The sequence below is a fragment of the Vidua macroura genome, chromosome 2, assembly GCF_024509145.1.
Source record: "Vidua macroura isolate BioBank_ID:100142 chromosome 2, ASM2450914v1, whole genome shotgun sequence".
NCBI lineage: Eukaryota > Metazoa > Chordata > Aves > Passeriformes > Viduidae > Vidua > Vidua macroura.
Genome location: NC_071572.1, coordinates 33,847,801 through 33,919,889, shown reverse-complemented (window position 1 = coordinate 33,919,889; position 72,089 = coordinate 33,847,801). Strand labels below are relative to the sequence as shown.

The following is a 72,089-nucleotide window of genomic DNA, read 5'->3' as shown; positions in this document are numbered from 1 at the left end:
CATAGATTATTCTATTTTTGATGATATGCGTATGTCAATCTCAGAGCAAAATTGAGCCCTTAGGGCAAAATTCTTCTCTCAGATCCACACATCAATGGGAGTTCCCTTCATTGAGGAAGAACAGACTATGGGACATGAGAGCTGCTGTGTAGGTCAGGATAGAAAATTTTGTCTGTAGTGTTTATTTCTGAAATAGTAAATTTAAAATATAAATGTAATTTTCTGTAATAGAAAAACATTTGAACAAAACCCAGATTTGCCCTACCAGCACCACAGAAAAACATACCACATCCACAAACAAACAAATATTTAGCTCAAGGGTTGGGAGTGAAAGAGAAGGTAAAATTATGTCTTTAGAAAAACTGAATATATCAGATTCTTCCTCTAAATGGTGAATTTCTTCAGAATGAAAACACTCTTTATTATAACAGACTCACTGGGGACAAGGTGCTTGAAATTTCTGTAATCCTTCACAAGGTGAGAAATCACATTCCTAGTGCCTTCAGGCCTTTACAGGCTGTCTGAGCACATATGTAAAGGAGAAAAGCCTCATTCCACCTCGCTCACCATGAAGCATACCCAGCATATAAAATGGAATTCCTTTGTCCAGAGGGGTTGATGAAGAAGAAGCATCACTAATCTAGAGCAGCCACTCAGGAGCTCTGGTGTCACATTCCCAGTTCTCTACAGGCCAACTCTGCATGTGAATTTTAGGTTAAACATACCAAGATATACATGTACATAGAAAGCAGCGTGTCGAGGATTTAGGTTTGGAATTGCTGCCAAAGTGTGTATCTGAGCCAGGTCTATGTTCATTTTACACATCCTTGCATGTTTCTTTAATGATAAAATTAATCTCTTCATAGTGAAATGGTAGAGAACCTATACCCCCTTTTAATTCCTAATTCTTTCTGATTTCTAATTTGAAAACTAACAGCTATTAAAATAGTGTTTAAAAATTGAGGCATATATCCTATAGTGACTCCCTGAACTGGTGTGAATTTCACCTGAAAATTCCAGGCTGCTGGTGTCAGGTTTTAATGCTGGTGGTCTGATTTAGTCTTTCTCTCTCGCTTCTGCTATTTCATCTCTTTCAACATCTTCCTGCTTGAAAACTTCACTACTCATTATTCACTATTGAGATCATTAGCATGCAGCCTTGGCTTTCCACAACTATTATAAACAAAGATATAAAGTGCTTTCTCATGTTTCTTGCTGCGGTTTTGGAAGCAGTGTATATTGCAAGAGGGTAAAGGGACTTACAGCTTCAGACAGATACAGTACAAGCAAAACAGCAGCCAGAGACAACACCTAAGGCTTTGGAAAGATGTCATTATTTTGAATTATTAACAAGAAACAATCTAAGTTAGAAACTCCACTAATGTGCCTGTAGGAACCACATACCCCTAACACAAATGTTTATGAATTAGGTAAGCTTTTAAGTACTAGTTAAATAAATATTCAGCTATAACCCATTCTGCCTGTGGACATGTAGCTAGAAATCTTTGTTATCCTGCTAGAGACACCATGGATATAAAATGGTAACAAGGACAGCTATAAAAAGTTTGTATTCTATTTTCACTTGAGAAATGTCAAACTTTATTTTTATTAGTGTCTCTCTGGAAAATATTTCTCAGGCAGTTTTTTAACCATAACCTGAGAAGAATATTTAATTGCAGGAATAATCACAGTTGAGTATCAAAGTTAACTTAATACTCATTAGTTTGACTGTGGCAGTACTTCTTCACTTGACTTGTAAAATTTGTGCAATGAATTATTGAAAAGCCATTATTGAAATAACCTCTTATTTTCTAACATGGCTGATTGTATTTTCCCATTGAAACACAGCATGCATCTGTTGCTATAGATACCATTATTTTCTGAAATAAACATTACTTTTTTTGGTCATTCCTACATCCACATAAAAAAGCTACACTGTGACACCTTTTCCAATCGAATGTATTGTAGGCACAACAGTCTATTTAAATAATAATCTTATTAGGAATAAAAACCTATCCTACCTCAACATGCAGACATTTAAGTGACATGAAAGAGGATAATTCTCAAAGTTTATTAAACACAAAATGGCATGCACATATATAATCTTTAAAGGAGTGACCTTTTTGGGACTCTTGCCATTGTGTAAAATATAAGAAAGAGGAGTTTCACTAAAAAGATTTGGGGGTACAGGGAAAGATTTCTATATAAAGCAAGTTTCCCACAGTGTGCTTCTTTTACCTCTTGTGTTCTAATCCCGATGTCTCTGAGCACTTGGAAAGGAACCTTCTATTTCATGGCTGGGTTGAATGTGGACTAATTTTGTTTGATTAATTGGGCAGTCCTTTTTAGCCTTGTTCTCCTGCAGCACAGAGAGTTTGGGTAATTTTCATAAGTGTGGTGTATGATTTCCAAAAACAGCACTCAGTTCAAGAAATTTAGAAAACTGTCCACGGAGATAAATCTTGTCATGCCTGTACTACAGTAGCCTCATGCACTAGTTTTGAAGGAAACGCACTGTCACAAAGAAAATATTTCATATATCTAGTGCTAGGGAGGAAACTAAATTTCTAGAGATTGCTTCTCTGTCAACTATTATACATGCAAAGCAGGTGAAAAGAAGACAAAATAAAATAACACCACAGAAAATAAAACACAAATGTCTATACAAGTGAGTAGAAAAAGCATCATACAAGTTTCATCCTGGTCCTCTCCTGACTATGATCAAGCAGGTATGGAAAGATAACAAATGCCTGTAGCTGGGACCAAAAAAAACAGCCTGGAATGTAGAGGATATAAATCAGCAGTTTTCTTGCATCCTTTGTAGAACCACACTGAAGTATGCAAGCAGCACTCAGTTTTTATAGTGTTGTAAAAGACATGTGGATACTCTAAACATATTTTTTTCTGCTTTTTAAGAACCCTTCCTCAAAGTACAAGCAACAAAGAGCAAAAGCAGGACATATCAATTCCCAAGCACCAAAGCAGAGATGTGCCTTGCAGCATACCTCAAAGGACAAGGGATTGGAACCATCTTGAACCACTTTAGGAAGTAGGTCCCAAAGGGAACACCTTGACAGCAGCCATCTTTATACAGTGAAGGTTTTCAGGGTAATCATTCTTTACAGACCAATCAAAACATCAGGAGAGACTTGGACTTCTATGTAGGTGAGTCTAGAGACACACAGGGCTTTAAATACTGAAACCAATATCAACAGTAAATAAACAAGCAGTTACTGTTGAGAACAGGATGCTACCACCAAGAGACTCTAACATCCGAGTCAACATAAGATGCAACTCTATTTGCAATACATTACGGTGTTCTATAGCAGTTTACAGATCCTAGCTAGCATTACTTTCCCTTCACGTAAGAATAAAGACACCTAGATCAAGGAGGTATATCTTACTAGGCCCTAAAAACTTCATAGATTACAGCCCAAGTGAAAGGCTGAGACTAGACTAGCTGGCAACCTAGCTGTGCTGTGGTGCATGATAACAGTTATGGCTGGTACTTTTTCAAAATTCAGTGTTGCTCTAGCAGTGAGGGACTCACAATTTTTGAGGAAACTGAAAACTTATGCAATCTGGCTTTATCTTATTTATAGAAAGACCACTACAGATTACAGTTTCCGAACAAAATTTGATATAGAGCAAGTGTCCATATAAAAGGAATAAAGCAACACCAAGTAACTCACTCTGTTACCCAGAGAGACCTTGATAGGCTGGAAAGGTTGGCCCATGCAAACCTGATGAACAACCTGAAGGACAAGGTCTTGCACCTGGGTTGGAGCTATCCCAAAGACAAATGACGGATGGTTGGAGAATGGATTGAGAGCAGCTCTGAGGAGAGGGACCTGGGAGATGATCATTGGTGAGAAGCTCAACATGACAGATAACAATAATCTTGAAGCCCAGACAGCCAAACAGAGCCTGGGCCGCTTCAAAGGCAGTGTGGCCAGCAAGTCAAGGGAGGTGATTGTCCCACTCTGCTCTGGTGAGACTTCACTGGGAGTGTTCCATCCAGCTCTGGGGCCCCCAGCATAAAAGGGATGTGGACCTGCTGGAGCAAGTCCAGAGAAGAGCTTCAAGAATAATCAGAGAGCTGGAGCATCTCTTCAAAGATGACAGGCTGAGAGACTTGGAGTTCAGTCTGGAGAAGAGAAGATTCCAGAGAGACCTTATAGCACTTTCCTGTACCTAAAAAAGGCCAACAAGAGAGTTGGAGAGGGACATTTTACAAGGGTATGTAGTGGAAGGACAAGATGTAACAGCTTTACACTGAATTCATTTAGATAGTAGAAGAAAATTCTTTGCTGTGAGGTTGATGAGGCACTTCAACAGATTGCCCAGAGAAGATGTGGATGCCCCATCCCTGGAAGTGTTCAAAGCCAGGTTGAATGAGGCTTGTAGCAGCCTTGTCTAGTAGAAAGTGTTGCTGCTTATGTCAAGGGGGTTGGAACTAGATATCTTGAAGGTCCCTTCCAACCCAAACCATTACATAATCTTGTGATTCTGTGAAATAGGAATGCAGATAAATTAAAGCTATTAAAAGAATCTGAGAGGAACTATCACTTGTCAAGAAGCATAAAAGGCATAGACTCCAAGGTAAAGTGAATGAGGCACAGAAAAACACATTTACAGTATCAGGCCTAAGAACCTGCTTTTTCTCACTTCTTGAGATTAATATAATTTTGACAAAGAACTAGTATTTGCACATTTAAAGGAGATAAGTGATTTGAACTCAACAGCATCTTCTCCCTTATTTTCCATTATCCTTGTTTATCAAAATTTCTCCAGATCTCACATTATCTTCTAGTGTATAATTTAGTTTGGGAAATATTAATGGTAAAAAAAACTCTTTTCTCTTCTTCTCTGTGAATAAAATGCTGAATCCTTCTCAAAGAAAATATATTAAACACCATTCAAGGCCCAGACATGATTTGTTTTCAAATGCAACATTTCGAAATGCTCCATACCCAACCCTTCAGCAATAAGGACGAAGGGACAAACAATGGCAAGGCACTGATACACGAATCATGTGCCTCTCTGATAAACAGAAGGGCTCCCATGAGCACAACATCCTAGTTCAAGCCCTGGCTCCCACAACTTCTCCAAGCTGGACTTCCAAAGGCATGGACATCTGTCTAAAACAGTAAACATGCCTGCCCATCACTAGCCAATGAAAGCTATGCGCCCCTGTTGAAGTGCAAGTCTCAAATGCTAAAGTACCATGGTCCCAGAAATAAACATTCCCCCAAAATCACACTCTATCTTAATTCTACCACACTGAGAAATGGTTTAATACTTTATGAACACTACAACCTTCCTTTTATAGCAAAGACAGTAACTAAAGGAGGAGAAATAGCAATCTCTCTATTAATAATGGTTGGCATCTCCTGTAAACTTTCTGTCATGAACAATAGTTCATGTAGTTCTGTACATCTGACTAGGGCTCAGATGTACAGAAAAGTCTGTTTATCCACAAATACCTATACACATTAGAAGTCCTTGGCAAACATGGTCTGAAATAAATTAAATTAGCCCTTCAAGAAAGCCCTTATTTGTCAACCAGTGATAAAACATTCGTTCATTTCACCCTCTAATGCCAGGTTAGAGTTTGCATATCTAATGAAAACACTTTAGATTGGTGCAGCTTCTGTATTTCCCAGATGTTCCCCTTGCTTTGAGCTAGTTTAGATTCTTCTTGCAGCCTAGAGTTTTCTACATCCTGAACATTTATTGATTCAGCACTAGATCACAAGTGATGTTGGAGAACATTTCACAACGTATGGGTCACACTGGGATACATCTGGATGGGTTGAAAACAAAAGGCGACTTATGGATATTCTCAGTTCAGTCAGAGAAAAGGAGAGATTTCTACCAGGCTGAGCCTGGGAAAGAGTTTGAAAGGAATGTAAATAATTCATTATCTCTCTTTCTGTTCATATTGTTTATAGATATGTTCTGCCACCATGCGCCATTCACACCGCACCAATGGTGCGAGATGTTTTTACTTTAAGACCAATGAAATTGGTCTTCACAATGTTCTCTATAAAATGAGCGATGTATTTGAAATAAATCAGTTCAATTCTCTTCTTGCCTTCTGACTTGGAGTCTTCTTTATTCCCATCCTGCCTCAACAGCGACAGGGGACTGGGACTAATTTTCCCAATTAAAAATATAAAATTGTCTGAGCTGAATGCCGTTTGTCTAAGGTAAAATGCAGTTTGGCCAAAATTATTATCTGTGAGCCTTTCATATCTGTTAATATTGCACACAAACTCAGGCTGCACTGGAAGCTTATGTGAGCTGGGAACCTGCCTCTTAACTGATGTCTAATCAGAAGAGGCTGTAAAGCTCTTTCCCTTAAACCTTCCCTCATAGCAGTGGGCTCAAATTCCCATAAAATGGAATATTCTGTACATTTGGTGTCAGTGAGTTCAAGACCCCATCATATGTCCAATATGCCCAAGTCCTGTGTAAGCCTCAGTCACTGTAACCATATTTCTCTTCTTATGAGCACAGGTTCTTTTGTGAATCAAGTGACCTCTAGACTTCAGAAGAGAGTCCAGTGTCCCAGTATTAATGGTTCTACAGTGTATGCTGTCCAGCTTTTGAAAAGGGATAACTATAGACATCATGCGTGTAAACGTTGAAGGAAAAAGTTCTTAAAGCTGAAAAAAAATAAGCATTAATTAATTCATTAAACAGCCAAAAGTCAGGAAGTGCCACTGCCGGCATTTACTGTGCAGTCAGATTCTACTCCCATGTGTATACACATTATGATACGTTCTGTAATTATATAATTCTTTTTTTTCCACAGAACCCCGGCTGTATTCAGTGCACAGTGTTCAGTGAATAAAGCAGTTGCCCAATATTTCTTTTTATCCTCATGCTTTATTTAGTGCACATCCTCTGAACATTGCATTGAATATAGAGTTACTTGTTGCCTCATGGGTTTTGTGCTGATGCTCCCAAAACTAGTATATCAGTGTACTATAAGGATTAATGAATTTATGGTCACAATCCTCCTATGTATACATCAGGAGAGTGTCACTCCTATGTACACATTAAAACAGTGTCATTAAACCTATTTTATAGACTGAAGCAGAAAGACACAATGATCTGCCTGATGTAAGACAGTAAGTCAGGGGTATATTGCATGAATCTACACTGCCACTTAATGCTGGCTTCTCCCCTGAAGTCCCAAACCTACATCACTTGTGTTAATTGGAGTCACAACAATCAACACTGAGCACTTCTGTAAATCATACTTCAGTTTTGTGACCTTAACATCCAGAAAGACACACATTCACTGATATCCTGGAAATGTCTGGCTGCCATCAGTGTACCAGCTTGGAAGTCTGCAGCAGGCTAGATCCATTTCTCCTGCATGATCAATAATTGTGCAGATGATAAAGTTAACTTACGCCTATTGCCATTTTCCTTCATTGTCTACATACAGACACCTACTGACATCTCAGGCAAGTGAAGAATACAGCTAGAAGATGTTTTGCCTCTCTACACATCCCAGTTCATTCCTTGAGCACAGCTTACCTCATGCAGAAGCTGAAGCAGAGGTCCTGTGACAAGAATATACATTGTAGGTGGAATAGTAAGACATTGCTTCCTTAAAGACTCTAAGGCTATGTATGTGGCAATTAAAATTCGGTCAAGTTTTGAGGGATTTGGTTTTTAATTTTTCTTGTATAAGTGCATCTAAATCCTTCATCTGATGAGGTCTTTTTGTAACCAGAAAGAGAGGAAAATTGGAAACTTCATGAAGTCTGGGAAGTCTATTGTGCAAAGCTGATATATTTAGGAAATATTCAAATACCATATTGAACCCCACCTAGGGAAAACAATAAGATAATTCTTTTCCCAAAAAAAAAAAAAAAAAAAAAAAAAAAAAAAAAAACTGTAGAAAAGCAATTTGCACTTTACTGTACTAATAATAATATAAGAAATCCCACTAGGGAAACCAGCTAGATTGAAAATCATAGCAGAAAGGTCATTTGCCGGCTATGCCATCAAAGTGGCATCAGCTACAGTCTTGGGCTACACTTATGCACAAGTAATCCATGTCTACCCTGTTCTGCAAAGTATTTCCCCAGGATCAAGAGCTCTAACTTTTCAGCAACTCCATCTGTTTTGATAAAGAAAGTCATGAAAGCACAGACTGTAGAGTCCTGTGCTAATATATTAGTCACTGAGTCATTGTAAAAGGAAATCTTGCCCTCTGAAGAAAACATAGTGAAACCAGTGTCCTTTGTGCAGAGGAGGACACACAAAGGAAGCATGTGGAAGAGACTTGTCATGGAATTGGACATGTCTGCCCAAAGAGAGATGTCTACAGAGACAGTGCCTACACCTGAGCTAGTCTTCTAAGGCACATCTTAATATACTCACCAGAGGTCTATTTGCCTAAAGTATCTGCTTGCTTCCACTGACAAGTTCTGATGTGCCTGGCTGAATTGGAAATATCTGAAGATAAGCAAAATGAAACAGATGCCTAATTTCTGTAATTCAATCAGGCTAGGAAGGGAGCAAGCCTCCGAGCCAGAGAGATCTGTCAGGTGCCAGGCACACACACAAGTAGAACACGAGGCGCATGGAGAAATTAAATGTGGAAACAGAGGACCTGCAGCCCTCAGGCTTTAGTAGAGTTTGAGATGTAGCCAAGAGTCCTGTGTTAAGGTTTTGGAACTAAGTGCTTAAATTCCTCTGAAGTCTAACTTTAGAGTGGGGCATTAAGTCCCTTTTTTGGATCCAATTTTCTGACCTTGTATTTTTATAGCCTCTTGGTAGCAATTATAAACCAGCAATTAAATGTAAGAGTAGGATCATTACCCTTAATCATATTGGTAATGAAGTCTGAGTATTTGATTCAGGGAAATGAAATTACATACATTTCCTTTTGTTCTGTTATCCAATCTCCAGTAATTTACATGTGGTCCTTGAAAGTAGCTCTGTCTTTCTGTGGTTGCTCCTGCAGACTTGAGTATACAGATTTCTCTCTAACTTTAACTGGACTTTTGGATATGCAGGCAATATAGGACTGAACCACACATACTCTTAAAATTTCCAGAGTTCAAGGGTATTCATGCCAGCAGATACTCAACCCTGTTTCCTGTGTAGCTCTTCATAATTTTCTTTTCAGTTCAAAAAATAAGAGTCTGAGAAAAGCTACTCAAAAAAGGAAATTTTACTGACAATTTGTGAGGAATTCGTTACTGTGTTTATTTTTATCCAATTAAATTTAGAGTGATCTAGAGACTGTAGCCAAAAATGCCAGTGGCTATAGGGTCAAAGTATAGATTTTTTTGAATTAAAAATAAATTTTCCTGCAAAGAAGAAGAAAAATATACCCAAAGACAAGAGAGAGGAAACTTCCCTCAGAACTGTCAATGGTTTCAGAAAGCAATACAACAAGTAACCACTGGAAAAGAACATGCTAATTAATGAAAACTGAGAGGAAAAAAAATTTCTTCTTAACAACCAAATTGCTAAAAGAACTTATCGCTCTTTTCAACATGTGAAACTGAAATATGAATAGACAAAAAATAAAAAAAAATAGAGTATATTTGTTCATAAATGGCTAGTGGACAGTCTTCTGGTAAAGATAATCTTTCAACACACACTGTTACACTTTGTATTTCTTTCTGATAACTCTTACAGAATGTACTACTGACAACTATATATCTTTGCCCATGTATCTTTGAGCTACAGAAAGGAAGGATTCATTTTCTTATAATAGCCTGTCTCTTACATAGTTATTGACAGGAAAAACAGGATGTCAGTTTGTGGTGTTGGCTTAGAGAAAAACAGTAATCATGATGTGGGAATATTGCACCAACTGCTTGCCAGTTATGTTCCATGACAGAACTCCAATGTAAATGTAGATACTTTCAGAAAATGCAAGGTTGGAAAAGGTATGTACAACTTCTGACTTCAGCATACACAGCCAGCTGCAGACAAGAAAGAATAAAGAGATTCTGGGAGGACTTGTGGGAAGGGTTGGGATATGAAACCACCCTTTATCACAAGGCTTATAAAGTTTAAATGCCATTTATGTGTTAGATAAACTGACTTTTGAACAAGAAAAGTCTAACCTGACTCTTGTGACTAGTTTGGAAGTTTAGGACCTGATTCACAAAGGATTCCCTAAATATACTTTTCAAGATCAGAATGCTGCATTACAGCTATAAAGAATAAACTATGGGAGAAAATTGCATCTAACATACCAACAAGCAGGGACATGGAAAACACTCCTTAATCACCTGAAAAATAAAAGCCTGATGTAGTGCCTTTCCTATTGATTTGAACAGACAACAGATCAGAGCCATCACATACAATCCCTAGGATGTTCCACTGTGAAGGCTCCTTTATTCCTTCTGACATCAGGGAAAAATTATTATCTCTTTAAAAATATAGCATAGCAAACAAAACAAAAAAAAATCACATTATTATTATTAGATGGGTACAAAAGTAACTTCTAATTAACCATCACTAAGCTACAACTTGCTCTGTACAATTTGCATAAAAGCCTACAGAATAAGATGCACAGCTTTGATTCCTTGCAAGGAGAAAGTGAATAAGGTGCTTGAAAAAGTATTAAATACAGAAGAAAAAGCTCTGTTTTAAGGGAAGGGGAAATATCTCGTTATTTACATTCCCTTTGGTAGCAGTTATTCTGAGTATCCGTTAACACTTAACTACAAATATTTATAAGTTTATTCATATTTCACTTTTACAAGATGTACATTCATATCATGTGATTCAACATAATACACTCCAAAAAATGGAACTCAAAATGTCTGATGAATTCATGTAGGAGCATGCTGGCATAATCAAGACCAAAAAAAAGGTTGTTTGCTTGTTTCTTTTTCTCTTCCACAATAGCAAAGGGATACAACCTTTTAAGATGAGTTTGGTTTGAAGGTTTTTTTGTTTGTTTGTTTCACTTTAGCAATCCCTGAAATGTCTGTAAATCAGACACACTGTGACTACATAAAAAAAATAATGCTATGGTACTGCAAATCATACTGGCTGCTCATACTTTTGCAAAAGCAAGAGGGTTTTAAAATATAAAAATAAATGCAAAGTATTGTCAAATTTACACTCAACATAATTAAAATAATACACATTTAGAATTTTCAAACAAAAAATAAATAAAACATCCACATACATTAATACAAAGAAACAGAGATATTTGCCTGTCTTTGATGTAATTAATACATACCATAAGCCTAGATTCATGAAAGTATTGTCTTTCAATAAATATCTTCAGCTTCAAAATCTGATATTTTCTACATTCTTCAACTGATTTTAGTTATATATCAATTTTCAATATAAGTTGCATGAACTACATTACGTTTCAATTATTTATCAGAAATCAGCAAATTTACTAAAATTAGGAACCAACTTTTAGCATCAAATCTGTCTAACAGAAAAGAATTTGAGGGATATCTGGCATCATACCCCTTTTGAAGAATGCCTCAAACACCAAAGCCTGTGGCCTTCCACTGGCCCAGCTAAAAAAGCCAGACAGCAAAAATAACCAATACCAAATTAGCCACAGCATTACACTGACAGGGCCCATGTTGTACCTTTTAAAGAAGTGACTTAGAGACGCCATTTTACAAGCACAAGGCATAAAGCAGAAGGCTGTATTCATCTCTGAAGGAGAAGAGATCACACTCTGTAGCACATCGCACTTCTTTTTATTTTTTGTTTTAGTTTCCAAGCAATACCAGGCCTTCTCCAGCCCTATCACGTCTAACTGCAATCAGTAGAGGTTTTCAAAGGACCAAATGAGAAGCTGTTGCCATGTTATCCACAGCTGTTTGAAAACTTTTTTGCCATGAAAATGCTGTCACATCAGGGAAAGAAAACAACATAATGGGGTGAGAAGGTTGCTTACAGATGAAAAGTGGGGCACTTCAACCGTCCTTTTTAAACAGGAACACAAAAAATTTCCAACCATATTGGCTGTGTGCACTTTATAGAGTTGTGTAAAATTAGCAGTAACAAAGACACCACCTGGATCATTAGATATTAGATATTATAAAAATAAACACATTTCTAAGAAAAACGTGTCATCTCTTTTTCCTATACTTTAAAAGTTTTCCTCAAACTGAAGGGGAAAAAAAGCCTGCCATCTCCAAAGCAATAATGCTTCCAAAAACTAAAATTATCTGTTTAGAAAAAAAAATTATTTTGCCTAGCACATTTAAACAAGCAGAAAACATGCGTATTTTTCATCACAAAAAAATAAATAAATCCATAACCTGGGCTTGCCTTAGGGATCTGGATTTCTGTACTACTACATGTCTATTTGATTTGAGTCAACAGTCCCAATGTGTCAATGTTATGTCAATTCAAAATCAAGTCTTATTATTATTTTATAGGCAAACATAGGACTAAAAGACATAGCAGATAAAGCATGCAAAGAATTGACATCTGTACACTTGGTCTGTGTGAAAAATTTATAGTAGGGGAAGTTGGAAATCAGAGTTTCCTAGCAATTTGTGCATGCTGTCGGGAACTTGGAAATTTGGTTTTAGTCTTAGCACTGACACAAACATTGAGTCAAACAAAATCCCCACTGGCATACAGGGTCAGAGAATTGGACAGTAACTTCATGCTCTGTAGAAATAACTCATAGGCACATTCTGACACTCCAAAACACATTCAGTGTGCCCTTTAAAACTTTTGCTGAAGTCAGATACAGAGTCTAAATTTCAAAAAGCCCTGGCTATGTAAAAGGTTGTCTACCACCACAAAGCTCATGTCAGATTATGATCTGGGGGATGCTGCTACATTACAAAAACAAAAGTAATCATACTCAGTGCTGACAGTGGGTGATGGAACCTGGCCCTTCATTTATATGCCTTAATTTCTACAAAAATGGGGACAACAATTCATACCTACCATAATGGGTGAGGATTAAATAATAGACATTACATACAGTGTTTTGCAAATGAATATCATATAAGTGCTAAGTATTATGATATTAACCAAAATGTCACTACATCTATATGACCCTACAAAGCAAAAAAAATTTCAGTAAAATTTTTTTCACATATTCCCAAGTCAATAAAAATGTGCCATGGAGTCAACTGGCTATTTTGGTACAAATGAATGAAGTATTTTAAGTTATTTGACAGTTTAAAAAAAAAAACCCAGAATCTATTCTTAATCTATTCTTTCCATTATAAAGGGGCCCCTTTAAGGCATGATGCCTGTTTTATAGTCTTGCTTATAAACATCATTATTCATTTGGCATTAATTCAAGTTATTTTTCAAATGCCATACAAATCGTCCAAGAAAGATTCTTTAGCAATCCACATATGCTAAATGGAGGCCTCCTCCAAGGAAATTCTGCTCAGTGGCTGTTGTTTTGATGATCTTGGAAATCTCACACTTCTCAAATCAAAGATTACACAAAGATCAGGCTGGATGATAGTGGACAGTAAATGAGGCTTGGCATGCTTGAGAATCTCAAACAATTACGGTATTTTAAATTTTAATAAGCACCTCAGGACCATGACTGTGTTATCTTCAACCTCCAACCTACTTAAGAAAACAATTAAAAACAAAAATAAACAAACAAACAAAAAGAGACCACACATTAACAGAAATGGAGTAGATGCTTTGGTCCAAATCCCAACTTGTATGGATCACTGGAGCTCCACACGATGAATGGAGCCACAGTGACTTACACTTAGAGAAAAGTACAGTCCAATACATGGTAGGCCAGGTAGGATGCCTCATTTCTTCCCAATGATGTAAAGATGACAAGAAGAGGAGGTCACCTGTGCGTATCATCCAAAACAAGGCAAAGCTTTTACGCCCTCATTAACACAATTGGTCCATCCAAGAAAGCAAAGCAGAACCAGTTTTGGCAACAACCCCTACACAGTGCAGCTTTTCATTTCCTTTCATGCCAAATGAAAAGCAAGAGCAGTACGAATCACCTTGGTAGATTCCCAGCAGCGCCCTGCCCCTCTTCCCAGGCTGAGCTGTGGTACCTCCTTCAAAGTATCCTTAAATCTTGCCACCTTCTTCCCTTCTGTGGTAGAGAGCAAGACTGTCCTTGAGACATCCATTGAAAGCACTCAGAAAAAAAGTAAGAATATTTCATTCTGGAAAGATGTATGCTACACTACCAGCCTTATTTCATCTTAGCAGGGAATTGTATTCATGTTGCCACTGTGATTTGAATACCATAAAGAAGTAAAATTTCTGAGAGAAATGTACGGGCATTTTTTTGCTGTTTTTATATCTAGTAGAACAACAAAGGCAGAAACTTATTCCTTCCCATACAATGTGGATGCATACTGTATGTGTATTCTGTAACACTGTGAGATTGGTAGCATTTCTCAGCGTCTCACTTGGATGTCTGAGAAAATTCATATCCCAACCCTACAACTTCAACAAGTTCTATGGAATTATTTGAGGGTAAAAATCACTCCTTTTTGAAAGTCCTGCATTATTTTGCAGGACTGCAAAATAATCATGTAAGCCTCTCTCAAATCCTCAAAAGAGGATTTGAAAGGCTAATAATTAGATTAGAGGTACAGATAACAAGCAGTCCCCATTCAGTCGATAGCTCTATGCCTTTGGTCTTCAACACCGTGTATCTAATTCTCCTTCAATGGCTGTGGGTGTCCAGTACAACAAGTTATTTACTTTAGCCTAAACCATCTTTGTACTAATGTTTATTATTTTTCAGATCTGCATTTTAGAAGTGCTAGAACCACTCCAAATATTTCTCATTCTAACTAGAATTTCAGACATCATTATGAATAACATTTTACTTTCCAGACAATGTTTTGTTTCATTAAGAAATAGTTGCCTGAGATTTGGTCTGTATTTCTCAGCAACAAGTAATGCTACTTCCATATTTTGGCCTTGCTTTAAAAAGGTACTAGACTTTCACAAAGAGGTAAAAAAGGCAGGCAACTTTTATCAGTCCCAGCAAATCCAAGATGTTAACTACTTCTCACATAATAAATAGAAGGGAAATGGCACAATTTTGACATTCCAGAAAATCTGTTTGCTAGAAAATATCAAAATTTGAAGGAAAAAAAAAAAAAAACACAAAAAAGAAGAAAAGTCTCTAAAAATTATCCTAAGCATGAATTTTTGTCCTACAGTAGTATTTGGATTTGATAAATATCAGCAAAAGCCAAAATTAGTAATGGATTGCTAAATGAGACATAAAAAGCAGGCCTAATAATGGTGCTATTCAGAGGATAACCTTCCATCAACACAGACCTTGGTAGTGAAGGCAACAAATAACTATCTTGTTAGATGAAGACAAGACCACTATTTGTACCTTCCTCTCTCCTCCCCAGCAAATTTTTTTTTAAAAACCCAAACGTAATTAGAAGTGAATAACAGAAAAAAGTAAAAGTGGGGAGGAGGGTCAGTAAACCCAGACACTTTGGTAATACAATTTAAAGGACTTCCCTGCTCTCCATCCTTGTTGGATTTGTAGTCGTTTCTTTGCTTAAGCATTAGCTTAATACTTGGTGTCCAAATCACAGTCAAAAATTAAAATGGCCAAATATTGAACTTGTCCTCTTCCACAGAACGCTTCTATGAATTATTTTAACTTGTTTGGGTTTGTTGTTGTTTTGCTTTTTTACCTAAAACCATGTGAAAGTGTCATACAGATTTTTCAGCTTGCTTCCGAGAAATATGGCACATTAAGTTGACTAGAAATCATAGTATCTACCTTTTCCCATATGTGATAGATATAACTTTATCCATTCCTAGAAGACTCGGACTGTCATTTTGGCAAGGAGCTGCAATGCACCAGTCTGAGCATAAAGGATTTAAGTTATGGATCTTGCAGAATTGGTTAATAACGGAATAAGTACGGCTATTTTTTAATCTATAATATTTACAGTATTGCACTTTACTGCACTTAATTGCATTTCACTAAAATTAATGCTGCATCAGTATTATGCCTTAAAACCATATGTCCATCTTTGTTGTATAACTCATTCTTTCTACATCCTGTAAAACAGTGAGATTCTGATTCAAAGATCTAGGCATTTGGGAGGAAAAATGAAAAATTGACCTGTTTCTATGGCACAATACATCTCTTTGAGTTCACGTAATTCTGGCAAACAGGTGCATTTCTTATTGTTCCCATCTTTCAAGTTATCACTAACAATTAGTAAATTCTAGTCTCTCTTTTTTTCTTCTTTCAAAGGACATAGCCATTTGAGATACACACTTTTTTGTTATTGCTGCTCTTTTTTTTTTTTTTTAGGAAAGAAAAGAAGGAAAATAAAAATCTGCCTTGCCTCAGATCTGAAATTCCACATTTAAATTCAAACCAGTTCTGCAGCAGCAGCAGCTCCTCAGTGATGGAAGAGATTCATGGCAGTGAAATAATACTGTTGGCAACAAAGAAATGTCATCTTTAATGGAGACCAGCCCCAAGGATTTATTATTTATTATTATTACTATTTGTTTTGTTTAGTTTTGTTCTAATATATTTCTGATCTTCAAAACGTGTTTAGTTTGACACATGCACAAGGTAGCAAAACTGACAGCAGCAGATGACGTTATGCCGGAGCGATCACTTTTGCCAGGGTCAAAAATCCAAAGTGTCCCAATGTTCACAGATTAACATAATTTAGAGATCGTTTCCTTTCTTTTTTTTTTTTTTTTTTTCTCTTTTTGTGATTTTTTTAAACTCTCTTTTCTCTCTCCTCCCACCTACTTTGTCCTCCGAGGAGTCTCTGGCGGGCGGGTGCGTGTTTGCTGCTCGCGTGTGTTGTGTCCGGGGGCCCACGGCGGGCGGAGCGTCCCCACCGCGCCACGCGGCACCTCGCGGCCGCCGAGTCCCTGGGGCCGAGCGGGCGAGCAAAGTGGCGCTCGCGGACCTCGGGGAAGGGGAAAGAAAAAAAACAAAACCAAAATAAAATAAAATAAAATAAAAAAGAGATAAGGCGGCAGGGCGGCCGGAGCGCTCGCTGCGCGCCCTGCAGCCAGGGAGGAGGAGGATGAGGAGGAGCGGAGGGGCAGAGCGGCGGTCCGTGCGGGTCACACGCCCGCCCGCCGCGGGCACCCGGGGCGGGGTGTGATGGGGGGCTCGGGGGAAGCGTGTCAGAGCCCCAGGGCCTCGGCGTGCTTCCGGGCCTTCAGCCGCAGGTCGGCGATGCTGGAGTTCTTGCTGTTGCTCTTGGCGGCGGCGGCCACCACGGCGGCGGCGGAGGCGGACTCCGCCAGGGAGGCGATGGGCAGCCCGAAGGGCGGCGGCGGGAACATCAGGTAGGGCGCGTGGGCCGCCAGGTGCGGGTGCAGGTGCGGGTGCGCGTGGGCCACGCCCTCCAGCTGCAGCTGCGCCTGGACCTGGGCGGCGGGGCAGAGACACGGCGTCAGCCCCGAGCCTGCGGCGAGGGACACACAGCCCCCAGCCCACCCCAGGCCACGCATCCCCAACCCCGATCCGCTCCCCCCGCAGTCAGGGCGGCAAACCTCCGCTCCTTGCTCCACCAAGGGCACAGAGACACGCTTAACCCTCCTCCTGGTCGTTTCAAGTAAGTAAGTAAGTAAGTAAGTAAATAAATAAATAAATGCGGCCCAAGGAACGGGCGCCAACAAGTGCTACATAGCCTTTTTTTTTTTTTTTTTTTTTTTTTTTTTTTTTTTTTTTTTTTTTTTTTTTTTTTTTTTTTTTTTTTTTCCAGGGATGTTTATTTATACCTTGCTAAAAACTCTTTGGCCGTGGGTCCCTTCTATACCCGGCTAGTGTTTGCTTTGGAGCTTTCTAGACCTACACAAACACATTGGGTTGACTGAGAGATTTCAGCTTCGGGTAGGTTCGGGGAGGAGTGGGGGAGAGTTTATTTATGTATTTAATTATTTTGGTCCAAATATGTCTTTTAAAAAATCAATACAATTAATCTGTCAGCTCCACGTGTCTCCGAGACGGAGAAGGTGGTGGAGGATCCCTTTGGGCTGGAAAAAAATCAATTCCCCGATTAATTGACAAAAAAAAAAAAAAAAAAATACCGAGGGAGGGAGAGTTACAACCGGCTAGAAGCGAGAATGGAATTTCATCACCCTCATCCCGGTTTTCCCCAGCGGCCTTCCCCGGTGGCTGCGCATCGCTGGGGCACGGACCCGGGCCCCGCTGTGGCGTTGGTGTCTGCGCTCTGCCATTGCCTCTGTCCTGGCTGACCATCAGGGTGGCAGAGCATTTGAGTGCAGGCTCCCCACCTCCAGGGTGGTCGCATCCATCGGAAAAGGACAGATCTCAACAGCCCGCCCGGGAATGAGGAGGGAACTACAGAGCAAGGGTCCGCATAGTTTTTGCCCCTCATGGTTTCGTCCACCGGGTGGAAGAGCCTCCTCCCGCAGCGCTCTCCGGCGCCAGGGGGAGACCAAAGCCCCCTGGGCTACTCGGGACCGAGCCGCTCCGTCCCCGCAAAGGGCGAGCGGGCTTGTCCGGGCACTCCGGGCCCACCCCGCCCGGAGAAGGCGATGCGCCCCCGGGAGGCCGGACCGGTCTACGGGCGGCCCTGGGGCCGTGTGACAGCCCATCGCCCGGCGGCGCAGGGGCCCTTAGCCCCGACGGCGCCTCCCGGGGCCGCGGGACCCCCCGCTCGGTCCCGAGGAGGGCTGAGCTCCCGAAAGCCGGGCGGGGGCTCCTTCACCAATTTTTACAGCCTGTTTTTAATACGTGCCAACTTCTATATAAATGGCACTTGTAAACGTGTCCGGCTTCCTCCCGTGCAAACGAATGGGGGTCGGAGCTTACTGAGGGAAAGTAAAATAAAACCGGAGCTAACTACCTGTTGGAAAGGCATCCTCAGGGCTCCCATATTCACATAGGGGGCTACTCTGCAGGCGTCTAAATGGCTGGCGGTTCCCAAGATCACACCTGCGGAGAGAGACAGGGCCGGGTGAGTGGCGAAGGCGCCCCGGGGCTTCGAGGCCGCCAGCCCCCGGCCGGTCCGCACCCCTAACCCACCTTTGTGCATCTGGTTTTCCTGTTTTCGGCACTTTGCTCTCCTGTTCTGAAACCAGACCTGTGAAAAGAAAAAGCAAACAAAAACAAAACAACAACAGAAAAATGAAGGTGGCCTAGGCAGCTGCTAAGGGAGCATTATCTCATGAACTAGAGATGGAGGGGGGTTGAGGCGAGTGACTGCACAGCTTTGCTGAGGTCTCCCCTCGGGAGCAGTCGAGGGGATGAGCTCGACCCCAGGCGGAGTGAGCCCTTCTCTGTGCTGCTGTGGGGCTGTTTGGACGGGAGGTCCTGCTCCTTGTTGTGGTCCCTCAGTTGAACCTAGGAGTCGGGAAGCGCTCTCGCAGAGGGAAAGACCAGGAGCCTGCCGCGTAGCACCGGTCCCGGAGAGCTCCGTGTCCCCTGGGCAGGCAGAGGCAGTATTTCTGCCACCCGTCGGGAGCGACACTTACAGTGAGACCACCCGCAGGACGGGTGGGACTCTCGTACCCTTCCTAATCATCTTAAGCAGCCCGGGAAGAGCCAGCGTGGGCCAGATCAGACTCTAGGGTCTGGCCCCCAAGAGACTGGAGCTCCTGCCCTCTCCCGAGCTGGGCTTAAAATCGATGATCTCTGACAAGATGAGAGACCTTCGCGAAAGGGTCTGAGTCATTCCCCGTTCCCTAAATGTTAAAGAAAACAAAATCTGCTTCTGCAGACTTCTGGCCAGACAAGAGCAGCATCTTTTGCAGGCTGGGATGTAAAGAAGTGCTCATACCCCTACCCGAGGAACGCCTGTAATTCGATAATGCTTCCCCAATTCCAGCCGTTCTCGCTCAAACAATCGCAGAACTTTGCAGTTGCCACTGCGCTTCCGTGCCTCTTTTCCAGGGGCATTTCAGACCTTCATTACTTTTCCCCTTCTGCCATACTCGATTAACAGCTCTCCCCAAAACATTATCAGAAAAGCGGGCCAAAATATTTTGCGGATCCTTATCTTTACACCAAAACCTACCAAATATGGACAAACATTTGCTTTCACCGCTGATAAAATCTTGTGGCTAAGTAAACACCTACAACCTTTGATGTTCTTGCACTTGCCAAGAGATCATACGGTTAATTAATACTAACTGCACTTCCTACATCAAATTTTCCCTTCAAGCTTTCTTCAATTGCCTTAATGATGGTCATTTACAACGGAGTAATTAGTGCAAAGAAAGGCTTCCGAAGGCATTAATTACCTCGGGTACCTCAGTGATTTTCTTAAGTAGGAATTGGCCTTCTCTGATTTAGCGCACCATTTTTCCTGCCTAGGGTGTCTGTGGGGGAAGCGTGCACCGGGCGACTGTGGAGCACAGCGGGTGCGGACAGACCGACCGACCGACGGACGGGCAGACAGGCAGACAGACCGACCCACCCGCCAGCGAATCCTGGTTCCTGTCCCTGACGACTGTCGCCAGCGCAACCCTCCCCTTGCTAAGAGGGCATCGCTGCCGCCCCGCTGCCCTGCACAGCACAGCGCGGCACAAGCCTATTTTTCCCTACCAGCAATACGCAAATATTAGTAACATGCATCGCTTCTCCTTTTAACTGGACCGTTAGGGATTTATACACATGTACATATGTATTTAAATATGAGCATGCAAAATATTATCGAGCTGTAGCGACAATAATACATCTTTTTTTACTGTGGTAAAACCTTGCAGGAAATCTCCTTGTGTGTATTCCCCATGCCCCCCTGCTTCGACAAAGCAGTGTAAATTGTCAGAAGAAATTTAAGCAGCGTTTAAACAACTTCTCTTGCAAATCAGAACATCTTTCAAACCGAAATTATATTTAAATCTCGAAAACGAAGTGGCCTTTCCCTTTAGCTACGAAAAAATAAGGTTATGAGGAATAAAAGTGATGAATTAGCCACTGCATTAAGCGATAATAAATCAGGCTTGGTGTGATTCACGATCAATTCCAATTAGTCATGAATATGCTAAGTAAAGCACAGTACACTGTTTTAGACAGTTATTTCTTCATTAAGGATCACTCAGTGATTTCTTTCACAAATGCTCTAATCTGATTTCCTTTTGATTTCCATTAGAGACAGTGAATAATGACATTTAATTTAGCCCTGCACCATAAACCCAAAGATATTTGTTGTAATTGAATTACTGCCTGCTCCTCACTATGGTCTCATAACTTTCAATTATAACCCTGACAGCTGGGTGATATGAGTTTCCAGTACAACACTAAAAATAAAAGGTTAATAAGGACTAGCTACCATAGGAGCTTCAATTTATTTACAGCAAATTTCCACGCTAAATTGAAACTATATCCTTTAACAGCAAGGGACAAGAGGTTCAGATAGGAATTAGAGAACAATTCTGAGAGTATTAGGGGGGAAAAAAAAAACCACAAAAACCAAACCATTCCCTTTTCTGCCTTTTTCTGGTTTGGTTTTTTTTTTTTTTTTTTTCTGCTTCCACTTTTTGATGGATATTAACTGTCTGCTTATTTCCTAATTAACTATCCATTTTCCCTCTTTTTCCTCTTTATACTTATTTTATGTATAGGGATTTTTTTAATCCACACAAACCACTTTTATCAAATTAATAAATAATTTTTTTTTAACCTCAATCATAATCTCCTTCTGATTTTTTGGGGAGCTTTTTTTTTTTTTTTTTTTTTTTAATTCCGTGTGTGTGTGTGGTGTTTGAAGATCTGTACGCACTTGAAGCACCAATTTTCCTGTAACTATGAACATCCTGTTAAGGTGCTCCTCAGTAATAAAGTACTTGAAAGAAAGAGTGCAGAATTCAATTACAAGTAATTTATTTTTATAGAAACAGTACATCAAGGCCTTGGAAAGATATTACAGAGCCCAAGTAAGAAGATCTGGGAAGATGACATAAGAGTTGATGTCCCCTTCAGCAAAAGTTTAATCTTTTCATTAATTTATATGGTGTGGTTAGATCAATCTTCCAGGAGAAAGTAGGCCAGCAGCACTCTGAACCCCTGCAATATTCCCTGCAAGCTGCCATTCCTAAGGCATATGCCTGGCACCATCCCTTGCCCTGCTCAGTTTGTACTGAGAGTCAGAGGAGCTCAAGAGAAAATAAAACCTTGAAACATTTTGAAAGAAGACCAAAGGAAAAAAAAAAAAAAAAACAACCAAAAAAAAGAAAGAAAAAAAAAAAAAAAAAAACAAAAAAAACAAAAAAAAAAACCAAAAGCAACTTAGGTACTCCATTTATTTCAGGATTTGCCTCCAGGAGACAGTTGTTTAAAGTGAGGTAGTGGCTTGCTCAGACATATGCTGGCTGAGCAGTGTGCACTATCTGCTTGCCTTCCACGCTTAAGGAGGGGCTCAAACAGACCCCTCTCCCCACTCCAGCTCGGGGCCCTGTCTCTCCACTTCCCGCTGTGCCCTGGGAGTGAGGTCAAGGCATGGAGGTCTCCATCTATGCCCACAGAGCCATACCCATGCCTATGTGTAGCTACCCGCACACTCCTATAGGCAGATATACATATACATGGGCATCTCTTATCTCCAGGGTGTGAAGGCGTTTTGTTCAGTGGTGGGGTTGCCTTGGTGACTTTTTCTTCTTGAGTTTTAGTTTGGTTTGTGTCTATTAGGCCAAGTACAGAATTTTAATATAAGAAGAGATTTCCTTCAGGTTTCTCCTGCTCTGGGCCTGCTCAGAGAGCCACAGGTTGATCTTACTTTTTCTAGGTAGATTTTTGTTAATTATTTCTGTGTTGGGTTTTTTTGTTTGGTTAGGGTTTTTGTTTCTCTTAATATGACATCTGTTTTGTGGAAGCATTCCCTAGTTGGCTTGGGGGAAGAGGGAGTATTTTTCCTCTGCATCAAACTGAAAATCAAATTTTAAAATAATCGATGTGGAGCCACCCAAACAGACAGCTCTGGTGGCCCCAGGACTACAGCAACCCGGATCTATTTTCAAGATTTCGAAGTCTAATTGGCATTTAGCTGTCTCTGAAGTGGGATGGGAGGGACGGGGGGAACCTCCACCAGATGGGGTGGCATGCATTCATACGCTTTCTGTGCGAATCAGAGCCGGCACCTTTCCCCCGGCTCTGGCTAATCCCGTCCCTCAGCACCCAAACTGTCTAGCCTTATTCAGGCAATTGTTTTCTGGCCTTTTTCTTTTTTTCTACCCCATAATGGCCCCATAATAGAAAAAGCGGGAAGAAAATAAGGATTAAGGGAGAGTAAATGGCACGTTTACAAGGTGGTGGGGGGGGAAATAATTTAAAAAAAAAATCAGTTGTTCAGTTATTAGAGACTTGTCAACACTATCACCACCCAACCACCCTACCCCACACACATACAAAAAAAAAAAAAAAAAAAAAAAAAAAATTTAACCGCCTTCCTAGGAAGCACTAGACACCTAGACACAGACAGATATTCCCAGAGCAGAATAACTGTTTGGCAGGACAGGTACAGCAAACTTGCAAACAGCTTTCCCATCACACGTGTCACCTCTGCCTTCACCTCCCCGTTCTGCATGAAACGGGGCACTGTGCTAGGATCCGCTGGCAGTTAGGAAGTGAGGTGAGCACGTTTCCAGGAACAGAGCCTTTCTCTTACCTGAACCCTAGCTTCAGATAGTCCCAGCCTCTGGCTTAGTTCCTCCCTCATGAAGGCATCCGGATAGTGAGTCTCATCAAAAAGTCTTTCCAGCTCGTTCAGCTGCTCTAGTGTGAAATTGGTTCTGCTTCTCCTTTGTTTAAGCTTGGTCTGTCCGTCTTCATCTTCTGACTTCACATCTTCCCTCTTCTCTTTGCATTCGTAGATCCCTGCCGGGAGGGGGAAGAAGAAAACGACACTGAGCCTCCCCTCGCACCTCTTCGAAATTCTCTCACACAGGAGTCTCCCTCCTCCCCTCTTCGTCCCCAAACTCCGCACAACTTGCGGGTGCAGCTGACGGAGGGGACAGGCCCCGGAGGGGCGAGAGGGGCTGAGCTCCGCTACAGGCTCCGCGCCGGGCAGGGGGAGGTCGCCCGCGGGCCGGAGGGAGGAAGGGAGCCGCGCTGCCTTGCCTGTCTGTTGCCCCATCAGAAAAACTATACAGATAGATAAAATTTTATTTTCTTTCCAGGGTTAGGGGGAAGACTTGCCGCTGGTACGGGCAATTCGGGGAAGGGGTTGGTAGGAAAATCGCCGGCCCCCCGATGCCTCCAGGCAGTGGGAAGAGGTGGGGGAAGGGGGTTTCTCCGGCGACGTTTTCTCCCAAAGAGGGTTACGCAAGAAGCTCCCTACCGCCGTCATGGTGAAGCCACGATGATAGTATTTCTCTCGTAAAAGAAACTTTCCCTGGGCATGAGACAGAGACCGCCCGTCTCTCTTCTCCTTAACACCCCTCTTTCCCCCAAAATACCTGCCAGCAGGTCGAAACCCCGGGGGAGGTGGTCCCGCGCGGCCCTGTGCGGGACAGCGGGCTCCAGGGTCATGGGTCACTCCCAGCCCCTCCGAAACAGCAGGAACCCTCCCAACCTTCAGGGACTCCAACAGGGCTCGTGGAGAGCTTGCGACCAGAGGCAGCCGCTGAGAATGCTTGTCCCGGGCAGAGGGGAGGCTGTGGGGGCAGCGGTAAAACAGTTCCCCTTTTATGCCTTGGGTAGGGAGATTTCTTTTGCTTTGGCATATAATTTCCTACGTTTTTATTATTATAATTTTTTCCTTAATGTCGGGAGGCCTAAGGCACTGTCCTTCTTTCAAATCCAGCTAACGAAAAGAGGAAGAGATGTTTGAGCTAGGGACACCACTTTAGGCTGAACCGGTTCCCCGGGATCCCCTGCCTGCCTGGGGCACCCCGCCGGGTGCGCATCCAGCGCGGGCACCAGCGGAGTCCCGGGACGAGCCTGTCCTTTGTCATGCCTCACCTTCTGGGTGGTGTGGATTTGGGGGCAGTAGCATCTGCGGATGATCCCGAATTAATTCCCTTTTTCCTCACCAAGTACACAGGTATTATATACATATATATGTATGTATACACACAGAGAAATGTGCTCATGAACATATATTAACCTATATATTTAGCAGCATCCCAAAATGCAAATTATAAACTGCAAATCGTAAGTTTATTAAACGTAATAAAGCGTCCTGAACTGCATCTGGGCTTAAGTCAGGCCGGACCCAAGCAGAAGCATTCGTTTTCACTTCCAAAATGAAAACTGTCCCTGGCCGTGGTAGTTTCCCCGGGCTCTGGGCTGATACTGGCTACATAAAACTTTGGGAAGGGTCTGGCCTCTGGATGGGGATATTCGCTGGTTGGTTTTAATGGCGTTTTGTTCTCATTTCTCCAGTAAAGGGAATCCCTATGAAAAGACGAGGGTGCTAACCCAGCAAATGCCTAGGGAAAATCAGGCGCGTTCAAAAGCTGTCTCTTTTCCGAGGCTACAGCATGTCCGTGATAGGTATAAAATATTAACTAGCATATCGGTGGGACTGAAATCACATGCCGGAATCAGTTGAAATTAGACTGAAACCTGGCATGAATTTAAACTGTCACAAGCATCTCAGCTCTTTCCAACTCCTCCCTTCCATCCCCACCCCCAGCCCCTCTCCGTAGATTAGATTAGCTGAACATACAAGCCAGAATTTCGATTTACGGGGAAAAGGAAGAGTAGTAGAGGATTTTTTTTTTCATTCCTTCTCATTCTATTTTTAATTCCTGAAGCATGTCCTACTTTCATTTTTTTTAAAATCATCACCTGCATCGAATGATTCTCTTAAACTGAATCTTGTCGGTTTTCAATCTCTCGACCAGAGAAGGAAAATAAGCAGAGCTGAGTGGTATTGGCTTGTGCAGAAATATAAGTACCCCAATATGGGAATATACCCCGTTCTTCTGTTTGGGAAGCAGGTAGAAAAGAGAAGGATTAAATAAAAGTTTGGGCTGTAAATTAAATCTCCCAGTGTTATATTAAACAAGATCAAACAGTAGGAAACAGCTGAAAGGCTGGTTGTTGTTCCCCAACCTATTAACCGGTTTTTATTACCCCAAGCTAGCCAGTAGCTCCCCAGGCAGGTCCACCTGTCTAACTTGCCTAGAGACACTTTCTCAACTTTCTAATCCCCCCGTCCTTTTAATTCTCTCCTTCCCCTGTGAGCCTGTGTGGGATTTTTAGTTGTCTTGCTTTAAAAAAAATATGTTTTTTTTTTTAGTTATCGTTGTTGTTGTTGTTTAGAGAAGAGATGGCGTTTTGCCCCTCTGTCGGCGGGGTGCCGAGCTGCCCTGGCCCAGGTGAGAGGACCGGCAGGACACTGAGGGACCAGTCGGCCGGTGCCTCTCGCCGCAGCGAGGTTCTGTCTCACCGGGTCCGGGCAGCTGCCCCACAGCCCGGCTCCTCTCCTGCTTCTCGTGCCCGCCGGTCGGAGCCTCTGAGTAGGACAGGCTGACCGACCCAAGACAAAATGTCCAGAGAGAGCCCTCTCCACCTCCCGCTTTCTCCCAGAATAAGCAGCAGCATCCTGACGGCCCGGAAGCAGGAAGAACAGGTCTCCTAAGGCATTAAACTCCCCGGACAAGATTTCCTCGTACAAAAATACACAGATAGACAAAAACGTCTGACGTGCTGCGCTGCCCCCTTCCCCCAGGCGAGAGAACGCCTAACGCACCGGATCGATTTCGGATGTGAACGGGGGCTGGCGGGGGGGCAGGACCGAAGTTGTGACTTCTTTTTCACGGCTACGCTCACGTTATGCATGCAGGAGTACGTGTTCCTAAGCCTATGTTCCCGCCGCCGCAGGAGGGAGGTGGCCGCAGGAGGGAAGCAGGATGCGGGAGGCGATCCCGCTCGCCCGGCCGGGGCCAGAACCGGGGCCGCGGTGACCAAGTCGCCCCCGCTGCGGAGAGCCGGGGGCGGCTGGGGAGGGGACCGGGGCTGCCAGCGAGAAGCGCGGGGCGGAGGGCTTCCAGCCCTGCTCTTACCTTCCGCTGTCCTGCCCGCGTTGAACTCCTTCAGTTTGTCCTTGTCGCTCTCTACGTGGTCTTTGAAAAGATGCACCGGGCAATGGTTGCTGCTCTCGGTCATGTCCTGCAGGTTAGAATCAGAGTTTCCAAGCTCCCTAGAGCGAGCCAACCCACTCTCCAAAACTTCCCTGTACGTGATGGTCTCCTTCTTGTTGCCGCTGCCACTGCTGCTGCTGCTCTCTTTGCTTTTCTGGTCAAAAGATTTGGATACAAAAGCCGTAAGTTCTTCCATGGCTGCCCGGTGGTCTTATCCACAGAGATCCACTTGTTTCCAATCGGAGATGTGGCCGTCCTCCGCACGCTGTTTTTGCACGTAGAAGATGGGCTGTATAGGGTTAGATCACTCCTGCTGTTATTTATGCCTTTCAATTTGAGATCACACTATTTATACATGGCTACCTCAGCCCAACCCCCAGCTCTCCCTGTCTCCAGCAATTACTGACTGCTCCATAGTCGCAGGCGGACTCCGAGCAGCTATCTCCCCCACCTCAGTCCAGCAATTGGCTTTCTTTTCATTTCATCACTCTTTGGCATCTTTGCACCTTGATTTAGGGAGGCAAAGAGGCAACAGCGAAAAGGAGGGGGGGAGAGGGAGAGAGAGAGAGAGAGAGGGAGAGGGAGAGAGAGAGGAATAAAAGGGAGGGAGGGGGGAAGAGGAAAACATGAAAATAGGTATCTACATTCTGTAAATGGGTTGCAGAAATGAGAGTCGAGGAAGACTTAATTGATTTTAAGGACATCCTGTGCGTGGCAACACTGTGAGTAAAAACGGACCCACAGCTAACCAAATAACTGAGCTCCTGCAATTAAATGTATCGCTGTCAAGAGGAAAGGAAAATGAGTGTTCAATAAAAAAGGTAATGAATAAAAAGCCGGAGATGTGCATTTTTTGTAATCATTGGAAATTCTACCTGATTTGCTATTTAGCTAATTTCTCTTAATTAAACGGTCAAAATAATCGGCGAAACAAAAATGCTGTTTTAAAAGTGTTGCCTGTTCTGGCTGGCGGTGGGTGGGTGGGTGCACGGAGGGGGACGTGTGCTGCAGCTAAACAAGCTGCGAGGTGCCTCGGAGATCCGTGTCGGTGTGTTCGGAGGATTTGGAGTGGGTTGTTTGGCTGTGGGGTATCCATAGGTAGGGAGTCTCTCCAGATGTATGTGAACATTGCAGGATCTGCCTCCTTGTTTATTGTTATTATGTTGTCTGAAGATACTGTAGGGGGAAATTAAAATCTAAAATGTTTCTCTGGATATCGAGCTATCCTGCTGCATGCAGCAGAGGAATAATTTGTTAACACGGGAGTGTGTACACGACAAATAGAGCATTAAACCTTTTTTTTTTTTTTCTTCTTTTTTGCCCCAACGAAACCTATCCTGCTGGATTTAACATAGAACTCGCAATAATTTCCCCACCTTGTTCTCGGTAGGCTGCAGTTATTTTTGTTGTACTCCTGGAATAATTATTATTCTGTGCGCTTGAATAGCTGCCTGAAATTCGTCTCCAGATAACAGCGCCGGCATTTCCAGCGCCTCTCCGCACCGTTTGATCCCCATGCGGAGCCGGCTTCCCAGCTATTTATTTCTGTCTCTTCTCTTCGGGCTTTAACGCGAAGGGTTATTCGGTATTTGGAGGAATTTTGTCTTCTGGTCGTTTGGCTTTTTACGTCCTTCTAGTTCCCCCGCCTCGAGTTTGAGATAATCAGAGCTCATCATCACGCCACCCTCTGCTCTGAATCGCAACCAAAGCAGGCTCCTTGTTGGAGCAAGGGGCCATTGTTTCTTTTCCGGGGGTGTGTGAGACTATTCTGAAAATTAGCAGAATATTAAAACACTAAAAATACGTTTAATTAATCCAAAGGTGCCCCCAGCACCAGAGTTAACACTTCCACAGGAGGAGGGGAAAAATAATAATCGAGGAAGCAATTAATAAAGGGCTTAAAAAAAAATCAATCTCCCCCCTGTGCGAATTTAAAATGATTATCTAGAGGACAAGGATTGATCATTTGATCTCGGCACTGCGGATATCCCTGACATTTATTATATTGTCGTGTCTCGGTGGCATCCTTCCTCCAGAGTTCGTTTAACAAGTGAGGGAGCGGGGGAAGCCTTACAACTTAACAAACAGGTCTTGTCGTCGCAAACGCCAATCAAATCCGAGGCTCTAATGTATATCACACGGCACCACATAAATAATAAAGGCAAACGATAGACGGGGAAGTAACGTATGGCTGAGGAAAGATTCCGGCACGACACGCTGCTTGTGCCTCTCTCGTGCAGTCTGCGCGTGCAAGGGCTCGTAGAGGATTGTTGTGCAGGCTGGTGCGTGGTGCGAGGGTGTCACGGACACGCGGGGCCACCGGCACTCATTCCCCCGTGGGAGAGGCTCCGTACCGGGGCTGGCCCCCCGCCGCGGAAACTTTCCCCATCCCTCGGCTCGAACGGCACCGATCCCCACCGTGCCCAGTCTCCCTCAGCCTCCCTCGCAGCAAGTAGCAATCAAGGATATTTACTGACTCGGCGTCCCCAGCGCCAGAGAGGCACGGTGCGCGTCGGCTTCCCCGAGCTGCTGGAGTTTGCATCAAGTCCGCCGGATCCCCTCTTTCCTCCCTCTCGCCCCCGTCCCGCTCTCCTCCCCGCAGCTCCCCCCTGCGCCCAGCCCCACGCCTGCAGCCCCCGCCAGCGAGGGGCCAGGCTCCTCCCGGTGCCTCCCGGGCGCCTCCTGCCCCTGCCGGGGCTCCTGCCCCCGAGGACAGGGGCAAATCCAAGCATCCTCAGACAGAGGGGGGAGAAAAGCTCTCTTGCCTGTTCCACATCACTCCCTCCCTGCTTCCCAGCAGCGCCCGGTGGGAAGGTTGGTTGCTTCCCGCAACGCGCGGGGCGCAGTTCGGCGCGGGGCGGCCACCGGGCGCTCAAGTGGCGCGGCAGCCCGCGGGCCACCGCCACCCGGCGCCCTCGACGGCAGCAGGAAGGCCGGCGGAGGAGAGCCTTGCAGCCGAGGGGGACCTTGCCTCAGACTCTCTCCGAAAGAGAAAAGCGAAACAAAGCACCGGAAAGGGAAAGGGAGAAAACCGGGAAAATAATAAAAACAAACAAACAAACAAAAAAGGACCAGTGCAAAGCTCAACTCTCCCGAGGATCCGACCTCCACCCCGCGCCGTGGACCCTCCCGGGGCAGGCGGTGGAGGGCGCAGAATCGCGTGCATCCCCGAGGGCGCGCACGTCCTCACTGAGCAACGCGGGGAGCTCTGCGAGGGATGCCAGGCCCGTCCCGTCCTGTCCCAGCGGCGCGGCAGGGAGCGACGGGAGGCGGCGAGCGCCCCCGGGCCCCCCCCTCTTTGCGCAGCCCGCGGCTTTGCGGGGACCTAGGGCAAGGTGGTGCAGGTGGGAACAAAACTGGGGGGGCAATTTTGACCCCACTAAAAACTTTGACGGCGGGTTCAGAGAGGAATTACCTTTATTGCTGCTCCTGATAAATGGGCTGGGGAGGAGGGATGCAGAGAGGGATACAGAGAAGGAGAGAGAGAGAGAGAGAGAAGGAACTGCCGCCCAAATACCATTCCTTTGCAGGAACGGAACTCCTGGGACCCTGTCGCAAAACTTAAAAAGTCACCAGCGTTCCCCGGAACGCTCTGCCCCCGGCTCACCGCGGCACCCTGGGTACCTCTTTGCCACAAACCACCCCGCTCTCCCCGATCGCCCCTTGCAGGACCGGCCATCAGCGTCACAGTGAGAGCTGTCCCGACTGCCCGGCCGGCTCACCTGAGGGCACCATGCCCCCAAATCCTCCTCTTCTTCCCTCCCTACTGCCCTGGGGCAACGGACAGGTACCCTCTGCCCGTCTGGGGGTCCTAAGAGGACAAAAGAGGTGGCCCCGTTTATTTTACCCCTCTTCCTTTCCCCACCGCCGCCCCACCGGGACTGATTCCTCCCCACAGACCTGAGCCCGCCCCCTGGCTGCCCCCTCCCTAAAGCGAGAGGGGGCATCTGCGAGCAGGGCAGCGGATAGTGAGGACCTGGGGCTGCAGAGGAGTGTTTATTTAGTGTGGTATCAATCTGTGTGTTATTTTTTAATTCCTCTTTCAAAGGAAGCTCTTGACCATTGTGGTTTTTCTCCGAGTTAAACGAGAGGAATAATAATGAATGAATTTAAACGTTGCATTAGCTTTAAGCATATCCGAGGCAAAGTATTGAATTTCATATTTATAGGAGGAATTTACGTTTGTACATTTACTCATGGTATGACGTAGGGCGAAACTGATTTCCTCTCACCCTCCCCCCTTCAGCTTATTTTGGTCGAAATGGGGCAAATAAGCAAACAGAAAAATCATCGGTTTAATCCACGTTTTAATAAGTGCTGACCCGAAAAGCAAGATTTTGTTGAGTAGATAACTGAGTCCTCAGTCTCTCCATCTCGCTCCCTCCTTCCCTCTCTCTCTCGTGATTAATTCAGAGACTGTAATCATGGACATTGTACATCAAACCTTTCTGCTCACGCTACAGACTCCTGCAGATCTTTATTGGTTTACATGAAAGCGAGTAAACATATTTCAGAGGATGCCCTTTCAATCTGGCTCCATTTCCACAGCACATAATTCCAAGGACAATTTGTTTTAATAATAAGAATGGATGCAGTGTTAATGGTTTTCAATTTGTGTTTAAAAAAAAATTAAATATTTATAAGTATCGATCGAGGGTTTCAGGATTTTACAGACGTCTTAACACATTTCATAGATGGGATTTTTTTTTAATTTAGAAACCTGCGTCGTATTCTCTTTTATGCTGTTTATTGATTTAAGCTGCATCCGTGTCTCAAGCGAGAGACTAATAGATTTTCATTAAAATAGGCTCTCTTAATCCTGATTGTGAATGGATATGATTGATCCATCCAGCACACTACACATCTATAATATTAATAAAGGACATTATCATGGCAGGATTTGTTTTTCCGTCATCAGAGTACTTTTGTTTTTTCCCCTTCCTTGCAACCTTAAAGATTTATTTGGGAGCTGTAAAATAGCCCACAGGAGGGAGACGCTTTGGGAAGAATACATTTTTATATTAGATTTTTTTTTTGGTGGTTTTAGTGGAAAGATTTTTTTTTAATTTACAAACTGCTGTGGCAACATATGGTGAAAATTAAACTGCTTGCCCGGCAAATCTAATCTTAAAACATTTATGTTGAGTTTTATTTTTAGAAAAACATTTTTAAAGGCGAGGAAAACAATCTTGTGCGAAAAGTAAAATAAAGAACATTTGAAAGACTATAGTTTAAACTAACAATAGCCTACTTCACTGGCTGACGTTGCTGGACTGGTATCGTACCTGATGAATATGTTACGAAGTGGTCGGGACAGCAGCGGCTACAGTAATTAATGGAATGTGACAGAAATGCTAAGGGCTTAATTGTCTTTATTCCGACTTGCAGTAACGTAACCAAAGGGATACATTAATTCAGTACAAAAACACATAAATGTACTCCTCTCTCCTAGACCAAGGTACAAGCAAACACACGCACTCACACACGCACAACATCTCTTCCATATCACATTATTATTTTTTAAATATATATAAAGCTGTATCTTCCCAGCAACATTAATTACTCATATATTCATTACAGGGAGCCTAGATGTGTTCAAATCCTCATCTACTTTTACTTCTGCAAAATTAAACATTCACGAGGTGAATTACAATAAGCAATTGCCTTTGTGTGTAATTAATTACGATGCAGTGGGCCAGCATAATGGGCGAGTAGTCCCCTTGCTTTCAGTTGCCCTGGATAGCTCGAGCAGAATAGGAAGAGTCCGTGAGGGGAAGAAAAAAAAATAAAAAAAAAAAAAAAAGAAAAAAGTTGAGAGCTGTAAAGTTTGTACTGAATTTAGCAACACGAAATACACACAGAGAGAATTGTTTGCCTTCTCTAGTAATGTGCGAGGGACGCTGCAATTTTGAACTCTGTAATAATGATTAATAAGTCAAAAGGGCATATTTTTCTTTTATGGTATGCAGTGCTCAAGGGAATATTCCGTGTATGTCTTTAAAACGAAGTAGGAATATTTACACACATGCACAGAGTTAGCAACAGCACCAAAGAAAGAAAAAACCCACGAATATTTCAGTGAACTATTGCATTTTTTCAATTATTTCCCAATGAGTATTTCAATGAACTGTTACATTTTCCCAATTCACAAGGAAGATTTATGGGATTATTAAGATTTCTAGTGGAAATATTATACAGTGGAAGTTTATCGTCTCTCAGGGATTGTACACCATTTGATATCAATTTCCAGATGTTATGATCTTTTTTCAGAAAATAATTGAGTATATTAACTTCTTCCCTACAGAAGACTATTTAGGACTTTATTTATTTATTTATTTATTTACTTATTTACTTATGCTGTTAAGGGCACGACTATTTTACTCCCACCCCTCCCTTACAGAACTAAATTGTTGAAACATCGGAGTAAACTTCAATTAGATAACAGTTTAATACTCGAGGGAAGGAATAATTTATTTGCCACTTTATTGCGAGCTGAATCCCGTGAATTTAGCTATGTTTTAAAACAGAAATAAGGTACATCCGAGAGCGCCCGCCTGCCGATTTCGCTGCCCCCCCCCACCCCGCCGTGGGCAGGGCGGGAGGCCCTGCGCTCTCTCTCGGTGGGCGCCGGAGCCTCCGCGGGGTCGCGGGGCTGCGCCGGGGCGAGGCGCGGGCCCCCGGCCAAGCGGCCTGATCTCCGCCGGGACCGCAGAGTCAAGGCACGTCAGGGAGGCCACGCGTGTTCCTGAGCACCACGCGTGCTCGGCCGGCCCGGCGGGTGCCCGAGCGAGCCCCGCGGGGCGGGCAGCGCGCACACGCGCGGGCTCCGGGCGCACGCACCGCGCACCAGCGGGCCCGTCCGCACCGGCGTGTGCGCGCACACGGACAGACACCCGCCAGTGCTGCGGCCCCACTCCGCGGCCCGGCGGGGCTCGGCGACAGCAGCGGGACGTCCCTCCCACTCCCTCGCCCGCCGCTCCGGCCGAGGCTCCGCCGATCCCCGCTACCCGTGTGTCAGGCCAGGCGGGATTCTGCCCTGCCCGGGGCTGCACCCGAGCCCGGCCCGGCTCGGCCCGTCGGGGAAGCGGAGCAGCAAGCAGAAGCTTTGTAGCTGTGCCCAGGAGAGGCGCAGGGCGGGCGCTGCCCTCGTGCCCTGTCCCCAGTTTTACAGCCTGCGGCTGGCCGGGGCGTCCCTTCCCCTGAGCTCTCCCTCGGCGCCGGGAGGGAATCGGTGGGTGTTGCCGTGGCACCTCCCTCGAGGAAGGGTCGAGCTGGGTCCCGCGGTCCCCGCTGAGCTGGTTCCGGCCCCGGCTGCTGCCCCCCGCAGCTGCGGCCCTCCACGGATAGAGAACCCCCCTGCCCGGCCGCCGTTGGAAGAGATGGGGCCGGCCAGAGCGAGGTTTTACCCCAAAAAAAGGAATTAAGGGTTGTGTCGAGCTTCAGTGCCCCTACAAGGCGAGGTGGGGAGTGAGGGGGCTAACATTTCACAGGTTACCTCACCTCACGTTTTATCGGGGTAGTTAAAGGGAATAAAAGAAGTGAGGGAGAAGGAGAGAGAAAGAAAATCAACTTTAAGAGACTCTGGGTTTAAATAGCAGCCTTTGATATTTTGACAGCAAAATGGAAAACACTTAACAGGAGTCAAGTTTTGATGTCTGAGGCTGGCAGCGCCCCCTAAAATTATATTGTCCTGCCTGCTGCTTCAAATTGGACCCAGAACCTTATAACGTCTCTCCAGGTCTTTATCTGCAGCTTTTCTGATTGCAAAACCATAACTGTATCATTTTACACCAGTCAACTAAGCAAGTGCCAGTGGAATAAAATCCACAAAGTGCACACACATACCAGCTCTACAGCTAAAGCAGTCTGTTCTTTGCAAGTTGTAAAGGCCTGCAAATTAAATACCAATTACTGGAAGCAATAAAATGTTTTTTATTGCACGAAATCTACTTAAAACAGAAAAGAATAGTCGTTTTATTTTGAGGAGGGGGACAGGGGGGCAGCTCACGAAGACATATATTGGCAGAGAAAGATTATATACAGTGCCTGCATGAGGCCACAATGGAGACATTCTATGGCCAGCAGCAGGCAGGGCTTCTCCCGGCAATGTACAGAGGGGGCTCTGCAGAGGTGCTTATGATAGGGATTATTGTAGGTGAGACTTAGGGAGGTGGGAAGCCGGGGAACAGTAGCTCTAGGTAGGAGCAAGTGGTGCAAACAATTCATATGACAGCAATCCGATGTGCTTTTGAGGTCCTTTCCGAATGAGGTACTAAGGGGTTGGTGATGAAAACTACCTTACGTCTCCTCCTTCCCCTGCCCACTTTTCCTTCCCCACTTTGGGGAGGAATGGGTTACTGGCTTTCTGTCTTATGAGCATGAAGGAAAAGGCTCCCAATCTCCTACTGTGCTCTCTGGCCCTCTTGGTGGGGGAGCCATCTCAGAGACCTCAAGGAAGGGTGCAGCTCCCTGGAGTCACCAGCTCCACAGCAAGACTGCCATTTCCCCACAAATATCCTCAGCTTTCTGCAGAGCAAAATAATGTCAGTAAACCTGCCAGTGGGAGGAATGTTTACACAGATGAGATACCTTCAGCTTTGCCTGAGTTCAGGTCATTCACCACAACACAATCCCATGTTTAGCACAAGGAAAGAAGAGTGGAAAGTAGCCAAAAAGTCATACTTTGGCAGAGGAAAAGCAGTGTGATAAGTGATATTACAAACCTCACTTAATATGCTCATCCCTTGAACTGCATATTGAAACCTCTCTCCAATACATGCGTCCCACTCCTAATTTCCCTACTGTTTCATTGCTCCCAAAATATCCCATCCTTGTGGTTTACCCTTATGCTGTGCCTGTGCTTCACCTTTGGTTTCTCTTTAACTCCAGGAACTGCCTGTGAATGGGAGAGATCAGCCCTTGGGATCACCTACCATGCATGGTGGGTCATGACATTTATGCTGATGGGGGTTTGCGTGGTATTGCTTTAAACAGGCTTTGAATGAGTAAGGTTTATTTTTTTTTTTTTCCAATGACAAAAGCAATTTGAGGATTGCAAACTTGTTTCTTAACATGACCTCATTCTGAGTGAACTAGATTCTCCCACTAACCAGAGTGTATTATACACAGCCAGGCTATGGCAAGATCTTCCAAGCTAATTACCCACAAGTGTGCAAGGCTTTCTGTGGATGAATTGGATTTAGAAATGCTTGAAGACTAGATTTGACTAGACTTAGAAACACAGGGAAAGCTGAAACTCTGCCATGTGGTTTATGGCCACTTCAAAGCTTACCCATGCTTGCCATGAGAAATCTACAAGTTTTGAAAAGAAAGATTTAAGTGCTCCACTGCTGCTTGTGCTGTAAGGAGAGCAAAGGTGCAGGCAGGCACTTGGCCTGGCCTAGAGGAGCCATCACCACAAGAACTTGGGTGATGGAAAGGGCCCTGGAATGGTGCTCACTTCCAAGGAACCCCCAGAGATGATGGTCCTGAGCTAACTGGGAAGTGGTGGGGTCTACCTCCAGCACCAATGGAAGAGTGATGCTTCTGGGCCTGCTGGCACCAGTAGAGCAAAAGTGAAATATTTTCCTTCCACTGTTCAAAATTGGGGGGGGGGGGGGGGGGGCACTTGGGTCTTATTTTCCCAGATGATAGTCTTTTTTTCTCAGTTGAACTTTCTTTTCACCCCTGAAGCAGGAAGTGCCCTGCCAGTGGTTGCCCAGGGTTCACCCACAAGGGCTCAGCGGCTCAACAGTAAAAATGTGGTTTTCAGAATTAGTTGGGTCTCCTAATATCAGCCCCAAGGAAATGGAGGCCCAGGGCTGACATCTGCAGATCCCTCTGCTGCTCTGGGTCCTCATTTAATGCTGAGTGAGAAAAAACTGTGGGGAGCAAAAGGTTTAATGGCATAGCAATGCTGCTCTGTTGGGGGCAGGGGGTGAGAGTCACTGTAAGAGACAAGAGTATTTATTCTTTTTTCTTTTTTTTTCCCTTGAAGAGGGGAATTCTGTCCTCAGCATTGCTATAAGTAGGACTTAGGCTACTGCACACTGAAATAGCAGCGTGTGCTCCCGTTTACACCCCTTGCTACATGTCCACACACACAAATATTCAGCCATTGACAAGGCTGTGGAGGTTTCTGGTTTTGTTTAAAAATTGGCTGCCTGCAGCCTCCCCTTAGTTCCTCTGGGTATGCATGAGCAGCTGTGGAGAGCTGCAAGGCTAGCCAACAGACCTTGTAGCCCCCACAGATGTCAATTAGTTTCTCTCGGGCTTCCTTTGGATACACTCGGGTCTTGAGACCTCCATGTGCTGACTTATTTGTAAAGCATGAGTTATTCACTAACTCCGTGTTACTAATTAGAAGATTATCAGCTCTTGGTGGTTCGCTTGCCTGCTGCAGGGAGGTTCCAAGGAAACCCTCGTACAGACCATGCTGGAGGAAAGCTTCGATTGATTAGTGTGGTGGAACACTCCTGCTTTACGCATTAAGGAGCATCTGGAGGGATATGAAAGGTTTTGGAGACCCTGAGTGCCTTTCCAGGCTTGGGTAACCCAGAAAGCAGCTTGATGCAGCTGCACCATGCTGGATTGGTGAGAGCTGGCTGGCTGCTGGTGGAGTCCAGCCCAGGTATGGGGGCCAAAGATTTCAGGAAAACATACAACAAGCCCTTGTTGGGCTGTAGGAGGGGGAAAAATCCTGTATAAGCCCTTCTGGCAGCTAGGAAAAGACAAGGAGTTGGGTCCTAAAAGTGCAAGGAGGAAGAGAACAGTTAAATACATTGCCTCTAGACACTGCAGCTTTTTAAACTAGTTAAACTGACTGCACTCCTCTGGGAATCAGTTTTAGAGGAGGCAAAATTGAGTGCATCTTTAATATGCCTAATTTTCATCATCCTATGTATTTTTGGATCCTCCCTGTGCTAATGAATCCTTGCTGTGTTCACAGGGAGTGAAACTTGTTAATATTAGCAGAGGTCACCATGGCCTTTCTGCGAGCCATCACTGTCCTTCCCGTGACTCGACCAAGCGTTCACGAGGGTCATGCCAGGGAAGGAGGAGGGTTAGCTCAACCCGCCTGAAGTTTAACCACTTGCCTTTGATAGAAGGCACACTTTGATCTAAGGTGTGGCATGAAGTGCAATATATAGTTAATATTTATAAGCTTATGTACAGAAAAAAAAAAAAAAGAAATAAGGAAGCAGTAACAGGAAAGTCTTGGTGCAGATAAAAACTACCAATGTAAACTAGGAGGCAAATCTGGGAACAAAGAGGGTTTGGTGATGCTGCTGCTGATGTTCTGGAATATCTGGGGTTTGTGATCTGTGACTGTGCCAGGGATTTTTTGTATGCAGTTAAGTCACTCCTTCATCTTTGTCTGCCTCAGTTTCCCACCAGTAGTGTGGGAATTAAATAGAATATTTTGTCTGATCTTAATTTGTCTGCATTATCTACACAATCTAAAAGGTTGAGGGCATTGCTTCTATTTTTGTTGTGTCTACTGCTCAGCAGTTGCATATTCCTTGGAATCCTTAGGCATTTTCCACAACACAGATAATAAGTTTAACAGGTTTCTCTCTCTCGCTTTTTTTTTTTCCCATGCCTTTGGCCACAGAGCTCATCATATCTTGTTCTCAATAGCCAAATGCAGGAAAGTATCTTTAGAGCATCTCTGTGGGATCTCTGCTCTTCACTGAACAAGGTCCTGCCAGATTACAAGGAAATGATGCTTAGTAATTGCAGCTGTCCAATAGACTGATCCATCACATCTGTTCTGCTTTCCAGATGAGTCCAGACCACCAGTGACCCAAAAATAGCTGCTCTTAAGACCTCTCTGAAAAGCAGAGGAGTTCCTGCAATTTTTAAAGGAATGAATCACAAATTGTGGACCCATGTGGGATGTAAACTCCATGCTTGCATGATGAAGATGCAAAAATCCTTCAGTGGAGTGGCTGGGAAGAGCAAAGCCCCTTTAAAAATGGCTTAGTCATTTATGTGTCTCCATTCCCTCTCTAATTTGAGACAATGTGTTCAGATTTCAAACTGTGGTGTGTGTAGTCAATTCTTGTTGTCTTCAACACTAATAAGTTAAATACTGTGCTCTTCAGAAAGTCATGTCCCTCATATCTCATAAATCACCAAAAGGTGAATCACCTCAAATTAGAGAGGGTAGGTTTAAGTAATTAGTTGTTTTGTTTTTTTGTTTGTTTTTTTTTTTTTTTTTTTTCCCATTACAGGATATGATCAGATTAAATCTGGCAGACCTAGCTGGAACTGTTTTAAAAGTTACCATCACCAGCTGCTTATTGCTGTTCCAGAGGTTACCTCCATTCCCCACATGCAGAAATAGCAGTGTGAGCATAGACCTCACTGATATGCAGGAGTGAGCACCTTAAAACAGTCCTGTTTTCCCTTCTTGTGCCTGCACAGCAGGGTATGCAGGGAATAAGTGAGGACTACTATATGCATAATTTGGACCATCAAATGCACGTGTAAATGTTTGGGACTACTAGTTCCTACTTTTTATGAATAGGTGAATAAAATTCATTGGAATGTTCTTAATAATTTTCCCTATTTAAGTTTTGATAGCTCATGTGATTGTTTTTCCAGAAGTCCACAGATGCAATTAATTTTAAACACAACTTACTAGTAATAACAGCAAACATGGTTGTGTTTTTTGTCCCTTACTTTCTAAAATATTTTAAAGGTTTTTTGTTTTTTTGTGTTTTTTTTTTGGTTTTTTTTTTGTTTGTTTTTTTTTTGTTTGTTTGTTTTTTTTCTTTGTTGTTTTGTTTTCCCATGGCAAATATTCAGGCTCTGTGGACACAGATTTCATGCTGCTTGAGGGAGGAGATATAAAAATGATGCTTTCCTTTAAAGAATTATAATGTGAATGACAGATAAGAAAAATCCCTTTGTGGTCTATTTGTGCATTACCAGGCAACATTTTTCTATGTTTCAAGATCCTTCATATTCAGATGCGTCATTCTTTTATAATTGCTAGATTGGATGAAATGCCAAATACAATTGAAAACAATTCCTATTACTTCTAAAGTGATTATAATATAAAATAGGCCCAATGGGAGAAAAATTGTGTATATTTGCTAATCCTTTATTATAGTTAAAGAAAGTTTTTGGCAGGGGTTATTGAACAGGTATTTCCTAACATTGCTTTGTTGTTGAGGGGTTTTTCGTGGACAATTGATCAGTAACAAGGCTCAACAGTAGCAGGTTTTTGCTCCAAAGTAGATGTGTGATACAAACTGGTGACTGTGTGATTTGCCTGCTTGCCAAGGTGAAGACATCAGAGTCAGGTCTGCTACTGAGAGCCATTTTCATCATAAAGAATGACAAAAGCAATGACTTTTAAAAATTATTATCAAAAATCCTCAAATATGTTTTCCAATGAAAACTATTTAGAGGACAATAACAATGCTTTCTCGGTTTATTAAGATTACACTTTTACAAATAATATATGATATAACCTCCTTAAACTATACCTGCCCTTTTCTTAATCAAAGTATATAGTACAGGGGAAAAAATCAACACTCATAGGAATTACATGAAATACACAGTTGTAAATGCAAGTGGAAAAGTTTCAGAGCTGACCCCATTTAAAGCAGGACTGGGTGGCATACTGAGGTCCTTTTCTACCTGAATTTTCCTATGACCCTAGAAATCACAGCTCAAAATCATGCTTCTCATGCACATGTGGGCCATAAATTCCAAATGTAAAATTTGAAAGCCTAGTGTTACCAGTGCCCTCATGCTAGAGCAGCAGACTACACTTCATCCTGGAGTGAAACACTCCTGGTGTCAGTGGGAAATGAATTTAGATGCATCACCACACATGAAATACTTAGTAATTGCCTGCCTTCTTCACTAGATGTTTTCAAAGGCCTGACCTTGGGAGTTAATTTCCTGGGTTCACATACCAATCTCCCTATTTGCACTTAGGAGTCCAAGCTCAGAGTCTGGACAAATATCCACACTGCTGCGTGTACCACCACACTTAAATGTGTCATTTTTGAGGCTGGCATCACTGCCTCGCTGCCATGCCCAGGGGTAGGAGAAGGTCCCTCAAAGGGTCGATTCAAAGCATCTAATTAAGGGTCTTTTCTCAATCTCTCCCTAACAGACAATATCTTCATGCAGAAGGGCTACAGCTCTCAGCCTACTAATGTCAGTACTTAAATTAGGTATCTGCTATAGCCCATACAAACAGCTCCACCACCTCCAGTCATCCCTCTCCCCTCCCCCTCACTGCTCCCAAAGAAGAGGATGCTGTATCCAGGGACTGCCAGACTTTTGTGCAGACCAGTGCTAATCACATAAATCTGATGACTATGGGAATCTGCACCAGGAGCTGACTTGGTGCACAACAGTGTGATTACACATAGACCAAAATAAAGTCCCCAGAATGCAGATGAAGTGGGTGTTGGGTTCCCAACACTATTTTGTTCCCAACACTATTTTAGTTTTATCCTAACATCTCCTGCTGGGATGGGCAACATGCCAATGTGGCCATCACCAGGATACACTTCCCTGTTGTGCTAGTACAGCTTCCTCTGTCATTTTCCTGAAAGCAGACAAAGATGAAGTGCTTCCCCAGAGTTTCCGCATGAAGTACTGAAGACTGGATCTGTTATCCCTCATAAAACTGAAGAAATATAATTAGTTATTCAGACACTGTGCTCCCTACAACTGTGCTTGCCCTGGCTTTCAATGAATCCAGCGAGCAGTGCTATCTTGTGCTAAAAGCAATTGACAACAACCAATAATGGTACATAGTATAAAAATGAACTAATTTTCCACTATTTGAAGTAGACAGAGGATGCCAGAGAGGAGCAAAGCTTTCTTACTCCAAAGCAAGGTACAGTGCTACTTTGAACTCCTTAAAAGCTTGTGGAGAGATATCATACATAGAAACGGCTAACAAATGAGGATTTAGACAGCAATAAATTAACTACATTTATTCTTTGCCAATACAGCATTCACACAAAAGTGGCAATTGCACTAATAATTGCTTTCTTTGATAGTATCAAGGTGGTGACTCTATGGACAAGAGTTAATAAAAGATATTACGAGCAGGTCGTCTAGGCCAAACACACTCAGAGTTCTTCCACTGATGACAAATACTTGTTATATTTAAGTTTCCTTTTTGTAAAGGGAAGAAGAGACCATCAAGGACATCCAGTCTGTCTCTAAACATGTGAAAATAAGCCAGCCTTGTTATTGATAGGGCTGCAAACCCTCATTCAAAAGCCTTCAGTAGTCAAGGCAAGAGCAAAGGAACAGGCCTGGAGCAGATTCACTGATTGTCAGATAACTCCTCCCAGCACAATCAACAGAGAGATGTGAGAGCTAAAAACTTGAAATAAGGAATGGATCTCTTATAGAAATAATTCCTGGGGACCACCACAGTCTCCTACAGGTCTTTGTTATCCTGAATTTGTAGAAATCTATAATAGAAATACTAAAATCAGCCTGAATGAAGATAATTTAATGTGGATAAAAGAAAACGTGGAAGGGACATGTGGCTTTGGCAGCTATACTAGCAGGTCATTAAAATTGTGCCAGATCTACACGCAACTTCTCAGTTTCAAAAAACAAGGGAGAGCAAAAAAAAGGGGAACAGACTAGGACTGGAGCCTCAAAGCAGTCAGAAGAAGAGTTAAATGAGAGAATAAATCTCATTTATGCGGGAGGTGGGATACAAAGGCAGAAGAGAGGAAAGAGAGTAATTGTCGAAATCCCTTAAAAGTGGGTACATGACAAACCAGAACATTACCACAACTCTAAAACACAAAGAGATGTAAAGAGGAAGGTACACCAGGTTGTACCTCTTGTCTTGTATGTTGCAGAATCAGTAATCTGGAAACAATGGCTGGGCTGTGTAGACAGGCTCAGGGCATGGGAGTGTGTGGGTGTGAGAGCACAGGGCAGACAGACTACTTCTACTGTAAAATAAAATTACTTTCCTTCCTATAAGAGTTCACCCTAAGCTCTGCTACATTGTTGCTGCAAGGCTGCAATAGTGTGCCACCTTAATTAACAGAAAAGGGAACAAACAGACCCAAATTCGGCACAGAGATTTTAAAGGGAAGTTTTTTCAGGTTCCTGCATCCCATAGAAAGTAGCAACTAAAGGATGGAAGCAACAGCTGTGGTCAAAGCCAAAGCCAAAGCCAAATCAGGCATTTCTTCACTCCTAGCAGCAACATGCTGCAAAATTAAAAGGCTGATTAATGAAGATGACATTACAATAGGCAGCCCTTACAACTCCTACATAATTCAGTGGCTATGTTGGGGTGCAGGTGTTGATAGCTTAAACACACACTGACATGGAGAGTGCTGAAGTGATAGTGGAAAGAGGCATTTATAAATGATGGAAACAAACCATTTCAACAGAGCAGCTCTCTACTGGAAGAGAAAATGCAGACACACAGACAGCCAGTGATACACTGGTGTTAAAGGGGATGGGAGCCAGAAGAGACTTAGCTCAATATCTGAGGAGGCTTTAGACCATCAGCATGGGTTCAGGCAGCCAGAGTCTCCAGGGTCAGGGGTGAGCACTCAGTGCTCAGGGACCTGCAGATGCTGGCATTCAGATTTTGAAGCTTCTGCACAATTGGCCTCTGTCAGGGACAAAAAAGGCTATGGACCAGAGGTGTTTCTGGCTCCCACTGCTCTGCTCAGCTCCAGAATGCCTTGTTTTTAATGCAGTTTTCCTTGGGTATTCTTTTTTTTTTAACCTCAATAGAGATTTGTTTTGACTGTTGAGAGACGGGGAGTAAGCTTAAGCAGATACACGGGGATTAACTGAAGCTTCAATATGCTTTGTTATATATGGGTATGTTAAAAAAAAGGAAAAAGAAAGAAATTGAAAAAAATGCAATATAGTGAATGTTTTAGTCTTAGTCCATATGTCCTCAACAAGTCCTCTTTTGCACAAGTTATTTGAAGCAGTCTGGTCATAAGACTTTTAAACTACTGAACCTGATAGTGAAACAAATGAGACCTAGAAATGGAATAAGTGCATACATTTTTAACATTTGTCTGTAATCTTTTTGTTCTTGTAATTCACCAGTAAGTAATTCTCTTTTTGTTTTTAAAAAGGTATTTAAATTTTCAACAAAGACCACCTGTAATATGGTTCTGAGATGTTTCATTGGTCTTAGGAATCCTTAGGCGGCTGATATAAACTATGTGGTTGAAAAGTGTCTAATAATGATTCAAAAGCATAAACAAGGCAAGAGAGTTTGGCTTTGGTGTTTTGTGTGTGTGTCTATTTATTTAGGTCTCTTCTTACAAAACTCACCTTTTCAGTACCCTCTTTTTCTACAGATTTCCTGTTATTTGAGCCAATGTCATCCACAGCCCCCTATTCACTTTGTAGCATTTCCCCGTGTGAATGTGTTTTTACAAAGCTTCCAGGGTTCCACACCTTTCCAACTGCTCATTTGGGGGAAATAAAAGCCCTAGCTATTTGAACAATAGCAAAAGCCACAGACTTAAATTTATGTGAGAGAGGTGTGACAAATAAACAAGCAAAACTCCTCTTTTGAGTGCCCAGGAAAAGGTGTAATGAAATTCCACAGAAATAAATGGAATTACTCCACATACAGACTCCTTCAGGAAGCCACAACCTGATCCCCAAATTGTTAGACTAACCCCTGGTTATTCTGGGAACATGCCACCCTGGTATAAAGTCATAATAATGGTGACTTCAGGAAACCTGTAGCCATTTTTATAGCATGGACTTTTCCTCTCAAGACGTGGCTGATTGATAACACCCAGTGGCAGCAGCAGGGCCTGGGCGTGTGGACCGCACACACAGCTCCCACTCGATATTAAGCCAGGACGTTGTCCTCAATCCCCACTTGTTCCCTGAACACGGCAGAGCTGTATTTCAGCTCGCAGTCCTTGGTTACTACTGTCTGCCACCTGTCACCTGAACTCAGCGTGCCCAGCAGGCAGGTTGACCCAAGCACACTGACACAGCATGTCCACTTCTCAGCTATGTACTATATGTAAAGTTAAAACTATCAAAGTCTCCTGTGGGGAAAACCCAAGGAGCCCCATGCCACATAATGGAACCAGGAAGAGGAAATTATTACATAAAATGTTAGGCTGTTTATTTTGCCTGAACTGGGTGAAACATAAAGAGTAAATTGAGAACATCGCTGATAAAAAGTGAAGTTGATTTTAAATTAAATGTGTAAATTAATCACATTTTAAAGCATAATGTTGAAGGTATTGGGCAATGAGACGTAAAACTGCATTCACATCACTTAAGTTTACTTTTCTAAAAGTTAGGGGGCCAGTTAAAGCTGGTGGTGTGGGGTTCCTCTCCTATATTGCATAAAGAGGCTACTGCCTCAAGGGGGAAATTTGTTCTGTTTCATTTGTATCTCCTGTCTCAGCCCATGCTGCATGCCTCAGAGGGATAGCTCCTTTTCACTTTCTGAAGGGCTTTCTTTGTCATGTTCAGAAAAATCCCAAGCAGATCTCTGAGAGTCATACTTAATTCTAAAATAAGATGAGTCTTACCCTCCTATGCACTACTGTGGACTGAAGAGTTACTACCTCTCATCTTCATAATTTTTTAGAAGTAGCTATAAGACAGTTTTATTCTGGTAAGGATGAGCATTTACTGTGGTCCATGCTCTACTGACAATAACATTCCACAGTTTGGAAACAAACCCTTTCAGTTCTTATAATAGGTGTAAAAATACCCATTGCCTTCTGCTGGACTGAATAAAAATACTCATGCACTTATCAGTCTCTATACTTCTAACTGCTTCTGCATTATTCATATACAGCTTGCTATCTGTACATGGACATATTAAAAACAATTACTGCATTTGCATACCTTTGCATTTAAGTGTCTCAGAATGTGAAAAATATAAAGACAGCTTGCACAGTATGGACTAGTAGTTTATAGTTTGAGGATATCAAAAAAGCAGGGTAATTTTACTTGTGTTTTTAAATAACAGCTGTTTCACTCTCTGTGTGGTTTTATCTACCAACTAGATTGTACTGTCAGATATCACTGAAAGGATATCAGCTTTACTTAATGCTGTCTTTTGCTACAGCTATGGTTTACGATAAGAAAAATATTAAGGTGTGTGGCTCATTTAATCAGCAATTTTGCAAATGTTTTACTTATGTCAACAAAGAACAAATTGTTTTTAGCATCTGGCATCTAGAATGCAGTATGCAGCATAAATTATTCAAATCAAAGCAACATAAATCTTTGTACAGCAAAGGCAAAGCCTCAGAATTCATTGGTGTGTGTTACAGCTTAGGATAGGACAATGACCTCTAATCAAAACTCCTCAGTACAGTCCCTACACTTAAGACACCAACTTGCCACTAAGGACCTGATTATCTATAAATTTATGGGAAGCTGCAATAACTGGTGTTTTCCTCCTGATAATGTTTTCTGACACACATCAGGAGATTCAGCTGATCTGTGTTAGAGATTATTGTACAGAATCTGCAGTTTATTTGGGCAGTGAGTAGACAGAAGGTCCATTTGAGACCTTTAGCTATAGACAAGCACATAAGGAAAACTGTTGCCATAGAAACATGCCCCACAGCTGTAGTTAGTATAGGAAAAACAGTTTTATGATTATTTCAATGAAGTTCTACCTTTTGTTTTCTGTGCAAGATGTATACAATGGGCGTTTCATAGTATGATCTCACTGTAGCTAAGGTCTTACATGAGAAATTCACCCTGACGAGAAAGACACTACCTTTGCTTTATGTGTTCCTCGGAGTTTTATTAGATTGTGTGGACAGTGTCCACAGAAGAATGATTTTTATATAAAACAGTATTGCTTTTCAGAATTTATTCTCAGTACAATAAATGCTTACTTTTACATGAACTAAAAAAAAATTGTCAATTAAATTCTCAGATAAAAAAAAAAAAGGACCAGATAAGCATCCAACAAATCCAGGGGAGGGATGTCCAGTAATTCCAGGGAGGAATGAGTCAGGCTGAAAGAGAGCTATAGGAAAACAGAGGATGGGCATGAGTAATTTGCTAACAGGTTTGGCAATGTCTTCTTTCCATTTGGGTAATTTCAGATTTAGATGGAAAATTTCCAAACTGTCCCCTGGAAATGACAAGGTTGGTGCATCTCCAAACTAGTTAATCCAAGACACTTTTAAGAGCGCTCTTGGTTCTGCTCCTTTGCTTGTTTGCAAAAGCACAAGGCAGAATCCATCTTGTGGTGGTAAGCAGACAGACCTGCACACCTAGCTGAGATTTTTCTTCCTTTAATTTCAAAAGTGTCAACAAGGCTGCAAATTTCCCCTTCCTGCCTGGCAGAAGCATGGACTTTATTAGCTGCTTCTGTGTACATATGCAAAGTGCAGAGTAATGTGATGCTTGGATATTTTCTTAATGAGTTTGAAATTAGCAGAATTGCACCAAGTCACAAGACAGGCTGGGAAGTGTGTGACTAGAAGCTGGATTTTGTGCATAAGTGAACGAGCTCAGTAAAAAAGAATTCAGCACTGAATGTGGTGAAATCTGTTGCCATGTCAGCTGTGGCACAAGTTTGGTGTGTGCATTGTAATGAGTGGTTATTTTGTTTATTCTGTCAGTTACAAACAGGATTGAAATCATATCCTCCTGGAGAAATTTTGTTTGTGGACTTCATATCCAAGCAAAACCAGGGCAAGTTGAACAGATCTGTCTTAATGTCTTTGAAAGGCATATTTTCCAGAAACCACGTTCTGTACAGTGAAGGAAGACAGAGCCAGATGAAAAGATATTTAGATGATAGGACTTAATAACTTACAGAGCAGGAGGAGAGGCTCTTAAGTTAGATATTATCCCACGTGCTGCATAAAGGAGCTGTGTTTCAGGGGCTCCATCTGCCCACCAGTGCTGTCGTATGATCCCATTAAAGTTACAGGCTTAAGTTAGAGCTTAAAAGTAGATGTTGTCCCTACACCTAAACGAGTCAGTCCTTCTTTAGAAGTGATGTCTGACAACCCACCAGCTCAATAAAACTTATGTTGATAAATCCCAGGCAACTTATGCAAAACTGATGCTTTGGTGGAACCCGTACCATTTCTGCCATTTTAGGCAAGTAGCTTCGAAGTCTATGCTGATGAATGGTAAGAAGAGGCAAGAGGTGGCTTTATATTTGTTGATTGTACCAGATCCCACAATGGCACTACAGAAAAAGGAAAAAAGGTAATAATTGTGTAACATTTTGTGCACTATTTTAGCAATAACATAGTCAGATCATACCAGTATAAATTGGTTTGGCTACAGAGGATTTGAAAAAGTACTTTAATAAAAAATAACTTAATAATCCACAATTCACATATACCAGACAAAAAAAAAAAAAAAAAAAAAAAAATCTACTCCCACATGCCTCCAAAGCATTTCCAAAGAAAAATTTTTTTTGCAAAACAGGAATAACTAGATTGGTCATTTTCTTTTTAAGTTTGCAATATGAACCATCTTGGCTTCCCAACAACTGCCGCAATGCTTCAAGAAGATTTTCCTCATAGTATTTAATTTGATAATAGGATTTGCCTGCACCCTTCCAAAGAAGTATCAAGATGTATCATTGTTCATGATGTCCAGACAAGGGGAAGAATATTTGTGTCATACAAAATCTATCCATGTTTTCCCCACTGAGAAATAATTACATGTTCAAAACTTAGAGAGGTGCAAGAGTCAGCTCAGATTCCACCTAAGTCTGTAGGATTAATCTGCATGTCAATTCTAATGGTACAAAAGATCTGAGTGTAATTTCCTCTTCTGCCTTGTGGTATACCAGATTGCAGAAGATTGCATGTATTATTTTAAGGTTCTCCAGAGAAAATTTCCCTGGGCTTCCCTACAAGGACTTTCAACCACAGCACAGCTTTTAGGGGGAAAAGCATTGGAAGAAACAGAAACCAACAACTTAAGGAGTATAGGAAGCAAGTTTCAGAGCAGGCAGAGGTGATAAAAGAGGGAGCAAATTCATGATGGTATCTGAAAATGACAGAGGAAATCTTGGACTGATTAAAGGAAAAAGCAAAATTACCACTGACTATTCCAGGAGGAAAAAAAAAGTGCTGCAAGGGAGAAATGTCAATAAAATCAGGAGTTTGAGTTACATCAGCAAGCTGACCTGCCACATTTTCATATGAACTTGAGTGCCACAAGTTGATACTGGTAGACGAACAGAAGAATGGAGCTGCAGTGAAAAGGGTCAATGTAAACAACTATTGCTGGTGGCAGAATCATCAAATACAAACATTTTGATAAATGTGAAAACAGAAATAGTTTTAACTTGGAGATTCTGAGTGAAGGCAGGGCGTAATCTTCAGTCCTCACGGTAAACTGACAGGACTGCAGGAGCTGCAGGGTAATGTTTCAAAGAGACCCACCCTGCTCAGGAGCCTCAGCCATTGGTCTGGGCGTGGCTGAACCTTTTGTTCAACACGGAGGAGCCAGACACACAGCTCCATCCTCTCCAGCCTAAATAACTGCTTTGTCACAACAGAAATATCTTTGGCTGCTAGTTTTGGGGGAGGTTCATGAGAGGATGGTTTGCCTTCTTTGTTTTCAGGAAAAACATGAAGTGTTTCTTACCCCCCCCCCCCCCCCCCCCCCGCTATATTTCACAAAAGAAAAATAAAAGAAGAATGAGTTCTGTAAATTGAATCAAAAAGCAATGAGTATTTGTTAAGCTTCTGAAATCAGTAGAAGCATTTGGGCAAAGCTAACACAGCTGGAGGCTTCTTAGCAAAAGGGGACTTTACCCCCATCAAGCCCATGTGACAGTTCCCCACCATGAGGAGAGATGGGAAATGTCCAGCAAGTTCCATGATTTTTTCACCAAGCCTTCCCCCTGCTTTCTATTTTGACTGTGTTGCAGGGGTCCATTTTAACATGCTGGTTTTACTGTTTTGTTTTGGTTTTTTGTTTGGACTGCTCTCCAGTGCCTGACTGCTGAAGAGAGAGAGACTTAAGAAAGGCAAATCCATTTTGCATCAATAACAAAACATCAGATTTCTAAAAGAAGAAAAATAACTGCCTTTTAAAAACAAGGCTGTACTTGTTTATCTGTTGGTTCATACGGACCAATTATCAAGCCAAAGGAGTCCTGGTGATCGTGTTTTGCCAGCACAGAGACAACAAAGGATTATTAAAAATAATATAAACTATATAAACTGATGACATATGTTACCAGTATTAAAACTGATGCACATTCCTGTGTAGCTTAGGGGGAGCCAGGAGCTGGATTTTATCTTTAACAAAGTCCGAAAATAAAAGCAAACCATTTCAGTCTTATAACAGGGAGGTATTTCTTTCTGTCTACTTGGAATGGAGAGGTTGGGGGAAGCAAGGTTTGGTTTGGATAAAACTCAGACAATCCACCTCCCCCTGCCAAGCAGATCCAGTTTGACACAGATACTTCTGTGAATATTTTCCCCACTAAAAGGTTATGAACTAAAGCCAGGAGCAACCAGGCATCTGTCAAAAAGTAGCAAGATCAGACCTACCATTTTCAGACACATAACCACATTTCATAAAGCATTTTAATATCAAGTATTAAAATCTTTCAATAGTGGTGGCATTTAGATGTCGCAGCCAGAAATTAGTATCTTTTTGTCCCAGTCATAAGAAAAAAATTGTACAAAAAGCCAGCCCTGCTTCAGAAAGCTCTCCCACCTAGCCTTTGACTTCTGTACCATCACAAGGAGTTCGAAACTGTTCACTGAGGTCTTTTCTCACGTTGCCCTTTAACTCACCCTCACCTAGTATTTTTCTTGGTCTGTGGAATCTTCAAATGAGCCCAGGTTTGCAGTTTTGCTCTACTCCTGACCTGACGGTTCCCACAAAGCAAAGGAACATTTTTGTAATGCTCACCCATTATGCCGGGATGGTGCCCTGTCAACACATGCAGCGTTATGGACTGGAAAATCCAAATACAGTCTGCAAAGCCATTGGAGGTTTTCCACAGAGAACTTGCTAGGGCCTCTCCTAATTGAATTTGCCAAAATTCACATGAACTCAGATTTAATCCAATCAGTTCTACATCACATGTCTTTCAACATTGACAAAATATTTTTTTCTAATTGCGAGTCTCTTATGGAACCAAATTAATCAGAAAGGGATTTAAATGAAAACCAGTCCAGATTGTTCTACACTTTAACCTTACATCTGTGCTTAATTAGGATGCTCGATTTCCCTAAACTCAAGTCATAAAATGGAAGTAATCTGTGGCCTGTTTGTCAGTCATTATAGGGCAGCAGACCTGCAAATCAGGGCAGGCTCAAATGCACAGGATCCTGTTCAACGTGGCCATTGAAGGAAACGTAGGAGATGTTATTGTGCAGCAGGCTGGAAGGAAGTTGAGAGAAAAGTTTGCTGAGAAAAACATTTGTGAATTACCTGTGTGCTGAGAATGCAGCTGAATCTTAAAAGATGGGAGCAAATGAATGTGCAAAACATGTGTGATTATTTAAGCTCCCCCTTTCTGGCCACATGAGGCTCTTGTGGAAGGCCTGATAATAGCTGGTACTGGACAGTATCTTCAGCCACAAAAAAGGCAGCAGCCTCCTCTTCACATCTAAACTCTTCTTATGATAGTGCCAGCACCATTGGCTGGTATAACCTTTGAGGGCATAATTTTGAGACATTACAAAGTCCTCAGTGGCTGCACTACTACCCAAGCCCTGCTCTCTGGTCCTGGTCCTGCACACCACACTGGCCACCCAAATTTCCTGACTTGTGCAGTTATGTGAGGGGCTGTCCCATAGAGCTGAGCAAGTAAAACTCCCCATAACCCTTGCCAATGGATTTTCTGAGGACCAGGATTATTTCCCTCGTTCAGTCTTGCAGTCCACTCCTACATGCTGAAATACCAGCTGAGACATCAGCAAAAGGCTGGCATCTCCTGGAAAGGCTTTGTCACCAGTGGTCTTGCTGCATAGAGCAAAGTCCTTGAACACCTTGGCTCCTTGCAGGCAGCAAAAGTAGCTGCAATTAAACTCATCCTTAAAAGTGGGAGAAAGGCTTGTCATGTAGAGTTGCTAAAGATGCACTATCCAGGGCTGTGGCAAATCACTGGAGGAACAATAAAACCCTACCCCACACACCAAGGTCTGTCATCATTAATTTCAAACATGCACTTCGGAGTGTTGCTGTTATGTTGTTTTTTGACATCTTGAGATCTGCATGAGAAATCCCTGTGGATGTGCTGTAAATCCATATCTACAGCAGTAAGTTTTCATTGCATCAGTGTTATTAAATATATATATGCACTTATATATACATTATTTGGCGATGCTGAATGAACAATTGGCCTTTAACTCCTCCTAGACTATTAGGTCGTACTATAGGTCAGTGAAAAAGTAATTTTCCCTAGATTTGTAATAAGGTCTGGGATTTGACCTCTGACCCCAATGTCACAAGGTATTCATTATCTCCACACAGATGATATACAGGCAAAGAAACATATATTTTTTATAGAACTGGAAGAATTATTTTTGATGGATATATTTTATTAGATGGATTTTATTACCTGGATAAACTCAATTAGCAGACCTCATTAATTTTGAAAATGTAACTTATTTACATTGAGTTATTCTTCTTGCAGCCATTAGCATTCAAAATGTATAAAATGGAGTTCAGGGCACAGATGAGTTGTTTTGGTTCAGTGGCCAAATGAAAAAAAACATGAGGGAGGAAACAAATCTCCTAACAAGAACAGAAAGAATATTTGTGTAAATACAGAATGCTTAATTTAACATAAAATTGAACCATTTTTCCTGGTTCTTACATTAATATTTTCTCTTTAATTAAAAAAAATATTAGCTAACATTCAAAATATCATTTCCTAATGAGAAGCTAAAATGTTTTGCTTCCAAAGCAAGAGAAACTAGCACGTTTGGAGTTTGGAGGTTGTTTGCTTTATGTTTATTTAGTAAATAGTTTCAATCTCCTGCCTGTGGACTCAGGAAACAATTTCACCGGTCCATGAAAAACTTCCACCCACACTGAATACCCCTATTTGCAGAAAAATAGTAATGACATGTAGTAAGTAAAATGTAAAAGGCTAAAGACATAATTGAAAGACATCTCCATAAAATATACCCATACCAAAACAGACAAGTTTTTGAGAGGTAAAGCCTGAGTCTGTGGACCCTTTGTCCATATAGTATTGTCCCTCAGCTGATTCCCAGGTGCAATTTTGCCACAGCCACAAAAATCCACTCTCTGTATTGCAGATGCCTCTGCCTCTCTCCTTACCATGAAAGAGGAGGGAGAGACCATCAGCAGATTATGAGGTTCATTTTCTAATCTTAGGCTTCTTAATTGGATGTCTGGATTGAGCTATGATTGGAGAGAGATAAAACTCCACGTGACACCAAGCCACCACACATGGCAGTGCAAGAGTTAGAGGGAGCTGGAGAGGGTGACCCCAATGTTGGGATCCCTGCTGCTGCCCCCGATGCAGGGGGAGTCCAGGCAATATTCCCAGGCCGTGTAGCTTACACACATGTGGCTAGAGTCAGTTGAGGTGAATCCCACCCACCTGCACCCTGGAAAGTCAGCAGTGATGGCATTGGCACAGAGGTCAATATCCAGCATGAAGCTCCCCTGAGCTCACCTCTGCCAGTTCCTGTACCCCAGAGCTTCTGTGAGCAGCAAGGTGGGAGACCCTTAGCAGAGAGAAAGCTCCCAGGTGTGTACAAAGTCTGATTGTGGCTATATTAGGAAAAAAGGGACCTAGGACAATGGTATTCCTGCTGTATTCTGCTGCAGAGCACCTCCTCTGAGAGCTTCTCTTGACAACTGTAGTTAAGAACAGGCATTAGTGGCCACTGGCTTGGCGGAGAACTGGCAGTGGGATGACAACACAGCAGGAATAACCAACCTTCTGATGCTGAGGATACAAGCCCTAGAGCAAGGTCCACTACTCTATTGTCAGCATCATAAAGCAGATTTTACTTTGGGACTGAACTACTCATATGTCCATCCCCTGAATTTCTGCTAAAAGATTAAACCTGCTTGGGGATAAAAATCCATTACAAGTGAGAAGCAATTTACAGTAGAGAATTGACCTATAAAACTAATGCATTTCCATTGCACTAATCCAAAACATATTTCAGGTCTGCAGTCTGAAAAAAGTCTTCTTAAAATGACCAGGCTGTTAAAATTATGGTTTTAGTACAGCAAGCCTGTATATTTTAAGTGAATGTTCCTGTTTTGGGCTGCAGTCCTAGGAAATTTTCTAATACAGTGACCTCACTCCTCAAAAAACAGTGGGAGGTTTAAAAGTAAGGAACACCCCTGGGACTTCAGAGTAAGTAGCTTACAAGTCTCCCTGCCTTTCAGATTTCTCCCCCTTCTTCTCATTTCTGCGTTGTCTCTCATACTGTCCTTTACACCTGGAACATTTTGGCCTCTTTTTATCTGCCAAATATTTTCCCTTCTCCATTTCAAATTCCTCCCTAACTCACTAACTCACTTCCTTCTGACTTCTTGGATCTGGGGCCCCATTTTCCCACACTGGAGCTCACTCAGAGGGAGAAAGACAGACAGCCAGTGCATGTGGTCTGCAGTCGCCTCTCAAAGTTCAGGATATGTGCACACGTGCACAGTGACTTGGAAAATGACTCCCAGCAATCAGGACAGGAGTGTTTCATGTTCTCCTGAAAAAAAAAAAAAAAAAAAAAAAAAAAAAAAAAAAAAAAAAAAAAAGTTTAATAATCTGGGATGAGTCCAGAGCACTTGAACTAGGATCCTCCAGTACTCGTGTAGAAGTCAAAGATTCAGAGAAGGGAAGAGCAGCATCCAACTTTTTAGGAAGGTCAGCTTCAGTTCCTGAGGGTTCCAGGCCCTGTTCCAGAGCCCACTGAGCTCTGTGAAAGGAATTTGATGGGCTTTTGGGCACTATGGCATCTCAGCACTGAATCACAGAAGCACCCAGAAACAATAAATTTCTGTCATGCAAAAGAGCTCTTCCCTGATAAACTATTTCAATGGAAAATATCTCCATGAGCTGGAGGCATTCTCAGTGACCCCTGTGTGTTTGTGCCTTTTTTTATTCAACCAGTATAGAAATGCAACTTCAATTTAAATCCACTCCTCTTATTAAGTATGTTGATGGAATGAGAACTGGAGTAAAAATAAAGCTAACAAATCTTTAATTTTTTCCTCTTCCTATCCTCTTGCTTCCAGATGTTGCAGTCATCAGTACTTCAGACATTATAAAAGGTGTAAACATGAAAGATTTTATAATAAAACAAACCATGAGTGTGACAGAATACTTCATAGCAATCTATTTTACTAGCATACAGATTATAGCGCAAGAGTAAGATTCAGCAAAGAGGCAAAGACCCCTATGTCAGCCTTATCTGTGTCCACTGTCACTAATTCACTCTTCTACCACTTAAGTGGTAGTGGTTAATTCACACTAACTACTCTGCAATGGGCAAATATTTTCCTTGTTCAACATTTTGCTCCCAGTGTGTCTGGAGAGATCCTCCCTATTTTCCCTGATCTCACTTGGAAGCATTATCTCTAGGCAAGGCTGGGTTTTCCTGACACCATCTCTACCTATTTCTACATTCCTCTGCTCTAGTGCATCCCTGCCTCCACCTCCTGTATGGTGCCTTTTTGCACTGGAGGTCCACCACAAGCACCCTGTTTACTCAAAGAAGTCATCTGATGTCTTTCTGTCTTAGTACCAGAATAAACTGTTCTTTTGCTTGGAGAATGCTTGAGAGCATGTGTCCTTGAAAGCATGTCAGCTTTTCTGAACTGCTCTGCCTTTCAGAGCTGTGTCCACTGGGATCCCACTTACTAGTTTTCTAAATAAGCTGAAATCTCCTCTCCTAAAGTCCAGCATCCACTCTCTGTTACTCTCCTTCCTCACCCCACCAGTTGCTGGTTCACATGTCCCCAGCCCCTTCTCCCTTGTTGTTGAATAGCAGAGGTAGTTATCCCCAGTTTGTCCTCCTTGTGCTTATTTCAAGAAGTTATCCCTGATGCCCTCCAGAAACCTCCTGTACTGCTGGTGTTCCACAATTCCCTTCCAGTGGATGTCAGAAAGGTTAAACTTCTCTATGAGAAGCAGGGTCTATTCTTCAGGCCTCTCTCCCAAACCACAGACTCTTCACTATCCATCATGCATCCCACTGAAGAGATCCTTATACCCAAGCTAATCCTTCACAGTGACAGCAAGCTCCTTACTGTCATCTTCCTGCCAGTCTCTCCTGGAGAGCCAATTACCAGCCCATGGCAGCCACCCCTGGTGTGCAGGCTGACCCACCACTTCTCAGTTATTCCAACAGCATGGCAGTTAAATGGGAGGAAAAAAAAAGTCTTCTAGTTTTCAATCTTGTTGCAGCACCTTTGGTCCAATTTTAGGTCTGTACCTGCAGACAGGGGCTCAGGAAACAGAAGTTCCTGCATGCTTTGGCAATGACAGGAGGTCCCAGCCTCAACCACAGCTCTTGTGGCCAGCAAGTGCATTCTGCCTTGAAGAAAGCACAGACCACCAAGCACTGGCAGCAGCAGGGTTAGTTCATGGACAGTGGCACTATGCAGGGGTCTGCACCTATTCCCTTTGCATCTTCCCCACAGTTCCTTCATGGCTTTGCTCCTCTCAAGTGGGATAAGGTTGGCATCAGGATGTGTAAAGCTGGAGAGGTCCAGGAATGTTCAGAGGCAGTTGGAGAGGTTGTCTGCTGTATGATGAGACTGTATGCTGTATAATGGGACTGAATAATTCCAAGCTGACCAGTCTGCTGGAGTCAGCAGAGACCTTATGGAGAAGCACAGGCTGTACTATCAAACCACTGTTTCCTCCACACTCCAAAGTATGCGGTGCGCCTTTCTATCAAAGAGCTCTGAACGTCTCATTCTCTCAAATGGCTAACAAATGTGTTTGATTATGTGGCAAAGCAGATTTTCAGATGTTGACAAAGACTTGTTAATCAGGAGAGCAGAGCTCTATCTACAGAGATACACCATGTACAAGGAGAAATTTCAGCACCTCATTACAAAAAAAAAAAATATTGTCTTCTCTGAGCTTGTGGCATGGGCAAAGCATATCCTCATATGGAATAAACACTTGGTGAGATGCGCGTCATAGCTTTACCATGATTTCACCCCACCAGAATAAAATGGCCATTCCAAACTGACACAAATCAAAATTTTATGCTACCCTAGGGCATGTTGTGCCTCCCCTTCTTCTTGTGATGATCTCCATCAACCATCAGATCATATAATTTAACATAACACAAAATATGGACCTCTTGACACAGATCACCTCCTGTATCCGAGGAGGGACAGTTCTAATTTATACCATATTGCTTCAGACTACAAGAAACACCATGTCAGCAGAGAGCTAGCCAGGCACAGGTGTGCCTTACACTGTCCAAAAATGCCTTTTCCTATTCTCCTTCTTTCCACTCAAATGGCAGAAGATGTGGGAGGCAGCTGGCAGCACCTCTCTGCACCACCTGAGAATGATGCCAAGCCCCAGTTAACACACTCAAGGGTCACATCCAAGATGTTCTGTACAGAGGTGAAAGGAAAAAGAATCTGCTATTTTACTTTAAGAAAGAGTCACACATCAGCAGGGAAAAAAAGGAGAAAACTTCAGAATTAATGCATGAGAATGTTTAATATATTGCCAGAATGTCAATGAAAATTAAGCAAATTCCAAGGAATCTAGAGAAAATGATCCCTTTGAGTCAAACATTAATGAAAGTCTGCAGTGATATAGGAATGATCTCATGCTCATGGTTATTTCTCATTTGCAATTTTTTTCTTGGTACAGTTTTGTGGGGATTTTTTTAACTCCCAGATGTTGTAAAGTTAATTACACAATCGTTTGTGTATTACAAAAAAAAGTATAAATAATACTGGATACATGAGTCATTACAGTGCAGCACAGAATGAAGGAAAATGATTGTCAGAAAAAGGCAATTTATATACATAGTTTCAGTGCAGAAATTCTTCAGTATTCTTCAGGCAGATCCTACTTTTTGCAAAGAAGAAATTTTCAGCTTGGTTTGAAAATTGCTGGGAGCCTCCTCTGTGCACAATCTGGAAGAGCAGCAGAACCCCACCTGGAAATTAATGCTTGACAGTGACGGGTAGTATAAATGCAAACACATCTAGAGGATAGTCTTTTGCAGATCAGTGCATCATAAACCCTCTGCTCACTGTGCAAGGCAAGATGTTAGAAGCTGTCTCTTTTAAGAGCCAATTGTTTTGGCTCTTAAAGCCAGCAAAACTGGTCTTGAGTACCAGTGGCATTCATGAAAGGCATAACTGTGCTACCAGCTTGGTGCTAGGGATGTATCAAGTGACTCATCATGACTTCAAATTTCCAGGATTTGGGTATATAAAAATGTGTGCACAGCTTCACAGTAATGTTTGGAAAGTGCAAATGCTCCCCCCTCCCTTTTTAAAAAAGTGATGCATTAAAAGTTACTTAAAAAATACATACAGCTGGCTTCAAAACAGCATTCAGGCTCCTCAGCCTCCTTCCTCCTTCAAAAATATTCATGTTCACTTCCTCTGTGGAAAGGGTATACCTGTGAATAAAGACCAAAGAGATCAGCCACCAACTTACTCACTTTAAAGAAAACACTCTTCTTGTTGAAAGACAACCAGCCATCCAGATTTGGGCTGTGCTGTATATTGAGTTTTGGGCTGTAGTGTATGACTGAGCCTCTTCCATAAGGATCCCAACCAGGCAAGTCACTAAATACCTGTCACAGTAGGCAAGGAATGATTCTCATGTTGGAATGTGGTGTCACCTGCCATCGACAGAAAGGTGTTTGTGTGTAAATAGCAAAAGAGAGGACAGATTTAATGTAAGTCAAATTCTGAACGTAGATAATAGGGATCCGATGGTAGCCTCTGGCCTTTGGTGATAGCATGAAAATTAGGAGACAGTTTGTCTAATAAGTACTGGTGAAAGCAAAGAGATTTCTAGGACATAATAATTCATAGATTCAGAGAACTGGAGGCAGAGTTGTCATTTAATTTCTTAACAACCATTTTCTCAGCTTTTTCCTGTCTTTCTTCTGAAGGCTAATGGGTCATATTTTGGCACAGAGGATGACAGTTCACTACCTCTGACTATTTGTAGTTAACTCTTTGACTTTGCCATAAGGTCTTGGGGGATTACTTTGTAAAACAGTTTTTAAAAAATATTTCCTACTACATTTGTCAGGTGATGAGACATTTTATTAACTTGCTTGCTATGAATTTTTATCAGGCCAATGAGGAATATTCATTCCTAAGGGGTTTAAACTAATAAAATTGTAAAATGAAAAGCTGTAACAAGTGCTTCATCTCTTGATCACTATGTTTTTAAAACTGAATCTCATCTTGTAACTAATCCCAACTATTTCTGCTTTGGAAAATACTTAGGTTTGCCTTTGTTGCACTGTGTGTTCTGAAGCCCTGACACCTGAAATCCTGTGAATATGTAGGAAACAAAGTTTCATCTCAAAACCAAAATGAAATTCTCCAAGTGCTATATAAAGAAACATATAAACCTGTGATTGATGTAGATTCCTAAACTGACCAGTTTTAGAGCCAAGAGGAATTGTTGTGATTGTCTCACTACTTTTCATATAATTGAGCCTTTAGAACTTTCCTATATTAATTTGTGCTTCAGGATTAAAAGTTGTACTTGCAGCAGAGCGGCTCTTTAAAAGAAATGCTTCATTTTGATTTTAAAATCTCCATTAATGTAGAATCCAGCACAATTCTTTGTAAATCATTCCAAATTATTAATTATCCCTGCCGCTAAGAATATGCACCTTCTTTTTCTGGCCTGAATTTGCCTCACATCAGTTTCCAGCCACTGGTCTTATTAGTCACTGTACCTTTGTCTGCCAGACTGAAAAGCCCTGTATTACCTACATCTTTTCCTTGTGGAGGTACTTACAGGCTCTGATCAAGCCACTACTAACCTTCTCTCTTTGAAGGTTCATTCTCTATTAGCTATCCTTTAATTATTCTCAGAGCTCCTCTCTGAACTCACACCAAATTTTTTTACGACTTTCTTGAATTTTGAGCACTGGATCTGGACCTAGGACCCCAACAATAGCCCACTCCCATTTTATTTTATTTTTTTTTTTATATTATTTTTTTAATTTTTTTTTTTTTTGGTACCAGCAGGAACAGATTTAGCCCTTCTGGCCTTAGTGACTTTGATCCGGGCCACAAATACAAATACCACTTCCAAAATTTTCTACTTCAAGCAGAGCTCTCCTGGAAGTGGAAATTGCATGTTCTGTTCCCAGACTGGTCATTCCACATTCAGTCATCCCAAAACACTTCTGCTTTGACCAGGTTCAGGATTTTCTCTCTCTATCAGTGTCTCTTTCTCCAAATCATTGTCTCAGCTGCTAGGAACCCCATTATTGAGCCTCAAATTATTGCTAAAAATTGGAAACAGCAAGAAAGAGAAAAAAAAAAAAAAAAAAACAACAACGGGGAATGTACCTGTACCTTCTCGATGGAAACTCCCTGTTTACAATCAGATTTGGACACACCATTGAATTCACATTCAGTCTATTTATTGTATGACATTGAATTTATAACATTCTGATTTGTTATTCAAGATATGTAGTCCTATATGCAATAATACTGGAATTTTATTACACTACAAATGCTACTGCTTCTATAAACCAAAGTTGTAATCGCATTAAAATTTATCCTGAGCTAGTCTGACAAGATTCTTCTATAAATAATCATTAATGACATTTTCTTCCTTTAAATGATTATTAATCTGGTCCCATATATGGTCTTCCATTACTTTGTCAAGGAATGCTATCCAGCAGTTTTGATTACTTGAGGTACCTCTTCTGCTTTTTCTAAATATGAATGCATCTGTTTTTTTCTGAAATCTTTCTATTTCCCAGAATTTGCTGAAACTCAGCATTAATGATCCATCATGCTTCTTAGCTCACTGCCTGAAACTCTTGGACATAGTAATATGAAAAGTACTATTTTGGTAACTGTAATTTAACACCATCTTTACACGCTGTGAAAGAGGGACTTATTTTATTATTATTGCATGACTTAAGTACCCTATCTGTTTTCTTCTCTCTTCCTCCAGTCAGGATATAGAAAGGTTTATTGAATATTTCAGTTACTTAGTGACAGCTCTGCCATATCTAAGTCATTAGTGAAACAACACTTTTATTAAGATTCCTTTTGCTCTTCAGATACTCAAAAACTCCTTGCACTGCCTTGCATTCTGCTGGCTATAGCTTTCCCTTTGCATCCTTTTTCTTTTCTCATAAATTTTCCTAATGTCATAATTATCCTTGCTGCTATTCACTTTTCTTTTTTCCATGTATTGTTTTTAATTGCTATGAATGCTTTTTCGTCCCTTATGTACTTGGCTGCTTTTAAACTTCCTTTATTGACTTTATGTTTTTAGCACTCAGGTAACTTATAAAAAATTATAAAATAATTCAGTCTTTCATATTTTACCTTTTCAGATCTTCTAAGCTGACTCATATCTTTACTATACTTTGTTTTTGTGGAATGAGTCACTTAGAAACTCCAAGTAAATTTATTACTAATGTGAACTTTATGTTGTTTGCATAAATAGACATAGTAAATCCAAGCCTCAACAGCGACCGTCTTCTACTTCTCAGATCAGCTTCTGTCTGTTAAGATGAGTCCAGATCCCGTTGGCCTCAACAAATGATTGACAACAAATTGTCCTGTGTTGGTTTTCACCCTTTCTGAGCTGGAATATTGTCACCTATAATTTTGCAGAATTTCAAGGGTATTTTAATACTTGGCAGCATGAGATTTCCAACACGTGTCATTCAGACTGAAATCCTCCACAATAGCACAGCTTTTCTTTTCCTACACCTGATAGAAGGGTGTTTAGGCAGCCAGTCATCCTGCTCTCTAGTGTGATTTGGCAGTCAGCAATAGGCACCAGCAGCTCCCCGTCTTCTGCTTTGTGTTTTGGAACAACAGCCCATAAGCATTTAAGAGTACTTGGCAGTGATTCAGAGGCAGCTGTTGCTATTTTCAATGTAGACTGCCTTTCTCTGTTCTTTTATGCAAATTCCATCAGTCCTTGAATAAAAGTTTCATACCACTGATTTTAACATTCCAGTCATGTCAATTTTCCTTCCGGTGGCTTATAATACCAAGTGGAGTGTGTGTGCACTGATCAGTGAGCAAGTCCCTTTCCTTTTGCTTATTACTGGGACCCTTGCAATCCTGGAAGCAATTAGAGACTTTTCTTCAGGTCTCTGGCACCTTGATTAATTTTGTTCTGGGTATCTTGATTTTTCTGCTTTCTCTTTCCTCCACCAGCTTGTCTTTTTGTTGTTGTTTAGTTCAATACCTTTCAGACCAGCCTAAGCAGCCCATATCTCAAAAAAACTAGTTTCCATCTGCTATGATTACTTCTGAGACTAGTTAACCAGCCTTTCCTCTCCACAAGAGAGACCAAAATTCCCTTAAGCAAAAACAGTCTGCCCAATGCCATTTACCTCACCAGCAGCTCACTTCTGGACAGCATTTGGGTGCATCTTCTTTCTGTCTGTGGTCTCTGGAGCCATGAAGTCCTGGGTCACAAATGCTAGGCACGGCAGAAGCAACTGCTCTGAGGGGATTAGAGCCTTCCCTGGCACTACATACTCCTCTGCTGACAACAAGTCCACCCAGACCCATTCTAGAATGGCTTTTTTTTAAAGGAGCATGAAACTTTGCACCTTCTGATTTCATAAAAAGTATAAGACTTCGTGCCTTGGTCATCAAGAACTTCTGCCTTTTTGGGTTTCCTCTTGCATCACTTATTGGACTGGATCAGGGGGCAACCAGGACTCAGCTGATACCAATGGGCATCAGACTTCTCAGAGCCCTCAGAGAGCAGCTAAGGGACCACAAGTTCATTCCTTGCCAAAAATGCTCCCCATCTGGTTGCTTGCCAGCAGGATCTCTGGTTCCTCAGTGGGGGTCTTTGGGAACATCGCATGCTGAGGGGCTGGGTTGCCCTCTGGAATTTAGGCTGTTCAAATCCTCCATAAATATATGGTTTAATTTCAGACAAACATAGTTGGAAATAGGCTCAGTTCTCTTACTTTCCTCACAGGTTGCAGAAGAGATTGATGCAGCAGCAAGACAAAGTTTCATGTGTATCCAGGCAGCTTTATGGCTCAGCTTCTTCAGGATTAAAGGTTGAAATCATGCTGCTTTTGCAGCCTGACAGGTCACACTGGAGCAATGGCCATGCCTTGGCAAGTATGTGTGGCACACAGCAGGTCCATTTGAGACCTTCCTTAGAGTGTAGGAAGATTTCTTCCTTCTTTGTTCACCTACACAACACTCAGCCTGTACCACAAGATAATTATTTCACTTTTATGTTTTTCCTTTCTGCTATATATACATTTAGCATCATGCCATACCACCTTCTGTGTGCTGCACTGAGAATCATTGGGCTTTGCTGCTCATCACTGACTTTCCTGCCAAGTAGAGTTAAATCCCAAATTCTTTTTGCCCTCTCTGTTTTGTTATTTTATTTTTTTCAGACATTGATTATATCAGTAGAGTGAAGGAAAATATTACAGGGAGAGACAATGTGGTAAGCGAGGCATCGGAAGGGAAGTCAGCATATATTTGTGCTGTCAGTTTTAATGCATCATTTGTTGACTCTGTATATTTTATGTGGTTCAGAAATAGTTTTTGCATATCTTGTCCATTTTCTGTTTTATCCTGAATTGAGATGTTAGAGTTTCATATTCTTTATTGAGTTTCTTTGATTCTTGGGATGGATACTAGTTTCCCAGGCCTGACATTTGCAGGGGGTCTGTGGAATGGCTAATTCTTCCTTCCAACAGGACCTTTTCTACAGTATTTGATGAGATGATGTCATAGTTTCACCCAAGCTGTCAACCAAGCATCATGCAGCCTTTTGTTCCAAATGTCCCCCTTCTCCCCCTTCTTTCACCCCTAATCAGCCTCTGAAGAGGTCCTCAAAAATTGCCAGTGCTGACTACATTGCAGGTTGTCATGGGTGTTGGAAAAAGTTTAAAATCTGGGTGTTCCCAGGTACACCCACAGCCCCATATTAGCCGCTGCAAAGAAAACCAGCCCCAGCCAAAACCAGTGCAGATAATCATAATAATGTTCCTTCACCTTTAAAATTATGTTTAGTAATATCTTTCCAGAAACTGCATAGCACAGCCAGCTCTTGAGCAGAGAATAGGTGATTTTGCAGTCTAAAGGCTGACAAACCCTACTTGTCACACACACAGACAGTTCCCTTTAATCATTAAAAACTGCTGCACTGTCTCTTTTTAGATAGGGAATAAGGACTGGGACAAGGTTAGGTTTCAGGGAGTGAACCATGGAAGCAAAGTGATTTTTCCCCATGTTTAACCCTCAGCAAAAAGATATTGAGGGGTGGGGAGAAGGAAAAGGAAGTGCAACAGCTTTTCCTCTTTCAGTTCTTTGGAGAGTAACCATAATTCCTACTGGGGTAAAAATATCACAGTGTGTACTGTTGACCACTGCTAGCGATGTCAAATATTGTCTGCATGACCCTCAGTCTGTGCCAGCAGACAGAGCCAACACTGAGACGCTGGCAGTGTGTCTTATAGAACCAGCATGCACCAGCTGATGGCCAGCAGGGCTTAGAGTCCCTCACACAGAGCTAAACAGCAATGCTGCGTCCTATGTGCATTTTCAAGGTGGTCTAGTCAGGGTTTTAACATAATCATTTTACAGAAGGAGAAACCGAGGCAAGGAGATACAGAGTTTCTGTACAACAGAGCCAAAAATATCCCTTTAATTTCCCAAGTTCCCTAAAGGATGGTTAAATTACGCTCCTTAATATTTGTACTATTGAAATAACAAAACACAGTCATCTCTGCACAGGGGCAATTGGACAGAGCTGCACAGGCTAGCTTAGAAGCACCAGATCAGATTACCTGCTAAATATCTGTTTTTGTGTTTGCCAGCAGTCATGATGCTTTGACGTGAGCACCAAGACCAGCCCGGGCATTCTAGCTCCTGGAAAACAAGGCAGGCATTTTGAGAACAAATGGTGGGACAAATTAGGTTGAACTGATACCTACAAGGGTACTGTTGATTTTTTTTTTAATTGACTGAGAAATTGTATGTTTATTCTTAATGGAGTGAGAGTTTCAAACTCACCAAAACAAACACAAGAAATTGCTGGGTGATGCAGATCACAAAATTACTATATGAGACAGAAATTCAGTAAGCTGCTTCTACTGTACTTACAGTGCCCAAGTGGAGAGCTGTTCACTGGGGTAACACAGCTTAACAGACATCATATAAAAAATGGTTTCCAAGTCATCATAAGCAAAGGAAATATATTTTTCCCTTTCAGGAAAGAGCTAGTAGGAGAGGAGCAATGATTTTCCTTTGCATTTCAAACCAACTACTTGGATCATGTAAGTGCTGCTTTACAAATTCTGTTGCCTGAATCTTGCACAAGCACATGTAGGCGAAGCTTCCTGCAGGATAGATATCTTGGTGACAAAGAATTTCAGAAATTGATTTTGTCTTGGTTTCTAACAGGAAGACTTTGAGAAGATACCTTGAAATACTCATTGACTGAAATGGGAAGGAGCAGGGAAGTGTGTAGCATTTATGCCTGAAAAGGAAAAGCAAGAGAATTGTGGCTGTCAGCTGTGGACACTGTGGATTACCTTTAGTCATTCTTTGGAATACATGAGCAGCTGCAACATGTATGCACATCCAGGTAATCCAAGAAGAGAAGTAAACTGCAGGAACTGAATGAACACAGTAGAAACCCATCTCCAGCAGAAGCTGGAATATAAGAACTGGAGACAAGACAACCAGTTCCTAATTCCTCCTCCTCTCCTTCTAATGATCTTGTAGAGGTTAATAGCACAACTCCATCGACACCTAAATGGTCACTTTCACCAATATTCTGTAATTAGCAAAACCTCACAAATCCGTCGTTGGGTTTCTGCTGTATTTGAGAGGACCACAAAGAAGTTCAGTATGAGTGCTGTATATGCTGCTCACAATTAAGAAATTTAAAATTAGGTAATTTGGAAATTTTCTTGATCCTCCCAATCCTTTGAAGCAACTAAACAAGATGTGCATTATCAACAAAACAAGAAACAATGTGGGAGGAAAGAGAACATATTATCTATGTAAATGAGATAAAGCTACAACACTGAAATGACCATTCATTATAGTTCACTGTTTGCAGACACACTTAAAAAATAAATTCTCATTAAAAAAAAAAAAAAAAAAAAAAGCAGGGAGAAGTGGAATAATTGCCATTATGTGTCTGAGAGAGTGGTTTTCCATTAGCTGCAATTAATACAGTAATGGTAAATGAAAATAATTTCCCATTTTTTACTTATTGTGAGGAAACATTAAAGAGGAAAAAAAAAAGATAAGTGAAATGAAAAAAACCTAAAGCATAATATTAATATATTGATGATTAGGCATAATCTCTGGCCTGATCGATCATCATGAGGTTTTGGTTTTATTTAATTAGCGTATGGTAATTTCATATAGAATCCCAATGTGCCGATGAAAACTGGCATGTGAAGACATTGACCTTCTGCTCACATATGCAACATCTTCTTACAGTGCTAACAGCCTATATGCATCAATGCTAAAAGGCTTCTGTCTCACAGGAGAGCCCCTGTATCGGGGGGATATCATTACCACCTACAGCGAGATCAGAGTTTGGCTCTTCTTGGTGCATAGGAGTCTGAGGAGCAAAAAGGAAATTGAGTTTGCCAGAATAATAATTGGGTGCTATGAGATTATGGAGTGCCACCATAAACTGAAAATGAACAGACAAGTTTCTTTTTGTTTGTTTTATTAAATGCTATTATTGTTATTTATTATGTTCTTGGTCATCAATTTTCTCAGAGCTGCTAACAAAGTGTCACATAAATCCAGCCTGTCCCTTTCTGACCTTTATAACATCATGCAATTTTCCTCATTCACCCTTAATTTGAGGTATAAACTAATGTGAAAACATGCTTTTTATTAAATGGCAAGTTTTCTACTAAATACATCTCTTTTGCAGGAGGAATCAACTGCATAAGAAATAAATAGCCAGACCTCCTGCATTCTTCTCTCAATATATAAGCCAAAAAAAAGTGTATGTGTTGCATTTGCCAATTGCAAAATAATAATAATGTTTGATGGGCAAAAACTCAGCTGTCAGGAAAGAAGACAGACAATTCTGTTTCTTGAATGCTATTGACTTTATGGGGCCAATAAAACAACTTGCAAATAAAAGAAAGAGGAACCGATTCATGTCCTAAGATTGTGTGACGTAGCTTTTTTCTGTTTGTATAATGTTGTGATTAAATATGGTGGAGCCCTAGGGAATTAATTTTTTATTTGAAGGTTAAGCCAATATTAGCAAAATATAAAATAAAATTAATCAAATGGCCCAGAGCATCACAGCCACAGTTGATTCCAAGAATGTTTGGTTACAAAATGAGCAACTGACTAATTGTGTAAATGCTGTTAATTAGCTGTGCAGAGCCCCTAACTGGGCTATTCCCTGTAACTAATAAGAAATCAATTAGCTAATGAAGTGGCCATTAAATGCTATGCTAATCTTAGCTGGGATATTTTTAATGTTTCTTCTTCTTCTTCTTTTTTTTCCTTCTTTATGATCCTTCCTAATTGCCATTGCCATACGGAGCTCACAGCTTTCAGCATGTCTAATGAAACATCATTATATCATAACTGGCATTCTTGGAAGAGTTAGTGGCAAACCTGCTTCCCAATTATTTTTAATTGCCAGACATACTCATAACTGGGCCTTCTACCAAGTAGTTCAGATCCATGCACTGTCACGTAATATACCCAAAGATTGTGTTTTCTTTTCTTTGCATATGCAGTGTGATGATGGTGTTGGCCACAATGAGGGCTGTGCATAACACCCTAAACAAGGAACCTGGGTGGCTGACTTTTCTGTTCCTTGGATTGGAGCCTGTGTAGACCCAGCATTACCTTCCCACTGAACAGCTAAATCTAGACAAATCTTGATGAGGTTTTACCTTTATTTGAAAATTTCTGGTGCCCAGTAAATATTATTCTCCACCAATGATTCCAAGCTTCAGGATGCCTGTGCCAAAACACTGCAATTTAGCAATTATTATTAGGATTAGCAATTAGAAAAGTCTTCAGTGATTCCCACAGATTTTGTCACCTTCTAAAAATCTGTTATCACCATTTATTTATGTCTATAAATTCCAACTTTGAGAAGGCATAAAATGTATCTTTAGGTGTCATGGCTGCAAAATCAGTGTCTCCTGTTTAACAGAGCCCGCTGTAAGAGGATGCAGGCAATAATAAGTTCAAGTTTTTAAAACACTCCTGCAGAGTTTTTATTTACCAACCCAGCATCTATCTGGTAACACCATCATATTTAAACCCTGAATCTCAATGAAATTCCCTAAATCTACTTGTGCTGAAGTAGGTTATGTGTCAGGATTAGACTGGCTCCTCCCCACCCCCCACAATACAATAGTCCTCAGGACATCTGTGCACAAAATACATGCTTTTTAAAAGAATGTTTTCAAAAGAGAATCTTGCCCCTCTCCCTCTCCCTCTCTCCCTCTCTCTCTGTCTACCCTTCTCTCTCTTTTTCTCTCTCTCTCCTCCCTCCTTTTTTGGATAACATGCAAATTGAATTGGTTAATTCTGCACCCAAGTTGCAGGAAATCTGCCACCAGCAGCTGCCACTGTTTCAGATGTCAGGAGGATGCAGATACACTGTGACATTTTGTTCATTAAATAAACAAACCAGGTTCAGGCTAACAACATTAGGTAGAAAGCCCCATCAATTCTTGTACATTTAGTTCACATAATAGGAAGTGACAATTGTTCCTTAGCTTCATAAGCACTATATTGAAGAACAAAAGGAAAAAGCATACATAATGTGGCAACAGCAACAACAGTTGCCATAAAATCCTGCAAGGTTGATTTAGATTAATGAGGCACATAACTTTTTGCCCAAGGCTACTTAAAACAAATATGGCTGCAAACATGGCTACTAGGGAAAAGAAAAAAGTCACTATTTTTTTTCCCTCTTATCTACCATTTTGGTCTTATTTATTTGATTTGACTATCAAATAAGAAAAATATTCCAGCAATAGCCCCTCTGTAGCAGAACAAAAAATTTGTACAGTATAGTAGTATAAAAATAAAATGAAAACAGAAAAAAATCCCGCTTTTGTACATTTCAGTGGCATATTTTATAAAAAACACTGTTAACTAGTACATTGACCTTAGATTAAAAATATAGATATACTAACACTCACATTAAAAGCCATATGTCTTCCAATATTACAAATCGGTCTACCTAAAATACCAACATTTCTGGCTTTTTCATCAATCAAATGTATTCTGGATTCTTCATCTAGGAATGCAATCAATTTTAAATTGTCAAGATAACAAACAGGTACAATTTGTCAGCTCTACATCATGTAATATAAAAATCACCAAACTGGAAATTCAGTAATACCAAACAAAACAAAACAAAAAAAGTATGTTACCAAAGGGGAAGAGTGGCCTATCTGAAAATGAGACTAGGATATTATAGATAAGGCTGTCAGTCAGACTTAGACTGAAAGGTACAGACAATAGAAAAAAATCCTCACACATTAATATGTATAGCACCATGATGTGGCTTTTAATATTCCAAAGGGACTTCAGCAACTCCATGGGAAAAAAAAGCGCCAAACCTGAGGCTGGCTCATGTAAATCCTTGCCAACGGCAGCAGTCCCACTGGAGGATGTGTTACATGGACAGGCGAACGGTTGCCCTTTCCTTACACATCCACTTGTCCCCAGGGCATCTGCGCTGGGGCACTCAGCTGAGGCGTGGGATGGCTGCTACCGACAACCAGCAAGGCTAACAACCCACTAACACTACATCTGTGATTTCTTTTCTGGGGTTTCTCTCCTTCCTGGTCCCTGTCCTCCACATTGCCAAAACCCCAGAACCAGTTTGGAGGATTTCCAAAGGCCTGCCTATGCCCAGAAAGCCAGTGGAGAGATGGGGATGTCATTCTTAGTGTTCCCATCCCACGCTGTGTGTAGGGTACCGTCTCTTCACAACCACATTTGATGCTGGTACCACATTCAGCTGGTGACTTCAAAAATACACTCTCACCCAGATACCTCCCTAGTGCCTCCATCTGTGCAGAGATTGAAAACAGGAAGGAGGTTGGCATCAATTTAAATACAAGGATTTTGGGGCCCTTTGATTACTTGCAAACACATTCCTGCATAGTGTCAGGGATCCTAGGCTCCTTCACCTCCTGTTAGGGCATTTCCTCCCCACATGGAATATGTCAAGCAGAAGGCCCACCCTTTCTTGCAGGAGAGTAGTGAAAGATGAGCCAACAAGTTTTGAAGCAGATGTGCAGGTCTATGGTGCCCTGTAGGCTTGGAGGGCCCTTGGGTGCCAGTAGAGCCCAAACTGAATGTTGCTGAGAGCAGACTGCATTTCCATTGTCAGCTGTCTTACCATCTCAGGGTGTCCATTAGAAGCCAAACTCAGTCCCTCCTAAGGCTGCAGAGGCAGTGGCCCAGAAACAAGGAATGTTACATCTGCAATCTTGTTCCTACTTTCTTTCTTACTCACTTTATGAAGCCTACTCCAGGTGTGGTGTGGTCCAAATCAGACACAAGAGAGAATTTTGCCAGGAAATGACAAGAATAAGATGGTGGGATCAATAGTATAACCCCTCAGCTTGGACTAGCTGTTACTGGGGACCAGGGATGTTATTTCTGAGGGATCTCTACAGGCAGAGACTGTAAAGCAGCCCAAGTCCTCGGGGAATCTGCATTTTGACTGGAGAATGCTATGCATACAAAATTGAAAGAAAAAAGCTAGCATTTATTCACTGGATCATTGTAGATTACATTGCATTTAGCAGGAATGGAGAACTTGGGCTGTAACAGAAGCAACTAATTTCTTCATTTCTACAGACTATTTTTCTTCAGGATAAGATAATATGTTCTTAACTTTATGTATTCCCACTTTTTGGAATAATTCTTAAAATGTTATTATGGAGACTCTGCAGTGGATGAGAAGCTTATTTCCTTTTAAATGAACCAATTAATTTCCCTTGTGTTGTAGCGCCCAACAACACAAAACCTGCATGAATAACATTCCTACAGCAGTGACATGCCTATTTCCAGTAAAAATATAGATGAAATTTTAATTTCCTTGATATAAACAGCTTTTTAAGTGAAGAAGCATGATAGATGATTCTTTGCACACTGAAATAAGCACAGCAAAATCTGCAAAAAAGGTTACATACAATGACATAAGAAGTGGATCAAATTTAGAAGAACTCCTGTTAAAAATGCAACTGCCATTCTGAGTGGCATTTTCAACAAACAATAAAAGAACAATAACTTCTGCAGTTATTCTCTTGGGTAGGTTCTCTGGTATTTCAGTAAGAGGCAGATGGACCTCCTTTCCTTCTTCCCTCCCTCCCTTCCTCTCTCTGTGTCTCTTTTCTCCTTCCCATTCCCATTTGTCTTCCCCCTTCCCTTTTTTTCCTTCTTCCTTCCAGAATCAGAGGTTTGTCATACTGAAGTTGTACACCTAACCCTTGAATTTTCTCTTACACCAAACATAAGAATTTTCCTACCTTCACGAGCTTTTTGACTAGACATGCTTTTTTAATGTAGTTATTAAAAGTTCTCATGGGCAATAAGTACTGTAGGGACAGAAACATATTTTGAACGCTGCATGTTTGGGAAGCCAAACACCGTAGATGACATGAGTAACAAAAAGGGAATATAAAGTGGGGTAATTTCATCCAGGAGTTCTGTGAAGTTTGCAAAGTATGAGATTAAGTCCCAGTCACTGTGGGTGAAGAGCTGCCCAAGGATTTAGGACCTCAGGGTGGAATTTATATAGATTTATTTGGAACTGATAATTTACCAAATTAAGGAAAACTAATTGAAGCAAGATTTAAACCAGTTCATATATGTCTACTTGTAGGATATGCATCAGTATTACCAGCTGGATTTAAAATAATTTTAGTTGA

General features: G+C 42.0%; 1 protein-coding gene and 1 long non-coding RNA gene across 2 annotated transcripts; one reads left to right on the top strand and one right to left on the bottom strand.

Annotated features, from left to right (window-relative positions):
* Nucleotides 1–16,484: 16,484 nt before the first annotated feature.
* On the bottom strand, nucleotides 16,485–27,254 carry SHOX (short stature homeobox). The gene is made up of 5 exons (XM_053970606.1): nucleotides 26,923–27,254; nucleotides 23,577–23,785; nucleotides 18,998–19,055; nucleotides 18,819–18,907; nucleotides 16,485–17,373 (listed from the first exon to the last, which is right to left on the bottom strand). The coding sequence occupies exons 1-5, from the start codon at nucleotides 27,194–27,196 to the stop codon at nucleotides 17,128–17,130; spliced, it is 876 nt and encodes a 291-aa protein (XP_053826581.1). The 5' UTR covers nucleotides 27,197–27,254; the 3' UTR covers nucleotides 16,485–17,127.
* Nucleotides 27,255–33,856: 6,602 nt separating this feature from the next.
* Nucleotides 33,857–39,692, top strand: LOC128803786 (uncharacterized). The gene is made up of 3 exons (XR_008435834.1): nucleotides 33,857–34,231; nucleotides 35,890–35,941; nucleotides 38,785–39,692. It is a non-coding gene; the product is annotated as an uncharacterized LOC128803786 (long non-coding RNA).
* The last annotated feature ends 32,397 nt before the right edge of the window (nucleotides 39,693–72,089 follow it).

Excerpts from the sequence above, each read along its gene's own strand:
- SHOX (XM_053970606.1), bottom strand. The coding sequence starts at position 27,196 with ATGGAAGAACTTACGGCTTTTGTATCCAAATCTTTTGACCAGAAAAGC. Across the intron at positions 23,786-26,922 it reads CGCGGGCAGGACAGCGGAAG|GGATCTACGAATGCAAAGAG; the intron begins GTAAGAGCAGGG and ends CCCTCCCGGCAG. Across the intron at positions 19,056-23,576 it reads TATCTGAAGCTAGGGTTCAG|GTCTGGTTTCAGAACAGGAG; the intron begins GTAAGAGAAAGG and ends TTCTTTTCACAG.